The 72,089-nt window shown below is 41.5% G+C and overlaps 1 long non-coding RNA gene across 1 annotated transcript; it reads right to left on the bottom strand.

Annotated features, from left to right (window-relative positions):
• Positions 1-32,168: 32,168 nt before the first annotated feature.
• Positions 32,169-58,879, bottom strand: LOC143653590 (uncharacterized). The gene is made up of 3 exons (XR_013161383.1): positions 58,578-58,879; positions 34,951-35,229; positions 32,169-32,550 (listed from the first exon to the last, which is right to left on the bottom strand). It is a non-coding gene; the product is annotated as an uncharacterized LOC143653590 (long non-coding RNA).
• Between the last annotated feature and the right edge of the window lie 13,210 nt (positions 58,880-72,089).

Raw genomic sequence — 72,089 nt, 5'->3', positions numbered from 1 at the left:
CATGCTCTTGTTTTATTTCTGTTGCCATATAATGGTCCATTGCATAAACCTGGCCCAATGCATTCACTTTTTTTTTTTTTTTAATCTGGGCAGACACCAGGAAACGAACCCAGGTCTCTGGCTGGCAGGCGAGAACTCTGCCACTGAGTCACCGTGGCCTGCCCCATTCATTCATTTTTATATCAAGGGATATTTGGGTCACTCCCAATATAGATGTTTTGCAAGCATTGCTGATATAAACATACTCATTCAAATATTCACTGTGAAAATGTGCATTCATTTCCAAGATGTAGCCCTACAAAAGGACCTGCTGAGTCACAGGGCATGTGTGCCTTCTGTTTTAATACATAATGCCAAATGCATTTCCAAAATGTATTTCTACACTTTATCTATCTTTATTTTTCTATATCTACACTTTATTTATTTATATTCTCACCAACACTTAGTGTCGAAATACTTTACTACATACACCCTAGTTTATATGTAATGGTATCTTCTAATGGTTTTAAATTATGTTTTATATGCTTATTGACAGTTGGGATTTCTACCATCATATTTTTTCCATCTCTTCTCTGCTTCCTTTATTCTCCTGTCTTGCCTTTCTTTAGACTAACAGATTTTTCCCATTTCTTTATACCCTCTGTGGGTTTGGAAATTATACTCTCTGTACTTGGAAATTGCACTCCTTTGTTAATCATCTAGAAATTACAGCATGCACACAAATTATCAAGGTCTAAAGTTAATTAAAATCTTTATGCTGCTCCCAAATAATAAAAGAACTTTTGAACACTGACATTTTATTTCTCTTTAGCACTGCTATATATTATTGTTACTGTTTTATACACCCAAAATTTATCTATATTTATCCATATATTTTGTACTTTCTTTGCACTCAATTCCTTCTTGCTCCACCATCCTTCTACCTTGAAATCACTTTCCTTCCACTTGTAATATTATCCTGTGATGTCTGCTGCTGCTGAAAATCTCAATTACTGTTTATCTGAAAATGTCCTTATTGTGTTTCCATTTTTTAAATATATTTTTGCTGGGAGTCTTAATTTTCCAGGGCTATTACAACAGATACTGCAAACTGGTTGACCTAAACACAGGAATTTATTGGATCACAGTTTTGGAAGCAAGAAATCCAGATCAAGGTGTTATAAGGTCATGCCTTCTCTAAAGTCTTGTAGCCTTCTGGTGGGAGCTTACTAGCAATCAGTCTCTGCCTCTGTCACATTACAAACTGTTTCTTTCTGTCTTCTCCTGTGCTTTCTACTACTGGGTCAAAATTTCCTTTGAATATAAGGACTCCAGTTATTTTGGATGAAAGCCCACCCTGATTCAGTTTGGCCTCATTTAAATAGGATCTTCAGAGGTCCTGTTTACAAATTAGCTCTCACCTATAGGACTGGGGTGGGTGTTAGGACCTGCCTATATGGGGGACAGATTCCATGTACCATGCTGAGTACCGCATATTAGCTCGGCAGTTGTTTGCTTTCAGCTCATTTGACACATCTTCTGGCTTTTTTCATTGCTCTTGAAAAGTCAGCTGTCAATTTAACTACCACTCCTTTGGAGACAAACTGATCTTTTCTTCTGGCTACTTTTAAGATATTCCCCACTCTTCTTTAGTTTTCACAGTTTTACTCTGATGTGTCTGGATGTGCTTTCTTTTTATTTATCTTTTCAGTGATCTTAAAGTGGGGTGGTTTTTTTTCCATGTTTGAACTAACATCTTGCATGGTTTTCATGGAAGTGCTGGTGAGAAAAAACAGTTCACTTACTGGAAATAAGAACAATCCCTCTCTTCCTGACCTCCTAATCTTGAACTGCCCCAGGTCTCCATTTTTGGAGGTTTTTTCTCTACCTACATTCATTCCCTAGGTGAGCTCATCCAGGTTCATGGTTTTAAATGTCATCCGCATGATGATTTTATATTTGTATATATATATATACATCTCCAGAACTTTTCCTGAAATCCATCACATGCACAAGTGTTTACTCCATACCTACCTTTTTCTGGATGTCTAACAGATCTATCAAACCTAGCATAACCCCCTCCCCACATCTCTTAGCTCTCCCCACTTTGACTGCTCACTCCACCCATGCAAATAACTAGCTGGTCTCCACACTTGCCATGTTACCACTTATCTCAAGACCTTTGCATACTTCATCCCTCCTCTATTCACATTGTTCCTATTTGTTGTCTTCAAAATTCAGTGGAGTAACCACTTGTTCCAGCAATCTTTCCTTGACCATGTAAAAGTTTTTCCCCATGGCATGCTGTGCATACATTTTCCATTGTGTACATCAAACCCAAGGCAAAAACTTCCAGTTTTCTTGTCTGTGATCCCCTAATAGCTAATAAGTATCTCAGAGCTACAACCAAGTTACTTGCTATTATTTCCCAAGTTCTAGCCCAGTACTTGACACCTAACAGGAATTCAACATAGACTCATTAAAGGAAGGAGGTAATTCATTATGTGTAAATAGCATTTGAAAAGTAATTAAAAAAAAAAAGGCTACAAAATTCTGCAACACAGCAATTTCATTTGAATAAATGTACAATCTTTCCAGGAGATTCCTTCGAAGGGGGCAAAAATCAGATTTTCAGATGTCTGCAAGTATGTTGTTTTTTATGACTTCCTCATCTTCTACTACAAACTGCCTCTACAGTTTAATCTTTCGTGCAGAGAAAACTAAAAGCTAAGCCTAAAAGACAGCAGGATCGTAAATAGTTCTCCTATACCTGTGCAGTGGGAAAGGTATTATTTGTGACTTCTACTTTTCATCCTATCATTTTCCAAAGACAGTCAATTGGATTGCCAAATTGAATAATTGCTGTGCTTCCACTGGCCCTTCAGACACTGTGAAGGGTAATCACAGAGGTTCCAGGAGCTTTGCTCCCCATCATTCCTTCTATCAATTTCAGGATTGCCTCTGCTCCCCTCCAAATGGAAGCCCCGATGGACGCCATACATTACAAGACTTCTGCCAAGTACTCAAAACCAACAGTTGCTAAAAACATCAATAAATGGTTCTTCTCATAGGGAGAAATGCCTCATTGAATATTTTATGTTTATCCTAGTTAAATAAAGTGCCTCCAAATGCAACTTTGGTAACTTAGAGAGACGAGATAAGAGGGTATTGATAGAAAGAGAGTAGAAACTATGCACTTGGAGGTACATTGAATTTATGCAGAAAGTAAGCACGTCATGTTGGTGTTAAAGAGCAGCTCCTACTGCTCTCCTCTCTGTGTTACCAAGTGTCCTGCAATGTTCAGGATCCCACATCCACCTGCTTGGGCCGGTTTGAATCTTGTATACCGTAGAAAAGTCAAGTCCTTTAATCTTCATTCAATATTGCTGAATGGGAGCTTTTTTGATTATCCATGGAGATGTGACCCAACCAACTGTGGGTGGTAAGTTCTGATTAGATGGTTTCCATGGAGATGTGTCTCCACCCATTCAAGGGGAGGTTTGCTTACTGGAGCCTTTGAAGAGGACCAGAGGCCTTTGGAAATGAAGAAGAAAAAAGCCCCTGGAGGAGCTTAAGAAAACAAGAAGCCTAGAGGGAAAGCTAGCAGATGCTGCCATGTTTGCCTTGTGCCTTTCCAGTTGAGAGAGAAACCCTGAACATCATCAACCTTCTTGAACCAAGGTATCTTTACCTGGATACCTTAGATTGGACTTTTCTATAGTCTTGCTTTAACTTAGACACATTCACAACCTTATAACATGGAAACTTGCAACTTAATAAATTTCCCCTTTTTAAACTATTCCGTTTCTGGTATAGCACATTCCATCGGCTTACAAACTAGAACGCTGCTCTAGAGTCACAGCATCCTGGAAAAAGATTACCCACAAAGAGACAATAAAGTGCCAGAAGCAAACTGATTTCCTATAAAAGGAGGTTCTTAAGTCAGCCAAACTCCCAGTCCAACCTTTGTTGTATCTGCCTTTCAAGAAATTGAAAAATGTGATTCTATCAGATTACCTTGAAAATGAGTTAAAATATGTTCACCCAGGCTAGTCTGAATTTTAGTGACTTTATCAGTGAGGAAAAGCTGCAAGAGTAACTCCCAAAGTCAGTGGTCAACACAATAATAATTTATTTCTCACTCGCTCTACATGTCTAACGCAGGTTGGGGACAGATGGGCTCGGATAATTTTAGTCGCTCCAGGAAAAAGGCTGATAGAGGATTCCTTGTCACATGTGCTTCCACAACCACCAAGGCAACAGGAAGGGAACACGATGTTAAAGCTTTCCATAGTCAGGCCCTCTCTTGAGCCCTTTTAGTGGAAATCATCTTGAGTAAGTCCCCCTCAAAGCTGAAAACCATGGCTGAGCCCACCTTGGGAAGGAAACAACTAACTTTTCAGCAGCGGAAGACCATCAGATGTCTGAGAGAGGATTCAGACATTCGAGTGAACATTGAGTTAGGTCATCCAACAAGTCCTTCCCAAACCTTTCAAGCACATATTCTGGAACATATAAGGAGTCTAATTGAGGCAATTTGTTAATTCAGGCTTAAAAATGTCAGTTTCAGCTAAAAATAAAACAAGTATCAAACTGAGGATTGTTTGGTTGTTTGAATTGTCTTGATGCCTGTTAATTCATTTAACAATGAATATATTGCTTATTCTGTTCTAGTAAGAAAGACAGATGCAATGGGTGTCATTATGAGATGGAAAATAATTGGCAAATAGTTAATCATTTATGGTCCCTGATTTCTGAAGACTGCACATCCTGAAAAGGATCATTTATTTTGTTGAGCATGGGTTGAAAGTAGGAGTACAAACAGTAGAAGAGAAAAATGATACAGAGATCTGGAAAGAAGGATCAGATATAGGGAGGAGTATGAAACAGGTAAGGCCATAGAAGGGCTGGTAGAGGGAAGAAGTAAGATTTTGGCGATGAGATAGAATTGGGAGGTGGAGGCAGAGGAGGAATAACGGCAAACAGGGAAGTTTCCCAAGGATAAGAGGACATATAATTCCATACATTCTTCAATGATATTGTGTCAACTTTATGCATCTCACAAGATCAAACCACAACACAATGGGTTGGTAGAGCAGGTGACTGGTAGAGGCAAAGTTGTAGAACTCTTTGCCCACAACCAGCCAAGTCCAGAAGGTTAATTATGCTCTCCTAGTGGCTCTTATCGGTGTATACTTCATCTTATCAGCAAGTACCCTAAATGTTGTCTTTAAAGAAGGGTCAAATAAACCCATGCCAATGGACATATGGTCACCCTGGTATAATGGCAGAAAGAAAATCAAAGTTATGGATCACAGAGCAGCTTTCCCCAGAGAAGCAGAGATAGACCATTAGGAACATGGAGAGAAACTCATTCCTAGAGTCATTTCTTGCTGGGTTTCTACTTTCATTCTATGCGTATTTTTATAATTAACTTCCATTTTCATGAAATAACTTGAATAGGTCTTGTCTTAAAAACAAGAGAACCCAATTATAGTACAATATCATATGGGGTAGTTAGAATTCCTACAGATGTAAGCCCCAGAAATCTCAACCTTAAACTGGCTTAGGCTGCAAGGGTCACATAATTAAACAACTGGATTCAAACAGGACTGGATCTAGACCTCAAACGGTATCACCAAGATTGAGCTCAGGCTCCATTTCCTCAGGATGGGTTCCACACTCAGACTCATAGGACTATATCCCTGCAATACAAGCTCTCTTCTCAATGATACAGCAGTGCTGGACCTCAAATCCTCACCCCTGTGGAAACAGTCTGTATCCTAGAATCCTGTTGAAGTCTTGAGTTTACTCTGACTGGATCAGCTTAGATCACGTTCCCACCTGAGAGCTAACTATGATGTCCAAGGAGATGGGATAAGCCATCTTGTTCCTCAGTACTGGGGGGTTGATGTGGGACACCAACTAGAGTTCTTCACTGGCAAATTTAAGAGGCATCTTTGGCAGGTGATTCCCAGTGAGTCTCTTGGCTGTCCCAGCTGGACCCTTGCAGCAAGTTAAGCCACATAGTCCATGGATAGCTTCCTAATGAATTGAAAAAAAAATTTTTTTTGACATGGGCAGGCATCAGGAACCAAACCTGAGTCTCCAGCATGGCAGGTGAGAACTCTGCCTGCTGAGCCACCATGGCCTGCTCCCTAATGAGTTTTGAAAATGCCCCAGCCAGCATCCCAGAGACTTCAGCTGTACCTTTTCCCCAATGGATGGATTCTCAGTGGATTCTGTGGATGCCCCAATGGGCTTCCTGGTGGTGTTTATCAGCACCCCTCCATAGGCAGCTTCCAGAAAATTTCATCAATGCCATTGGGGGTATTTCCAGCTTACTGGACCCAACCCATGGCTCCTGGCATGCCAACTACAGACCTGCTCCATCAAGACAACCCTATGAATTTCTCTGCCATCCAATCCAGTGGGCTGTTGCCACATTCTCGCAATGATACCTGAATTCCAGCCATGGGGAGAGCCCCCTTTTCCAAGTTTGCCTTCCTTGAGTACTCTCTCAGAGCCCTAGAATATAGAGTATATTTTAGAGTTCTCCTCAATGCCCTCATATAGTTAAGATCCTATAAATAGTTAATAATTCTTCATACTGAATCTCCTTGCTCAAACTACCACGTGGTTTCTTTCTCCTACTGGGCCCCAACCAATACAGCACCCTTCTGATTCCTTGCCCATGTGATGTTGGGCCTGGCATGTCAATTCTCCTGACTTCATGATTTTTTTCTGAAGAATAGGAGTATCCATTTAACTCAAAGATGGGTAGCTAGAGCTAAAAATCCTTGGGGATCACTGAATTCAGTCTTATAAAATGGATTTCTTTCATGTAATACCTATTAAAAAGCAACTTCATGCAATTAATAAAACCACTGACAGTTTCAGAGAGAAAAAAGAGAAACTATCACCATTCAGGTTTTGCCAATAAGTTATGAGAGCTGAGAAATGTCTGGCTGAAGTAAAAGGCACTGTCCCTTTTACTATCCCTTGGGCAGCTTCCTTTCATATGTAACATTTTTTAATAACATTTCCCTCTAAGGACTCTGCATAAAAAGTTGGGGGCAGGGGGAGGTGGGGGAGACGAGCCATCGTGGCTCAGCAGGCAGAGCTCTTGCCTGCCATGCCAGAGATCCAGATTCAATTCCCTGTGCCTGCCCATGTTAAAAAAAAAAAAAAGAAAAGAAAAGTTTATGGGGAACGCCACACAATTCCAAAGCTAATCTATGGCAGGTGTCTTTAACTATTCACGTCCCCTTCCCTGCAGGACAAATCTCACTCAGGCCGTTCACTTCCCCATCTCAAAGCCTGTTGCATGGAAATCCTTTGTGGAGGCAGCATGGTATTCTCTGGGCTTCTGTGGCTGCCTCATGCTTAGACCACAGACTTGGATAACTCTGCCCTATGGGGATTTCAAACAGAACAATGTACTGGGGTAAAAACACCACAAGAGGAGTAGGTAGAAGTAGAAGACATCCTGCTGTCAAATATAAACTGCCAGCCCTAATCTTTCTTATGCAGTCTGACAAAGAAAGGAAAGGTGGAAGATGATGGGAGAGGAAGGGTTGTGTGCTACCACCACCAGATTTACCTGGTTTGGGGCATTTAAAAGAAAACAGTAAATGAAGGAATCTCTGCTATTAAGATCAAAGTAAGTTTAAAATAAGTACATTAAGAAATAAAATCGAGTCAGAAAGTGGTAGAGTAATAGACATCAGTCACAATCCAAACTGATTTTAAATATTACAAATTACAATGAGATGATCAAAATGACAGCTGTTATATCAAAGGTGTTTTTCTGTATCTTAGTTTGCTGGGGCTTCTATAACAAATACCTCAGGCTATTTAGCGTTGAAAAAAAAAAGGAATTTACTGGCTCACAGTTTTGGAGGCTAGAAGTCCAAATCAATGTGCCAACAGGCCGTGCTTTTTCCAAGTCTTGTAGTGTTCTGATGGTGACTGGCTGGAAATTCTCTATCACATGGCTATCTGTGTTCTCCTGTCTCTTCCTAGGTCCTATATTTTGCTTACAAAGTCTCCAGGCAGAGGGCAATAGGGCCCACATTGATTCAGCTTGGCCTCATCTTAATAGGATCTTGAAAGATCCCAATTACAGATGAGTTCACATCCACAGGCCAGAGGTTTGGACTTGAACATGTGTCTGTAGGGGCCATGACTCAATTTCAGCATTATATATGGTCTGCATTTCCTTATATTAATTTAGTAGGTCTTAGGACCCAGAGTATCATAGCAATAATGATTAAAACAACATCTTGGGGGTTGCACAGGTAGTTCAGTGGTAGAATTGTCGCCTGCCATGCGGGAGACCCAGGTTCAATTCCCAGCCCAAGCACTCCAAATAATAATAATAATAATAATAATTCAACAAATGGTGCTGTGATAATGGAATAATCACATGGAAAAAGAATAAAATATGACCCCTGCTGCACAGCATACAAGAAAAATTTTAAAACCCTCTTGAATTATCTAGAGATATACAGATTCTTTAACAAACACTATCATGAGGATAATTGCACTCCCATTCTGAAGTAAAAGTTACTTGATTGTTAAAAGTTTCATGATAACCGATTCAAACTCAGACAAAAATATTAATCCAGAAGTTATTCACTATAGGACACTAACATGAAAAATGAGATAGTTTTCCCAGATTACAAGAAACCAGACTTCAAATATGCTTCACAAATCATTTTCATATCCATTCAACAAACATTGATTTAGGACTACCAAGCATCAGGTACTATTCGGGGCACAGTGAATAAAATAAACAAAATGCAGCTGTCCCAAACTTCCATTCCCCAAAGCTCTTAGACCAGCCATTCGAGACCAGTAGTTCAGTGATAGAAGCTGCACCAAATGGCAAGAAAACTGAGACCAGAAAAGAAACTTCTAATGCTTCAGGATGAAAGGCTGGGGTGGGAGGGGATGACTGTAAGCCTTGAAAATACACATATCCTGGTTCCAATCTCACATCCATCTCTTACTGTGTGATCTTTAGCAAATAACTAAATTTCCCTCCACCTCAGTTTCCTATTCTGTAAAATGGAGATGGTAGCAAAGTCTATTCTTCATGGATGAGAACGAAATCAAATTATGGAAACTTGAATAAAGGTTTTACAATTTAAAAAATTAGAATGAACTAAATTGCACTGAAGTGAAGAAGTGGCAAGAATTACTATAAAACCAATAGGGCATTGATCTGGGATAGGTGCTTTGTTGATTATCTCATTGATTGCTTGGGATAGTTTAAAATATGGCTTCAAGAGATTCAGTTTGTAAACTCTCTAGATGAAACCAAATGCCTGATGATTCTAATAATAATAAAATGTTTCTATTTATGGAGGGTTTATTACATGGTTCTTGATGAGACAGGTTCTTTACCTGTAGAATTTCACTTAATTTCACAACTCAAAGTACATTCTTGTTGTTTAAGGAACTAAAAACCAGGAGGACACAGTAATTAGAATCCCATGTTTTTAACAGCAGAACTCAGTGCCTAAAAGCTTGGGCACTGATGGTGAGTAGCCCCACACACATACCTGATAAGGAAAGGATATTATTAAAGAGATATTATTCTGATGTGGTGAATCTGAGTGGAGCCTGAGATTCTCCTCCCCTACCGAAACCCCACTTCGTGCTGATGCTACTGGTTCAAGGACTAGCACTGTGTCTTATCACCTACAGGACAGAGTCCAAGCAGCTTGGTTCAACAAACCATGTACAATCATGTTTTCCTGTCATACTGCCAGCAGTAACCCATGGGAGCCCCAAGTCAATGCTTTAATCACCTAAATCGACTCCATGTCTCCAGGTAGTCTTCCTTTCTGCCTGGTTGACTAGTGTTTCTTTAGCCAGACTGTCTTTCCAGGCTGCCCTTGCCTAACTCACTGCCACACCTCATCCATCCTCAAAGACCCAGCTCAGCAGGCAGCTCTGTGAAGCCCCCTCCCAAGCAGAACAAACTACTCCCTCCTCTGCAGCCCTCAGCACTTTGTACTGGTACAGAACAAGCACCCTGCACTGCTGAATTGTTAGGTGCCTGTTTCCATCTCCAGACGAGCTCCTTGCCCACCGTAATTCATGTTTGCATCAGGTGTTTTTTTAGTGCTGCAGATCAACACATGTTTGTCAAGTTGACATGCCTAGGGGAAATTTAAATAACTTTCAGAATGCTATTACATGCACCAGAAGGATCGGTACTGAGCACCGCCTCTCAGAATAGAGTAAGCTGCTTTATTTTCTAAGATCTGGAGGTAGGAGCCTCTAGCCCAAAAACGTCAAAAGATGAAGAACCTTTTGACTCTCACCCCTCATGAGAACTCTGGGCTCCCCAAAGGGGTGGGTGGTTCTCACACAAAGAGTGTTATGTGTGGATGGTTGATGTGAAAAAAAAGAGAAAGGAGAAAGGAAAGTGTGCTGGGGGTTGCTCACGGAAACCTTTGCTCATATCTGGTTTGGGGGGTTCTTCATGACACTCAACTTGAGCAGGGGCATGGAGGCGATTCAGGGAGTTCTCAGGACACGTGACACTTTTCATTTCAGTGGTGACCTCGCCCTTCCCTGTGTTTCTGTGTTTTTCAAGCACAATTTATTGTTCCAGTCGGGGGGAGCTTTCTCAGGGATGTGGCACCAAAAGTACCCTTTTCAAGACTCTTATGTCGGAGTGATTTTTTCCTTTTCATTTACCTTTTACTTTATTCAATGTTTAAATTACAAAAGTTATGCATGGGCTGTGTAACCAGTTGCACCAAACTGATATATATTTTTTCCAGTTAATTACCTCCCACCCACCCCATAATCTCCAACGGAGGGTGTATTTCAGGTACATCCAAAGGCAGAAAAGACAGGATTTGCTGATAGATTGGATTAATAGTTGAGGGACCAGAAATGGCTCAGATTCTTAGTGGGAGCAGCTGAGTCAAAGTGGTTCCACTTCCTGAGAGGAGAAGACAATGGGAAACTTCACTTAGGGGCGGAAGAGGAAATCACAAGTTCCACTGTGGCCACGTAAAGTTTGTAAGACTGTGTGAAAATCCTGAGCAGGCAGTTAGGTACCAATCTGATCTAAAGAGAAAAGTCTGACCTGGAGATTTTATTTGTGGTTCATCAGCATATAAAGTGTACCAAAAGCGATGAGACTGCAGAGAAAAATAACCAGAGAGAGAAAGAAAGCAGGCATACACGTCTTATGAATGATTTTAAAGACAGTGGTTTTAGCATTTCACCATTCATAGCGATTATTCTTGAATTTTAACAAGTAGTCTTTATCCTATCCTAGGTTTTCATTTTGTTTTATTTTGAATTTTTTTGTTTAGGATTAGCTATTCAGCGTCATAGTAATCAGCTTCTTGGCAACTGGGAACACAATCACAATTTGTGGATGTAATACATTATTTTAATAGACTTCTTAATATTGACTCATCCTTGCACTGATAAAAGAAATCCTACTTGGTTTTGATGTTTTCTTCATTCAGCGAATTACTAGAACTAATTTATAACCCAGTACTTTTATTTGAAATTTTTACAACTATATTCATAAACAGAACAGGTTTACGGTTTTCTTTTATATGCTATGTTTTTGAGGTTTGGGGGTTGATAGAATCCGAATTGTATCCTCCAAAAAGCTATGTTGAAGATCTAATCCCCAGGATCTCCGGAAATAAGGTCATTGCAGATAGAATTAGGCAAGTTAAAATGAGGTCATTACTCATTCATGTTGGACCTTAATTCAATGATTGGTGTCTTTTAAAGAAGAGGACATTTTGGCATAGACAGAGGGGAGAGGCCATGTGACAACGGAGGCAGACGGTGTCATGGGGTGCTGAGAAGCCACCAGAAGCCAGGAGAGAGGTATGGAAAAGATTCCTCCCTCCAGACTTTAGAGGAAGTACAGCCCTTAATTTCTTACTTTCAGCCTCCAAAACTGTGAGGCAATAAATTTCTGCCATTTTAAGCCACCTTGTGTAGGGGAAATTAAAACCAGTATTAAGCTTTATAAAAATTTTTTTAAAAAAGGTAAGGAAGGGAAGGGGAGGAAAAAGAGAGAGAAATCATTTTCTCAGCACTGCAAAGACAAAATCTCTTTGTGCTAGTGAAATATTGATTTAAAAAAGATGCATAGAGATGCGTGTCTCTTTCTTCTTTCCAGCTTCTTGGGGGTTCATCTGTTTGAAAACTGCAAGGTGTCTTTGGTATGTCTAAGACTAGGAGGAACATGACAGGGGTCTGCCAGGATTGGTAAGGAACCACCTTAAAGAGCACTGAAAGGAAAATGCCAGTTGATAGCACTCTGGGTTGCCCCTCTTCAAGGATGCCCAATGCCTGGAAGCAGGGATGGCAGCCTGAGCTCCAGTACCCTTCCCCCGGCTTGCCTACAGAGTTCTTGGAGCCACACCTACTGGCCTCTCCAAGACTCTGGACCTCAGGAACCTTCCCTTCCCCCTACTCAGAGTCCAAACTCTCCAGACTCTGTCAATCCTGGGCTGGCAGGAACCACGTTGCTTATTTCAATCCCTTGAATGACTCTGGTATGTCACCACCAGCCATGGGCAGAGGAGCTGCAGGTTTAGGAGTCAGTTGCTGTTCCAAGTGGCTCGCAGACTTTAATCCCATTTGCTCTCTGCCACTTGCCCAGTGTTGATTTTGCTCCCATGAGCATACTCTCTCTCCATGCTCAAACACACGCTTGCATTCGCACACACGCTCACACTCATGCATACTCTCACATGCTCCCACACTCAAACTCTTGTATGGCACACACGAACAGACTTATACACACTCACATTTACACGCTCATTCACCCACACACAGTCTCACACTTGAAAATCACACACATAATCACCCGCATCAAGCACCCACAGACTCAGAGCTGCAGCTGCAGGCTTCCAGAGGAGACTATCCAGAATACTCTGGCCCCATGAGAGGCAAAACCATGTTCTAACACCCAGAAAATCCTTGTGTCTGTCTGGGTGTGATAAGGATGGGGGGAGAGGCAGAGGTGTCTGCACTGCTGTTTGCAAGGGAGGAAAGTACATTGAAAAACTACTTTGGAATACCTTTCCTATAAGCTGCTATAAAACTGCTTCCTCTGACTTCTTTTCATCACAGCCTTAACAACCATTACGTTAACATATTACATGAAAAATTTTTGTAAAGGTGTCACTTTTGGAAAAGTACTTCCATCGCCTGGACATATTTCTGGGCCTGTTAATAGCACCTGTCTCTGTTCTGGCGGAAGAGAACAATTATTTCTCCCTAACTTAAGCTTTGCCAACCTCCTTGCTGGTGGTCAAGACAGAGCAGGGAAAATCGTTTTATAGCGTGATTTTGGTAGATAAAAAATGACCACAAATTCTTACTTCTCCTCTTACTAAAATATAGGGTCTCTTTCCCTTCTCCTTGAATCTGATTGGACAGAGACTTTCTCTGACCCACAGAACGTGGCAGAAATGACGCCATGCCTGCTCCAGTGAAGCCCCTAAAAAGTCTGGCAGCTTTCCCCTTTTTTCCCTCAGAGCCTACACGGCTAGAGAGGCACCTGTCATCCCAGCGGAAGTGCCAGACAGGCGAGGAAAGCCACTTTGCTTCTGCCCAGCCAAGCTCCTGCTCCTCATTGTACGGCACATGTTGCAGAGGCAAGCTGTCCCCACCAAGTCCTGCTCGGATTATAGAATCCTGTGCTTTAAGGCACGAAGGTTTGAGATGGTTTGCTGCACAGCAATAGATATAATGACTATTGGAATTAATGGAGGACTGATGAGCACACTGACGCCTGTTCTACGACACACAACCATTGTGACATCTTATATCTTGAGGCACTTGTGAATGAGACTACATAGTTTAGGATAAATGTATATCCTAAAATCTCCTCTAAAAACCAGGTGTGATCATCCGTATTTTAAAAATGAAGAAACTAATGCTCAATGACCAACTTAAGGTCACAAAGCTATTAGGTTCCAAATCCTGTGTCTCTTCGGACACCTCATGTTGCTGCCCTCTTATTACGTGATTCTTTTGGAACTCTAAAGCTTGGGGACCTTAATCGTTTCTAATATATGAAGCAGGTAAGTAATACTGCACAAAATAAATTGTCAAGGTAAGCAGTTATGCTTCCCAAACCCCCCTGGAAACCCTCCCCCATCTCCTTACTTGTTTATGCAGAACACACTGTGGTGCCCCAGGTGCTGCTGCCACGTAGTTCCAACCAGAAGTGCATGACATTTACTTCTAGCTTTAAGCCTGATGTTCCACTAGCTACTGCAACGTGGGTGCATCTGGGTTGTTTGGTTTGTTTCTGACATTTTAATGGTGCACATCCTGGGTTCTAAGTACTATGAAGCTCATCAAAACTGGTTAAAATCCTTCCCCATAATTTAGCATTGAAAATAATAAAGAAATTGTAATTTTGTAACATTTTTACAAAGATAGAGATAGACAGAAGGGGAAGGGAAGGAGGGAAGGAAGGAGGGAGGGAGGGAGGGAAAGACTATCCATTTTAGAGCAGATGGGTGAGAGGGAGGGTTAGGGAGGAAGAGGGGGGGAAAGTAGGTGGGAGAGATGTGAATTGGATTGTGGGGGACAAGCCCACTCTGCTTCATCCAAAATGAAAACCAAAATGCTCTTTCCCTAGAAACTTGAAAGCCTATCCTTCTTGTTTTGACCTTTGGCAGCCCAGGAAAAGCTGCTCACAGTCAATACCCCAGCCTGTGAGTCTGGCCCATTTGACAAGATATGCACTTGACCTGCCACTGGACCAGCTGAGGATTTGCAAGGGTAATGAGCCATCATTCTTTGTTTTCAGAGCAATTTCCCTGGTACATGCACAAGGGCTTTTGGATGACCACGTGACCAGTGAGGGATTTCCACAACCAGCCTTGCAGTTATCCGCCAGCAACTTTGCTGGTGGAGCAGGGAGCCAGCACAGGAGTTGGAGAACAGGGCTTTGCCATCAGGCAGACTGACCTGGACGCGAATCCTGAATCCAACGCATACTGTGTAATCTTGGAGAAGCTACTTAAAATGTCCAAATTTGTCTCTAATCTGCAAAATAAAAGCAATAGCAATCTCTGAGGATTGTTGTGAAAGAGGGAGCCCAACCCTTTTTCATTGTTTCACTACCAAAAAAAGGGTAAAAACACACGTCAGATATCTCAGTCCAATATGGCCAATCAAGACGGCAAAGGGACTCAAGACAGAGACTACTAATTGTCCCAGAGTATCCATTTCTTCTTATCCCCAGGTAAAAGAATCTCCCATTTTTAGCTGAGCACATGGCCACCTGAAATAAAGATTAAATTTTTCAGCCACCACTGCTGACAAGTGATTCCACATGACTGAGCTCGGGACAATGGGAAGGAAGTAGAATTATCAGGTATGGTGCCTGGGAAGACTCCTTAAAGGAGGATGTCTGCCCTTGTTATTTCTTTCTGCTTTTCTGCTGCCTTGAATGTGGACATGATGGCTGGAGCCTAAGCAGCCATGTGGAACATGAAGCATCTTGCTAAGAGTGGTAGGGAAGCCTGGGCTGCTGGTGATCACGGAGATGCCAAACCTATCCTATTTCTTTAGTAAGAGAGAAACAAACTTTTATGCTTTTAAACAACTATTATTTTAAGGATTTCTATTACCCAGAGCTGAACTTAATTTTTATGAATACAGGAAGCTAACATGCTTTCTGGAAAATTTGCCGTCCATTTATACTCAAAGAATATCCTTTCCAAGAAAGTTAATTACTGATTACTTAAAAAAATTGAGGGTGGGCCACAGTGGCTCAGCAGGTGGAGTTCTCGCCTGCTGTGCTGGAGACTCGGGTTCGATTCCCGGTGCCTGCCCGTGCAAAAAAAAAATTGAATCTGTTGAACATGTTCTCTGAGGCATGCTTCATCTTCTTCAAGCAAGGACACTTGCTTGTTAGCAGAGACTGTGGCATTCCAGGACTCCCAGGGGCTTGTGGGTGGGCAAGTCACATTTAAACAGAAAGACACAGTTTTTGGGTACTTGCCACATCAAACATGACATTCACTCATTAATAATTATAATAATAAATGACTATGCTGTTTTTAACATTTCTAATGCACAAAGTGCAACCTTGACATAGATTATCTCGTTCAATCTTTCCAACAAATTTGTGATTCTGTGCTATTATCATTCCAGTATTGTGAATGAGGAAACCACAGTTGGCCACCGCACATGCTCTCTCCCCAAGATGTGGCACCACTGCATTAACCCTAGACCAGGCTCTTACAGCACAAGGACATTATCTGGCCTCTAAACTGGAAGAAGTCAAAGGAAAAACCCTTCTTTTCAGTGCCCCATGTAGACATAAACATGCTTTTTTGCAGAATTGATCCCTGAGTGCCCAGTCCTGGGTCTGAGATACACAACAGATTCTCGATGAAAGAAGTGTCTCTAGTTCTAGTGGCGTCTTTCACGGTACATCTCCTACCTCAATCATAGCCTCCCAAGAGGGTGACGGGATTTGGATAAATGTCTGCTCACACTCAATTTATGAGATTTCATTTCTAACCCTATCAATCTATCTAGCATTGATAAAGCTTCTGAAGTTTGTGCTGATTCCTGAGATTAGTTTGACTCATGTACGCATACCTTCAATCATTTTAAAAGAGCTGACTGCATGCTCGGGGATAAGTTCTATTCTCTAACTTTACCACCAATATAATTTAGAATTTGTGCTTGTCTCCACTTGAGCCACCTGGACCCTCTGGGGAGAGAGTTCGATGCCCAAAATCCAGCTCTTAACTCAGGTTCTATTCCCTGAATCCCAAATAAAATTTCTGGGGGCATAAAAATATCGGATAAGAAGATGAATATTTGGTCTTTCGCATTACAGTCTAAAATGATTTGATGTTAGACATAATTGTTAAACAGGCAGATTTTCGTTCCAAAGTAAAATTAATCTATCCCGAAATGTGGGACCGCTCTCAAAACAATTCTAGCAAAGAACACATGTGGAGCAAGAAAATGGACTGAATATGTCGAGCGTGCCCTCAGTATTTAATGAGTAAAGAGTCCTCAACATTTACAGCTGAAGAGTTAGGGACATTTTGGTGAGAGAAAATGAGCTTAAGTCCTTCGGGGAAGGCTCTCAGTGTTGGGTTCACCTTTCCTTGTCAACAGTCCTGGGAATCAACCATTTGCAGTGAAATATGCCTGGTGAGCTTGGGCCAGCTGCTACAGTTTGCAATTACCCTTGAAAAATGAGCAATCTCAAGCCTGGCGTTGGTTGTCCAGAAGTATTAAAAAACTGTGTTCTGTCTTAGGCTTTTAAAGCTGGTATGCAGACAGCCATTTCCAAAGGAAATGTGTGGGCAGCCCTGGGTACCTCTATATTTACTGGCTGAAGATTAGGAAGGTATAACTCAGGGGCCCCTGAATTAATCTATACCCCAGGCACACCGAGGCCACAATGCTCACATCCTTTCCTTGAGGCCCAGGAGAAATCCATTCATTTAGTTACTAAAAGTGCATTGAGCCTACAGTATGTCCCAGGCCCTCTCTGGCTGCAGTCTGTAAACCAGAAACAAAAAAAAAAACCCAGCATCATACACTTAGCATTCATTCTACGGCAGCAGACAGACTGTACGGAATTTAGGGAATATAGAGACTGTGTGTGGGAAGTACTTGCATAATCCCAGGCCCTTCACCATGTGCTACTGAGTGCTATGTACCACCTACCAATTAATTGAGGGTTTTCTCTGGTCCCGGAGTGCATTTTGCCCTTGCAGGCCAGGGCCACACATGCTGATGAATGAATGTCCCAGAAGGGACCTAAACTGAAAAGGGGCAGGAAAGGCTGTGTGTGCCTCTCAGTTCCATATCCCCCCTTCACTGACCTCCTGGGACGCGGGAACATCTTCTCCCCTTTCTACCCCCACCGCCAGCCGGCTGGCACCGTGTTAAGCTTTGTCACTAGAGGGCAGGACGGAGACCCTGCAGGGGCAAGAGGTTCCTCCCCCTCCCGGTGCGGGTGGATCTGCGCGCTTCCCGCGCTGGCTCTGCAGCCAGCAGTTGGAGGCACCCGGGGGCGTCACCCCACCTTCTCCCCTACTCAGTGAGTTTCAGCACCTCCGCCCCCAGGTGTGCCCACCAATTTGCAGCGAGTTCTGCAGGTAGGCACGTCTGCTAGGCACTGCGGTTCTGGTGCCCTGCAGAGCGGATTCCCGGTGAATCGCGTGACTTCTCTGATTAGCTCAGGATTTCAGCCCTGGTTAGGGGAGGCCATGGGGAGGGGAAAACGCTTCAATTTCTGCTCCTCCTTGGGTCCTTGGGTGCTCTGCCCAGCACAGATCAGAATGACTGCTCCAATTATCTGCTATCCCTTATTCTTCAAAGTTCTCTTTACTCCTTAGGATGCAATCCCCAGATATAGTCAGTAATCCTTTATGTTACTTTAGAACAAATACGTGTAATTTCTGTCTGCTGATTGGACTCTGACTGATATACAGTGTTCTGTTTTTTAAGAAAAAGAGAATGGTTATTTCCATCTTCAAATCCTAGTTCAAAATGTTAGAGACATTTAAAAATGGCTAAAATAATTTTATGTATATTTTATCACAATAGACAAATGGAAAAGGAATATTAGAAACACACCCCCAGGCATCCCAAACGTCTCTAAATTATTATCTCCACCTAAAAAAAAAAAAAAAAAAAAAAAAACTGAAAATATGTCCAAAAGCTGGAAAATGATCACATATTTTCCCTGACAATTCTTTGATTATCTAAAGAGTAAGCAGTACTTTGGGCAGAAGAAGTTCATCACAGCATTATTTATAGTATCTCAGCCTCTTTCCCTTCTTTCATAAAAATATAAAATGTATTATAATTTAACATTATTTTTTATTATTTGTCTGTTCTACTGTTTGTATTTCTAACCCTAACTGGAAGATAAGCTCAATGAGGGAAAGGATCACTTTTGTTCTTGTTTTAGTTTGCTAAAGCTGATGAAATGTGACATACCAGAAATGGGTTGGCTTTTACAATGGGGACTTATTAACTTACACATTTCAATCCCTAGGCCATGAAAATGTCCAAATTAAAATAATGAGATAATGTCTCCTTCCCAAAGAAAGGCTGCTGGCATCCAGGTCACTGCTGTCACATGAGAAGGCACGGGACAACATCTACCACCAATCTCTCCCTTCTCTCCTGGGTTTCGTTGCTTCCAGTTTCTGGCTTAAGTGGTTTCCTTTCTGAGCTTCTGTGTTTTTTTTTCTTTTAGCTTCTGTCTCTAACTTCTCTTGGACTTATCTGTAATTGTTTATCCTCTTATATAGCACTCCAGTAAAAGGGTTAAGACCCCCCTGGGGCAGGCCTTAACTGAAATAACCTAATCAAAGGGCCCCATCCACAATAGGTTTACACCCATAGGAATGGATTCAAAGAACATGCTCTTTTCCGGGGTACATGCAGTTTCAAACCATCACAGTCCTCTTCCTTATTGACCCCAAGACTGGGCAAAGTATCTGTGGAGGCCCAAGGGTCAGAACCCCCTCCCTTAGGAAATGAAGTCTTAAACACATAGCAGCCTGCATAACCAGAGCACAGCATCAAAGCACTAAAACTCCCCTCCCCTAATCACAGTTGTAACCAAAGCTCACAAGACTCTGCTGGAACCCTGTTGTGGCCAACTCTCAGGAGTTTACAAGCCACTCCCTTCCTCTTGTTTGCACAGATCGCTGGCCTCCATTTCCCAGCTGGTTGCCACTGGGAAGAATTTTCTCCTGTTAGTAAGTCCCTAATTTAAAGACTCATGGGCACTCTTCTGGCTCTCATGTTCTTTGGTCTTGGGGTTGTGCTGGGCTGGAACAGTAACCAAGGGAGCCAGGGTGGGAGGGAGAAGAGAAGGAAAGGAAATGGAGAGAGAAACTGTGGGAAATGTGAAACTGAAGCTCGGCTACATGCATTCACACAAACACACACACACACACACGTTAGGGCAGAGTGGCATTGTGTGGCTAGAGGGAGATTTGTGAAGTGACATCCCCAACAGGTGCCCCTGGTACCAATGAGGAGAGAAGCAGAATGGTGAGCTGCACAGAGGCAAAGACAAGCTCAGGCCTGCCTCGTCTTCCAGCACAGTGAATTGGCTTGGAAAGGGTGCATAAGACACTTTTTCAGAAAAGCAAGGATCCGGTATCAGAGATGTGATTGTGTGGGTGTGGGCACTCACTGAAGGGAGTCAACCACTTCTCCCACTAGCAGGTGCCACTGGGCAGGGCAGACACCCTGTGCCAGGGCCAACTATAGCAGACATCGCAGGAGAAGTAAGTGTAGATGCTGCCCACTCAGAGACCCAGGAGGCCGAGAGGAAGCCGACCCTCTTCTCTTGTGACTCGCAGTCAGTCACCGAAGGGGACACATCCAGCAGCTGTGACACAGCTGCATGCCACACTGGGGCTGAGCAAAAAATCTTGACTCTACCTGGAGAAACATGGGATGGTGCTTCCTATCTGTGAAAAAAGGCCAAGGTCAAGCTCGTCCCCATTTGCAGAAATGAAAGTTGGGAAGTAAAAGCTCATGTGCAGGTATAAACTAACTGCAGTTTCCATTGCTGTGCTCTCAAGTTTTGTTAAGTGTTACAGCCACTCAATTTATACCTATTACGTGTGACCTTGTTCCAAGTTTCCCAGAATGCAGTCACATGTATCATTGGGTATCACTGTTACAAATTTTTGCCAAATTTGACTACCATTATCTATTATTTAATATTTTTCCCTAAATCACCTTGCTTCATTCAAAGCAATAAAATATCATGGTTTGTTGTGCCAATTATACATTAAGATAAATACCAAACTATTTTTTTAAAAGATCTGATCTTATACGCCTTAAAATCATCTTACAGCCAACACAACGAGCAGTCTCACCACCCTACCCCTCTCTACGTGGGACATGAATCCCAGGGGTGTGGACCTTCCTGGCAACATGGGACAGAGATCTGGGAATGAGCGGAGACTCAGCATCAAGGGATTGAGAAAAACCCTAGAATGAGCTGAGACTCAGCATCAAGGGATTGAGAAAACCTTCTCAACCAAAAGCAGGAAGAGGGAAATGAGACAAAGTATCAATGGCTGAGAGATTCCAAACAGAGTCGAGAGGTTATCCTGGAGGTTATTCTTATGCATCAAGTAGATATCATCTACTTGTTATTCAAGATGTGGTGGAGAGGCTGGAGGGAACTGCCTGAAAATGTAGAGCCGTGTTCCAGTAGCCATGTTTCTTGAGGATGATTGAATAATGATACAGCTGTCACAATGTGACTGTGTGATTGTGAAAACCTTGTGTCTGATGCTCCTTTTATCTACCTTGTCAACAAAGGAGTAGAACATATGGAATAAAAATAAATAATAGGGGGAACAAATGTTAAAATAAATTTAGTTTGAAATGCTAGTGATCAATGAAAGCAAGGGGTAAGGGGTATGGTAGGTATAATCTTTTTTTTTTTCTTTCCTGTGTTTGTTTTATTTCTTTTTCTATTGTCTTTTTATTTCTTTTTCTGAATTAATGCAAATGTTCTAAGAAATGATGAATATGCAACTAAGTGATGATATTGTGAACTACTGATTATGTATGTTTTATTTTGTTTCTTTATTTTTTTAATTAATAAATAAATTTTTTAAAATCATCTTACATAGCATTGATAAGTGTGACACATTTTGGTACTACAAATATCAAAATTACTGTGAATATTTTGTGGAATTCTCTGGGAAATGTCAGAAAGGCTAAGAAAGATGCTATGAGCTGTTGGCATTTTTCTGATGGAGAGGAACATACTTTGCCCTATTTCATGCTTTTCTCTTCAAACAAATGCTCATCACTGGAAACATTAAGAAATATCAAGAACTTAGAAAAGAGAGCTGCTAGATACTTCCAGTTTCCCTCTAGGAGATCAAGATCCCAAGGGTTGGCAGCTTGTACAGAATGAGCCCCATAATCTTTGGCGCAATCAAAAGAAATAAAGGGAAGATAATAAATTAGCCAATCACAATCTGTAAACAACTTAGAAAATCAAAGCATATTGTGCCTTGAGTGTCTTGGAAACAATACTGAAATGAGAAATCAGGAGGACCTGGTCCCTGTGTCACCTCGTGCTCTCCCTCTTCGAAATTCTTTTTTTTTTCCATTCTGAGAGGATTGGATTAGACCAAAGTTTCTTAGGCTAACGTTAATGGATAGACATCTGTCTTAGTTTGCCATGGCTGCTACAGCAAAGTACCTCAGGCTAGTCGGCGTCAGTACAGGAATTCATTGTCTCACGGTTTGGGGGACTGGAAGTCCAAATCAAGGTTTCGGCGAGCCGTGCGTTCTCTGAAGTCTGCAGCATTCTGATGGTGACTGTCTCTGCCTCTGTCACATGGCTGTCTGTCTTCCTTTGTCTCCTCTGCACACCTACTCCTGGGTCCAAATTTCCTCTGCTTAGAAGGACTCCAGGCACACTGGATTAAAGCCTGCCCTGGTCCTGTTTGGCTTCAACTTGATAGAATCTTCAGAGATCCTTGTTACGAATAAGTTCATGCCCACAGGCTGGGGGTCAGGACTTGAAAATGTCTTTGCGTGAAACATGATCCAATCCACAATGCCATTACCTAGTAACAGTCTAACAAGAAAACCAAATAAGCATTAGATCTCACCAATTTTTCTAAATTCTCTTATTCTCCTGGGCGGGGGGTGGGGAGGGGAATGGCAACAGTAGAGCAGGTAGGTGTGTTAAGCTGCTGCAATGCGATATACAAGAACCGGAATGGCTTTTAAAAGGGGGATTTAATAAGTTACAAGTTTATAGTTCTAAGGAAGTGAAAGTGTTCAAATGAAGGCACAGAGAGAGGTTACCTTCACTCAAGAAAAGTCCATGGGTCAGGAACAGCTCTGTCAACTGGGAAATTATGTGGCTGGCATCTGCTGGTCCCTTGCTCCTGGGCTCTGTTGCTCTCAGCCTCTGCTCCTGTGGGGCTACCTCACTTTACTTCTCCAGGGCTGGCTTTCATCGCTTGGCTCCCCTTGACTCTCTCCAGGTTCTGGCTTGCTTCACATCTCATGGCAACATCTGCTGGGCTCCAAGCATCTCCACACAGCCGTGTCTCTGTTCTCCACGTGTCCATATCTTTGTCAGCTCTGCTTCACTGTGAAGTTTCGCTCGGCTCTGAGGCTTCTGTTGTTTCTCTCATTTCTGTCATTTCTGACTCTCTCCAAAATGTTTTCTCTTTTAAAGGATTCCAGTAAACTAATCAAGACCCACCTGGAATGGGTGGAGTCATACATATTATCATCAAAAGGGTCGCAACCATGATTGGGCATGTCACGTTTCCATGGAGATAATCTAATCAAAAGATTCCAACCTGCATTATTAAATCAGGATTTAAACAAATGGCTACTGGGGGGTGCAATGGTGGTTCAGTGGCAGAATTCCCACCAGCCATGCCGGAGACCCGGGTTCGATTCCCGCAACCTGCCTGTGCCAAGAAAAAAAAAAGAAACGGCTACCTCTACAAGATGGAATCAGGATTAAATCATGGCTTTCCTGGGGTTCATAATGCTTTCAAATGGGCACAGTAGGCTTTCAGGCCTTTTCAGAAGCTGATGTTCCAAGGTTTTGTGTCAACCCTCCATTTAGAACACTTCAGAGAGGGCAAGTCCTCACCTAGGAAAGCGACAGAAGCCTGGAGCAGGTGAAGGAAGGTTGCTAACCCTCCACCTTCTCCCCAGGAAAAGAGCTGGTGGGGACCTTTGTCCTGCCCTGGGAGGAGAAAGTGACCCTGGAACATATGAGCTCCAAATGCTCACCTCAGATACTTTCCCCATTCTTTTTCTAGTCTTTCCATTGAACTCTGAGCAGTCTTTGCTGGAGGTGATCAGGGGGCCACAGCTTACAGTCACCCCAGCTCAGCCTGGGGACGCTGCAGGGGTGCTCTCACTGAGTTCACCGTCCTGGCTCAAGCTTGGTCAAGCCCTGTGAGCTCCAGTACGACTGGCCATCCGTCAGGTTCCAGGGCACTGATTTCCTCAGAAGTAATCTTACTTTTACATTTTCTGCTCTGGAAACCTTGTTCAAAGCTGACAATACCTTCAAGATGTGCATAATGGCTCAAAGATTTACAGCCACCTGAGTTTTCACTTCTTATTCCTTTAACCATGTTTTTGGTCTTTTAAGCTCTGCAAGTTTATCTCCCTGTACACACATTTGTAATCCCTTGTTGCTCTTGTGTGAACCGCCTTGGAATGGCACAGAGATGGGGCTGTAGGGGTCAGGTCTGCATGGTTCTGCCTGCCATCGCATAGCGACGTGCTTACGTAGGCTCAGAAACCTTGTATCCACACCAAAAGCCCCCTTTCCAGGCTTGCCTTAACAACTGTTATGGGTTGAGTTGTGTCCCCCAAAATAATATATTGAAGACCTAATCCCAGTACCTCAAAATATGACCTTATTTGGAAATAGGGTCATTACAGGTAAAATTGTGCAAATTAAAATGAGGTGGTATTAGAGTAATCTTAATCCAAAATGACTGGTGTGTCCTTAAAGGAAGAGGAAATTTGGACACAGACAGGGGAGTATGCCACGTGACAACTGAGGCCGAGGACACCATGGGATGCTGGCAAGTCACTGCCAGAAGCCAAGACGGAGGCATAGAACAGATCCTTCTCTGCAAACTTCAAAAGAAGATAGCCCTGCCAACACCTTTATTATGAACTTCTAGTCTCCAGAACTGTGAGACATTCCATTTCGGTTTGTGTTATTTCTTTTCATCCCTAGGTACCCTGCCACAACTAGAAAGGGGCGAACTTCACCTTCATCTTCTCAAAACAGTATCAAGCTCAAGAATGAAGAAGTTCATTCAGGCCAAGCCCAGACGCTGTAGCAGGTAGCGAGGGCTTCCTCCTCAGACACCTGGCCTGGCACGCCCGGCCATCCACAGAGCAAGTGCAGCTCCCCTTCCCAACCCACGGCTCCTCTCACATGCCCTGTCTCCCCAAGGAGAGCTATAATTTAGCGGGCACCAGTCTAAGCACACTACATGTATTAACTCAATAAGCACAATAACCCTGGGAGATAGCACTGCTAGCATTATTTTATGGGTGAGGATACGCTGGGGCATAGAGAGAGGAAGTAACTTGCCTGAAATCACGGAGAAACAAAGTGGTGGAGGCGATATTCAAACCCGGACAGCACCCACCTGCCAACCCACCAGCTGCTCGCTCACTGGCTCATACAACAGTGGAAAGTTATTGGAGGGTTGAGCTCTCCACCCTGCTTCAGCTGATTTTAGCACAGACGCCCAAGCAAGAGCCCAGGGCCAAGCACCCTGATCTGGTTTTCAGGAAACGCCTTCTCTCACCTGTGAAAGGCAGGCCAGGAAGTCTCAGCCATGAGGGGATATATTCAAGACAAAGTGAAACTGGGGTCAGGCGTGCTGGTGGTGTTGTGACCACTGGTCCCAAGGAAGGGCCTCAGGAAGAAGGGATGCCTCCCCACACAGGCTGTGGGCCACCGTGGCTGCTGCTGCCCGCTAGGAAAATCTTACATGGCAATGACTGTTTCCCTGAGTAGCCTTGATCGTGAGCTTCAGATCTTTTCCTTTTTTATCTTTTGCTATACACTCTGTGAAAAGTCTTGTTTTCTATCAGAATTTCACTAAGAGAATGTGTTCACACACACACACATACACATACACACATCAGGTGAGTTGGGCAATTGTGCCTGCATCTCTCTCCATGAGCTCCCTTCACAGGCCCTAACACTTCTCTAGTTGTGGATCAGGATCCTAACTAGTGTTAAAAGCCTAAATGCCACCTACCCCAGAAAGCCTTCCTTGATTTCTCCAGGCAAAAGTAATTATAATCTTTCCTCCTCTCTAAACTCTGAGAGCTGTTTAGTTTAGTGACTTTCTGATACCTTCTTCTTATATATTTTCACCTCATCTTCCCCTGCTCCCCTTGGAGATGGAGTTCCTTGCCCTATCTACCATCTCCTTAGTGGATCTATCATAATACCCATCAGTGTCCACCAATAGATATCTGTTGAATTAATTCATTTGTTTTGATATCATTAATTCCCAATGATAGCTGATGTTGGCTATTAGATTGTGATATTCACTCATGATCCCTGGGATAATGATGTGGGGAGTAAACACATCATTATGTCCACAATGAGATGGACTAGGAAGTGCAAATGATGGTGAATATTTGATTGACATTGAGAAGCAGAAGAGTTACTTTTGTCATAAAAGGAAATACTATAAATTTCCACTAAATTAAGGATCCTACAAGATACTGCAAGAGCTTAAAGTTTGGTCCATAATACTGCTGGAAATTCTATAGTCTACCACCTTAATTCGTCTTCTGGCATAATGCAAATGCATTCATGGACCACATTTTTAGAATATTTCAGCAGGGCAAATTATTATTTTATCATTCTTTCCCCAACTCTGGTACCCCCAAGAGATATTGGCAAATGCCTTAAAATATGTAAAAATATTCAATTCCTCAATTATCCTCTGGGAATTTTAACTATTGTTTTCATGCGTGTTAATAATTTCTTGGTGTAATTTTTCCCAAGAGAATATATCAAAAGAAAGTGTGCATAGATTTACATATGTAATTGCTAATAAACCACCCAAGAAGAAAATAGCCTCCCATCTAGGTGGAAACCCATACCGTATTAAATCAAAGCTTAATGACTATCAAAGATTATTTTAACGAAGTCATAGAATAATGTTAAGCTGTAAGTCAAATGCCATTAGAAAATATAAATGGCAATTTTAGCAAGTGGCTATTCATTTGACAGTTGTGTGAACACTTTTCAATCTCTGCTATGCCTTATTGCCTTTATGTCTCACCTAAGAATGGGTACACCTTTCTTATTAGGAAGTAATTCCAAGATAGTTGGGGACGTATGATCCCATCACCCATCATGGATGCCAAAGTGGGGAGATTCAATTCCCAGGTCCCTGGTTACTGGGGTAAAATGTGACCGTGAGCTTTAAGGAAATAACAAAAGGCACGGAGGGAGACAAAGTACTCAGGACTGACTCATGACTAGAGACCAATGAAAATTTAGTTTATAGGGAAAGGTAGCATCTCAAATCAGGGGAGAGAGAAGAACTTTTTTTTTAAAGGAAAGACAGAGAGAAGGAAGGAAGGAAGGAAGAAAGGGAAACATTTTTAAACATTTTCTTGTTTTATTGTATTCTGTTTCTCCGTTTTTGTTACATGGGCTGGGGCCGGGAATCGAACCGAGGTCCTCCGGCATAGCAGGCAAGCACTTTGCCCGCTGAGCCGCCGCGGCCCGCCCGAGAAGAACTTTTTAATAAATGGTATTGGGACAACAGGATAGCCACATGGAAAAAATAAAATTGGATCCATTCTTTGCACCGTACACTAAATTCCAAAAGGATCAGAGATCTAAATGTAAAAAGTAAACCATGCAAATCCTGGGCATATATGTCTTTGTAACCTGGAAACGTGGAAAACTCTCTTAACTATGAATCATAAGAGAAAAGACTGGAAAATTGGCTACATTTTTTAAAATGCTTTAAAGAAATACTATAAGCAAAAGCAAAAATGGCAAATGGCAACTTGGGAAAAAATATTTGGAACATATCACAAAGAACTTATATGCCAGTATAGAGAGCGCTAAAAATTAACAAGCCTAGCAACCCAGTAGAAAAATGGGCAAAAGATGTGAATAGGTGGATCAAAGAAAAATATGTAAAAGATCCTTAAACATATGAAAAAATTGGAAAATACAGAAATGTAGAGAAGAACTATAAAATCATTGGTTAATCCACCACTCAAAGATATGCATTGATAAGAGTATAATTTTCTTCCCAGCTATTGCTATTCATATTACAAATCCTGTGCTTTTCAGTATTGTTCGGGAATGTCATTAACTATTCTTAAGAAAACCCAGCCTTCTCCTGTTCACCGGGTAACCCACACTTCGTGGTCACCTATGGGAGAGGCAACTTGTGTGCAGATTGGCATCTGCAATTCAGAGTGTCTGTCCCTGGCACTGTGAGTTTGGATCTTGGGACTCATATCTGAAACCGGTGTTTTTGCTCTAACTGGGGATCTTAACACTTGGGCTGGTTCTTTTGACCATCACACAGGTTTCTCCTTGTCTAGCTGCTGTCCCTGCAGCGCCCACTGGACTCACACACACACACACACACACACACACACACACACACACACACAAGGAATGGTTAGTATGCCTATAATTGAAGTCAGCCTTCCCCTCCCAAACATACTTTTCACATTTGAAGAGCCTGTCCACACTTTTCATGTTATTAGGCAGCATGAAGATTGAAACTTTCTTTAACATACATCAATTTATTTTGCAAACTTTACCAAATTGAGAGCATACCCTACTTTTTTTGCTTTCCACACACTGGGAGCATTTTCATGTGCCATTAAATATATTTATATCATGATTTTAGTGCTTGCATAATTTTCTGGAGGCTGTCTGTTATACCTTCAAATTGTTTTCTATTTTTCACATTGTAAATAATGCTGTAATGAGTATTCTTGTAAATAAACCTCCTATTACCTCTTAAAAAAAAAAAAAAAAAGATGGTCAAGCATGTTCCTAGCAAGAGAAACACACATCCAAATCATACCAAGGCACAAGTTCTCATATATCAGATTGGTATAAACCCAAGACTGGCTAAGGCCATGGAAAACTCACTCAAAAACAGAATCTCAGACATCACTGGTGGAATTCCAAAATCATGCCACACCTGTGAGGAGAAATTGGCAGTGTCTAGCAAAAGTAATAGCCAACAATTTTACTTCTATGAATGTAGCCAAAAGATAAACGGGAAAAAAAATACAAAATGACGTATGCGCACAGACATTTGCTAAAGCATCTTTATAAAAGCAAAAGACTGGAAATAGCCCAATTTCCATCCAAAGGAAAAAATTTGAATGAACTGTCGTGCAACCATCCATCGAAGTTCTATGCACCTGTAAAAATGTAGAGGAAGGAGCTATAGGTGCTGCCATGGTATGAGATGTGTTGTGAGGAAAAGCAAGCTTCAGTACCATACAGTTTGCATTTTTGTTTACAAGGTGAGGAACATGAATATTCACAATGGCTCGTTTGCATTTGCTAATACATATTTCCATATATTTTCAAACAGAAACAAAGAGAAGGTTAAATGAAAAACTAATCTTCAGAACTAGTTACCCCAGAGAGAGAGAATGGGAAAGGAAACAGGGATAAAGAATAGACTTCTCTGAATATAGTTTGTTGTACAATTTTTACATCAGTACCTTGAAAATATTATATATATACATATATTTTTTAAATAAGGCAAAAAAAATCAAAGCAATCCCTCAAAATACTGATTTAACTATATATCAAGTATGTGGCTCTGCCACACAGAGAAAGTATCTGGAAACAATGAGGAAAAATTAAATGCAAATTGAGTGATGGTGAGATTTTGTTAGGTAGGATAATAAGTTTGTGAGTAGATTTTTTTTTTTAATTCTTTATCTGATGGCAAAAAAAAATGTAAAGTATTTGCAAATGATGTAAAATAATATCTGGGATTGTTTCAAAATATTCCAGCAAAAACTAAAACTAAAACTGAAAGACATATTGGGAGAAGATTAAACAAGATTGGCAGAATTTTAATAGTTGGGGAATATGGGAATAGATACATGGAGGTTCATTATACTCTTCTATTTTGGATTAAGCTTGAGATTTTTCGTAAGAAATTAAAATTGTAGCAGGCAAAAAAAAAAAACAACCAGCAGAGCCTAAGAGTATAGCAGAGAGTGCTCCAAACTGGCAGTAGCCCAGGGCCAGTGATAAGTTCCTACCGATACCAACATCTGAACAGACTCTTCCAGTTTCCTTCTGTGGTTGTCCGTTTCTCAGACCAGCTTCTCCAATCTTCTTGGTGAGTCAGTAACCACCCAATGGCCTTCCAATATAGCTTTTTCTGCTTAACTTCCTGTAATGCAACCAACAACCTGAATGGCAAAACCTAGTAAATTTAAAAGCCTGGAAGACATTTAGGCTGCCTCACCCAGTGAATGGAAATAGTTAACATGAAATGGAGCAAAAGATGGCATATAAGCTTGAAAAGTGTTGCCATTCTCCATTCCAAAATCCACAGCAGGCTTTCATAATTACTCATGCTAATTACCTCCTGATATGCTTGTGTATAGCCTCAGAGTCCTTCTCAACACAGCTCTCCAGGCAGTCACTGTCTCCAATAGCTGCTTACAGGGAAATTGAAGGATGTTCGTCATCCTTAGCCTAGGCAAAGCATAACAAACCAGAAAATTTGCCACTCCACCCCTAAAAAGTAAAAAGTAAAAGCTGATTGTAAATGAGTTTAAAATTATTGGGTCTGCCTGCTCTCTGTTCCATCTTCTGTTTCCCAATTGCAAAGGTATAAATGAAGGTATACATTAAATGTGGTGCAAATTAGTATTGGAAACTCCTCAAAAGAAAATTACATTATAAGAGAATGTCGATGGACCTGTGGGCTTTAGAATCCCTTCTGTTCCATATTCTTTCTGTATCATCTAAATTGTATGCCACAACCATGAACCACCCCCCAAGCCCATCACGCATGTTTCACTGTGGGTTTTTTAAAACTGCTAAATATCAGCGGGACCTTACCTATCCTCTCTGAGTCTGGACAACAAGGGATATCAATGGTAATGACCAGTAGAAAGGGGAGGAGAGGGACTTTGTCACAGGAGAAACGGGTTCAGCACCAGTGCAGCAAGCACAGGAGAGGGCAGGCTGCTCCCCAGTCTTCTCGGGGCCCGGAGAACAGCATGCTCAGTCTCGGCTGCACAATCAAATCACCAAGAAGCTTTGAGAACCCCAGGCCCCACCCCAGATCGATTGCATCTGAATCTCCACAGAAGGACCTGAGAGTCAAAATTTTTTTAAGTTCTGCAGGTGTTGCCGACATGCATCTGAGGTTGAGAAGAAGAAGCTCTAGAACTGATTATGAGATTGAAATTTTGAAATGCATGGGATTAAGTCATAAAACTGAAATGAGATCACTTAATCACAAAGTGGCTGGTAATTGGAGCAGCTTTTGGCTGCTTAACTGTGAAATATGGCCATATATATACAAATATATGTATATATAGTTGTTGCTAACTTTTGAAGACATTTGTGGCTGGAGAAGTGCATTCCCTGTTTACAAATTTTTTATTTATTGCAGCCCCCCCCCAAAAAAAAGTGGCTGAAAAGTGATAAAGTTGGGATAAAGGATGGTTAAAGATATCCGGGGAGCCTTCCCATTCATTGACAGACGTTAGATTTTGGAAAAATAAAACTCTTTTGTGTTTATTATCCCCCAAAGAGCTGAGACTTCTCAATCATATTAGCCATGCATAAATTGGGGGTTAAAAATTATATCCAACGCATATGGTGTTGTGAGGCTTCAATAAATCAGTGGGAGCTTTATGAGAGCAGAGATTCTGTTTTACTCAATGTCTGAAATCCTTGCCCAGCACATAGTAGGTTCTCGAAGGTATCCATTGAATGAATTGTCACAGGTGAATGCTAACCAAATGTAAGCGTATTTAAAGACCAGCCTATGTAGCCCACCAAATTAATAAACAGCTCTTCTTAGTTTGGGTTCCCTCAAAAGCAGAAACTGAGCTAAGGACTTGAGCTCAGGTAGGTTATTTGCAAAGGGTCTTCATTTCCCAGAGCTGCAGTAACATAGTACCATAAACTGCATGGCTTACAACAACAGAAAGGTATCCTCTCCCATTTCTGGAGGCTAGAAATCTGAAGGCAAGGTGTCCACAGGGCCACTCTCTCTCCTTGCTGCTTCCCATCTCCCAGTGGCTGGTGACCCTTGGCGCCACATGGTTTGTGGCTGTATAAATCTAGTCTCTGCCTTCATCTTCACATGGCCTTTGGGCCTGTGTCTCTTCCCCTCCTCTTATAAGATCACCAGTCACGTTGGATTTAGGGCCCCCCCACCCTTCAACAGTGTGACCTCATCTTAATTAACTACACCTGCAACGACACTATTTCCAAGTAAGTTCACATTCTAAGGAACTGGCGGGTTAGGACTTCAACATATCTTTGGGGAGATGCAATTCACCCTAACAGGTATTCCCAAGAAGCCAGAGACAGAAAGAGGGAAGAGTGAGATATGGAAGAAGAGAGACCCTATAAAGGCTGCTTTATTGAGTGGTTACTGGCATGAGTGACTGGGGCTCCATCCTGCTGGAAGAGTTGTGCAGAAGCGAACCTTAGGATTGTCCGGTCTAGCCAGGAGCCAGAGTCATATCCACCAATTCCCACCCCCACTGGCTGTTGGCTGTGAGGGGGGACCCAGCCGTCACATTTCCAGGCCCAGATAGGAGGGTTGACCGAGCTCCCCACTTATTGGAGAAATATCCAGGGTAGAAGGACCTGAGCCCCATGGGTGCTTGAGGTGGGAGGTGGTCTTCGTGAGAACTCCCACCACCGCTGCAGCCAAGGGCAGAGGTGGTCTGCCATATGTAGCTTGAGACTCCATCCATATCTGTCTACCCCTCCTGAAAAATCAAGTGTTAACAAGGGTTAACTATTTATGAAGTTCAGCAAGCACCCCAAGAGAGAGACATGATATCTCATCACAGGCCGATTTTATAATTTAAAAGGTATTTGATTCTCTCCTCTGTCTAGACAGAAAATAAGCTGGGAGAATGGCTCAGACCCTGTGTGTTTAAGCAGAATGTTCCGCATACACCTTAACTTAAGATATGTCAGTCTCTAGTGTGGAAAGTCAGATTAATGCACATTACTTTGCAGGGAAATTAATTAAATTTTTCTGTCTTTGTCCTTGGCCTCTACCAATTAACTGTAATTTAAACTTTACCTGGGTCTTTCCATAGGGGAATAAAATGCACACAATCAAACTCCTGAAAAGCAAATATGATATTCTTAGGGGGAAATCGTAAAGTATGAAATAAAAGCAGAGAAGCTGGGTAGTTGGAGTTCAACTGATTTCAAACTCCATTCTTCAAGGAGGATAAAGACTAAATGGAACAAAAAAATGCACCAAATACCCACATTATCCATTTCAAGGAGGTGTTAATGAAATTCTTACTTCCCAAGAGAAAGAAAAGCAGAGAAACAGATCAAATCATGATGCGAGTGAAACTACCCTCCGTAATATTGCTTCCTAAGGTTTTCCTTGCATGAGTTTTCTGGATGTTTCTACCCGTCTAATGAAGGGCTGGATGAAGGAGTGGTCAGAATGAGAGAGGACACGGAACTATTTGTGAGAGGTAACAGGACTTTGCCTGGCCCTTCAGAACTTAGGGGAGCTAATATGGTGATATTAGCAGAAATAACTCGTTTTTCACTGGCTCATGTCCCTAAACTGTGCCCTAAGTGTATCTTGGAATCCCCAGGTATGTTTGCAGCCGTGTCTGCTCCATCTGAGTGCTGCTGTTGTCCCTTTGTCTACTACCAGATGTCCTCAGGGTGTGGTCCTCTCCCACTGAAGCTGAAATGCTGGACCCCAAAGTATCAGCACCACATGGCCATCTCTCTCCTTTGTGTTCTGCCCTGTTGGCAGAGTGCCAAAACCACGCGCCTCCTGCTCTAGGGCCTTAGAGAACCAGCCTGGCCTGCACACCTATTCTCCGAGGGACTCCCAGGGCTAAAAACTAGAGTGACGAACACCTCTAAGCCCTCCCAACCACGCTTCCCCTCCTCCCCATATCCTCCTGGCTCTTTTCCAGGAGGCAACTTCATTCCTCCAGGTATGCCTAGCATTGAAGACCCCATGACAAAAACAAAAGCTTTTTTTCCTTTACTCAAATTTTCAATGCTTCTTCTCCTTAAAGAGGACTCCCACGGTTTGTTTTCACAAATCATGTTCAAGGGACCTTGCTAAAATGCAGGTTCTGGTTTAGTAAGTCTGACATGAGACCCAAGACTCTACATGCTTAATATGCCTGCAGGTGAAGCCAAGGCTCTGGTCTTCACCCAACCCTTGAAGAGAGATATTTATATGATTTAAAGATGCCCATTGCATGGCCCCAGCCATCCAGGAGGTCATCCTTGGACTAGGAAAATAAATGTATCCATGTACAGTCAGCAACACTAAGGGGTATAGGTCAGAGACAAAATGCCTGTTCTTTAAAATGTCCAGACATTTCACGTGGTCCGTGGACAAATTCCCACGCGCATTCTCTGGAAGAGAAGTTCTGAAATTTGAGTATGCCTCACAATCAACTCCAAGGTTTGTTAAACACAGATTGCTGGGACACAGCCCTGGAGCTTTTGTTTTAGTAGGTCTGGGATGGAGCCCAAGACTGCATTTAAAACGAGTTCCTGGGAATACTGATGCTGCTTCCTGAATTTAAAAATTGAGCTTCTTCACTTTCACCCTGTCTAAATACTAGCTTAGAATACATTTTCCTCTTTGTCTGTGGAAGTAAATGACTCTCCTTTTAAATGTGTTAATGACCCTACCACCCACTTCCCTATTCTTAAGTTAAAAGTGTGACGTTCAAATATTAATCCTTACTAAAATCAAAGAAATATAGATTAAGGGAACACTGACGTATATTTTTACCTATGCTATGTTCACAAAATGAGAAACTCCTGGGAGGGGAAGGCACAGTGGGGCAAAGGGCAAATCACTGGATTTGCATCTCAGCTCCACAGCTGACCACTGTGTCACCTTACGATGTCGCTTAGCGTCTCTAAGCCTTGGTGTCCTCCCCTGGAAATGGGAGCCAAAATAGCACCTGTGATGGTTGCAGTGAAGATTGAATGAGATAATGGGAAATGCCTAAGACACATGGTGAAAAATAAGTGTTTTTCCTATTGCCACACTTAGTGACACACTTTGTGGCACGTCTGCAATAGTCCAAACAAATGAGTGACACATAGCAGAGCTTTTATCCAAAAGACACTTCAAACCTATTGGCTGGAATTACCTTGTGCTACCCTTTTGTCTCCCTCTGTGCTTCCTTCTCAATCCTTTCAGTGTCTATCAGACTTTTGATCTTATTTGACTTCCTATTTCCTTTTTGTTTCTTCTCTTCTGACTTCCACCTCCAGCTTGGACCTCACAGCAGAACTTCAGCTTCACTAAGCTTTACTGTAAATCCCTTGAAAGAAGTAGCACTGTCCTTCCTTGAAGCTTCCCGCCTGGCCTCTTGGACCCCACCCACTTGGAAAACTTTTGCTAGTGACATCATAATTGCAACAACTCTCTGAAAAAAATGATACAAAAGTATACATAACAAACTGAAATGTTCATCCCCCTGTGACTCAGTCATCCTACTCCTGAACATGTATCTGACAAAAATGAAGGGAAAATAAAACACAGCATACAGGGTGGGCCATGGTGGCTCAGTGGCAGAATTCTCACCTGCCGTGCTGGAGACCCGGGTTTGATTCCTACTACCTACCCATGTAATAAAAATAACAACAACAACAAAAAAAAAAAAACACTGCATACAGCATTTTTCAAAACCTCCTTTTTTTGTGTGGTGATGATGAATTAGAAGCAAACTTAATGTACCCCTTTAGAGGAATGCTTAATTAATTTATGGCATAGCCACTCTGTGAAATATTATGTGGTCATTAAAAAGGATAATTATAAGGACAACACAGCAACTCAGAATAATGCTTATGAGTCAAGTGAAAAAGCCAGAGATGAAACTACATATTCTGTATGTAAAAATTGTGTAAAAATGTGGATACATATGGAGAGAAATAAGCAAATACTTAAGAAGAATAGTTACCGTGTAATGGGATTAGAGGTGATTTTCTTTTCTGCTTTTTAACATTCTGTGTAATTGGTACATAGTTTTTACAATTAAAAAAAAAACTCCCTTATAAATATAAACAAAAGTTATAGGGCCAAACTCAGCTTCCAGAATATGTTCTATTTGCTGCTCAAATGATTTATATTCCAGGCTTAATTTCTCATGTGCAAATGCTGTTCTGGAAGCAAATATTGTTCCTTCCAGAGAGAGAAAAAAAAGAAGTAATTTAGTTTGCTAAGGAAAAGCTGACTTCTGTTTTGAAGTAATGTTGTAGAAAGATAAGATTCTGGCGCCTCTGTGATTGGAGCATGTGTTTTCAGTCGTTTTTTCTCCTCATGGGGATAGATTTGAGCTAAGACTTCCACACTGTTTTCACCTTGCTCTCTGCGCAGCTGCTGAGGAAGCATTTGCAGGCCTGGAAACTAGGGGCTAGAGGACCCTGGGGAGCCTGGCAGAGCAGGGCAAATTGTGCCCAAGGAGCACACGGAGACCTTGGCCAAATTCTCCATACTTAAAGCAAAAGAGCTCAATTGAGACATAATAATGAAATGCTTATAGATAATTCTGTGCCAGCCAGGTGAAGAACATTCACGGAGAATGAAATGACAAGTACCAACAGATAACGTTGTGTGTGTGTGAGGGTGTATGTACATTTTAATGTGAAATACCTGGAGAAATAAGGGAATTACCCATGCTAATTTGTGAAGAATAAATATCCTACTTACAACCACAGGTGCTGAGTAGGAACAGGAGAGATCTCGAATATAACAATAAATCCCCACGTGGCACCCCCTCTCCTCTACCATCCTAGCTCTTTCCCAAGAAGCTCTTTCAAATCAGTCGAAAAAGTTACCTAGACCTCTGCTCCTTCTGCATTTCCTGTAGGAATCTGTAAGGCCTGTTCATTTCTATGTTGAAATTGCCCTGAGGTCACTGATGAATTTCTATTTGCCATAGTCCTTTTCTTACTCGACTTTTCTGTAATATTAAAGGCTGTTAAACATTCCCTCTTCCTGACACTTTCCCTCCCTGGACTTGCATTTTCCCCTTTGTTGGTTTTCTTCCTACTATTCCAGGGCATAAATTAGTCGGGATTCTCCAGGGAAATAGAAATGGTTCACGCAAGTCCGATTTCCACAGGGCAGGTCACATTTTCCCAAGAAGATGAAGTTGAATTCTCCAGGAGAAGCCGGCTGGCTGAAAAGGATGTAGAAATTCTTCTCTCTGACATCTGAAATCTTCAGTTCTGGCTTTAATACATACAACTGACTGGATGGGGAGATTCCACCATCATCCCTTATCATTGAGGCCAGTCTTCTTTGTTGATTGTAGATGCAATCAGCTATAGATGCAATCAACTAGCTATGCAAATCCATCTACTAAATACCCTCATAATAATAATCAGGCCAGTGCCTGCTTGACCAAACAACTAGACACCTTAATCTAGCCAAGTTGACCATGAAATTAACCATCACAGTGTATAGTTTCATTCTATATGAGGTTCCTTTTCCTCTTCCTGCCTTTAAATGTTAGTGCTCCTTAGCTTGTCTTATGACTTTTCTGACTCTATCATACTTTTCCTAGGCGACTTCATGCATCTCCATGATTTCAGCTCCCTACTCCCCACTGACAATTGACAGATGCATGTTTTTATGCCAGACTTCTCTTCTAAGCTTCAGCTTTTTGAACAACCAAATTATTAGATAAGCCTCTCTAGATGTCTCAAAGGAGGACCTCAAACTCCATTTGTATATATAGCTGGATTAATCTTAACTTTTCTCCAAAACCATTTCTTCCTTCAACATTCCTTCTTGCCAAGAACTGGGTGTCATCCTTGATGCCTTTCTTTCTCACATCTAATAAATCACCATATTCTCTTGACTCTACATGCTAAATATTTATCATATTAATTACCTAAATCTCCATTTCCCCTTCCTAAATTCAGGCCCTTGTTATCTCTCCTAAGTTATTTAAACAGACACCTAACTTTTAGTCTCTCTGACTCCAGTCTTGCTTTCTTCCAATCTATCATTCATAATAGGATCAGAGCAATCATGTCATTCCTCAAAACAATTCAGTGACTCTTCCTTACAGAAAAATTCTAGTTAATAAATGTAGAGAAAGTGATGGAAATAGGAAACCCCCATTAGAGCACCTCAGTAATAATTACTGCCAGAAAGAGCCATGGATAAATGCTAAAACTAGAAGGGGGAAAGTTAAAAAGTAACAGGAAATTTGTAGTCTCAAAGACTTCAGACAAGCCCAAACTGTGGAAAATTCTATGAATACCTGACCAGCCCTCTTCAAACATGTAAAGGCCAAAAAAGAAAAGGAAAAGCCAAGAAACTGTCACAGACTAAAGGATAGTAAGGAGACATGACAACTAAATATGTAGAGAGGTGTCCTGAATTGGATCCTGGAATAGGAAAATGATGTTAGTGGGAATAAAAGGTAAAAATGTGAATAAAGTCTATAATTTAGTTATGACGATTGTGCCAATGTTGATTTCTTAGAGCTGACCATTGTTCTCTGTTTATATAAGATATTGGCATTAGAGGAAGCTGGGTAAATGTTCTAGTTTGCTAGCTGCCAGAATGCAACACACCAGAGATGGATTCACTTTTAATAAAAGGGGATTTATCCCATTAGTTCTTCAGAGGAACGGCAGCTAACTTTCATCTGAGGTTCTTCCTTGCGTGGGAAGGCACAGGGTGATCTCTGCTGGCCTTCTCTCTAGGCCTCTGGGTTCCAACATCTTTCCCTGGGGTGATTCCTTTCTGCACCTTCAAAGGCCTGGGCTGAGCTGCAAGTGCCAAGATGAGGAATGCCAAGCTGCTTAGGCTGTGCTGCGTTGTGCTCTCTCATTTAAGCACCAGCCAATTAAGTCAAATGTCACTCATTGCAGCAGACATGCCTCCTAGCCCACTGCAGATGTAATTAGCAACAGATGAGGTTCATGTACCATTGGCTCATGTCCACAGCAACAGAACTAGGTGCCTTCACCTGGCAAAGTTGACAACTGAATCTAACTTCCACAGTAAATAATATTGGGGGTCTCTCTATACTGTTTTTACAATTCTTATAAAGTCTACAATTATTTTAAACTAAAAAGTTAAAAACATTCAATGTGTCCTTAAAGCCTATAGAATAAAATCCAACTTCTTTTGCATGACGTATAAGGCCCCTTGCAATGTGATCTGAACTTACTTGTCCTTCTCTGCCTCTGTCCGCTGCTTATGGCACATCCAATATTTCAGATATGCTAGACCTCTTTCTTTATGCCTTGCTTATAAACACACTGTTAGTGATTGAAACGCATCCCCCATAAACACTTGTTTGACCCTTAATCCACATTCCTGCAGGAGTGAACCCAATTGTAAATAGGACCTTTGAAGATGTATTATTAGTTAAAGTGTGGACTCATCTGTGAATAGGGTCTGTGAAGATCCTTTTTACATGAGACCAAACTGAATGAGGGTGGGCTTTAATCCATATGGCTGAAGTCCTTATAAGCCAGAGGAAATCCGGACGCAGGCAGTCAGGGAAACCTACAAAATAAGACCAAGGAGACGCATTGCCATGTGATGGAGGCAAGAGGCCAGCCAAGGAACCCCAAGGACTGCAACAAGGCAGCACCAGAATATGGCAGACTCAGGGAGAAAGCACGGCACTGCTGAACTTCTAGCCTCCAAAACTGTGAGACAAGAAATCCTGGTTGTTGAAGCTAAACTGGTGTACGATGTTGTCACAGCAGCACTGGCAAACTAAGACACACATACAGTTTACACCATGTAAACACATGAGGCCCAGGGACAATTGTCCAATTTTGTTATTAATGGGCCTAGAAATACAATCCATGTTCATTTATCCCTAAACCACCGGTTTGTGTTGAATTAATATAATTCCAATCCATTCATTCTGATCCCCAATTTATGACAAGTAATTAATAACTCAGTCAAGGTAATCAACTCAATTTAACAACCAGCTTAATTGTACCTTTTGACCAGGAGTAACATCCCATAATAGTATATGTCACGCATGTCAGTGAAGACTCTGAACTCATTCCTCTTAAATGCAAACACTGCATTTATGAAGTGCCTAGTCTTGCTTTTACCATCCCCATCATAATCCCATCTAAACCCTAAAACGAAAATGAATGTCACAGCAAAAAAATTAACTAGTGCATATGAAACAGCCTGGTTCAACTTATTAATATATTCACAAACAGGGGTTTAATTCTTTTATTAGTAGTTAGGAAAGGTTGCATTAATATTCAGTAGTTTAAAAATGTGCCATTCTAAATTTTTCGTAGCTTCCCATGAAGGAATAAATTAAAAAAAAAAATATTCCCAGTAGGTGAGTGACTTTTAATAGCATGGTGTCTGTGAAGATGGCACATAAAATGACTCAGAAAACATTTATACTTTGGCAAATGTTCAAAGAAAACTCTTCTCCTTTTTTGCAATGTGTCTCCTTATGTGCTGGTTTGAAAGGATTATGTACCCTAGAAAAGTGTATTTTAATCCTGATTCATCACCTGGAGGCAGCCATTTCTTTAAACCCTAGTCAGCACTGCATGTTGGAAAACTTGATTAGATTATCTCCACAGAGATGTGGCTCTGCCCATTCCAGGTGGGGCTTGATTAGTTTATGGGGATCTTTTAAAAGAGGAAGCATTTTGGAAAAGGCTTGAGTTTCCGAGAGAGCAGATCCATCAGAAGGACAAGAACCATAGCCTACATAGCCAGAGACCTTTGGAGATGAAGAAGGAAAATGCCCCCAGGGAGCTTCATGAAACAGGAAGCCTGGAGAGAAAGCTAGCAGATGTTGCCATGTTTGCCATGTGCCTTTCCAGTTGAGAGAGAAACCCTGAACTTCATCGGCCTTTTTTGATGAAGGTAACCTCTTGTTGGTGCCGTAATTTGGACATTTTTTATAGGCTTGCTTTAATTAGGACATTTTCTCTGCCTTAGAACTATAAACTTGTAACTTGATACATTTCCCCTTTTTAAAAGCCATTCCATTTCTGGTGTATTGCATTCAAGCAGCTGGCAAACAAGGACACCTTACATATATGCATATCTATATCTAAACATACAAACACAGAGGCAGATATGTGATATGTATATCATAAGGAATTCTGCTCACTTTTTTGAGGGGGGGGGGAGGGTGCATGGGTTGAAATCAAACTGATCTCCCACATGGCAGGGGAGAATTTTACTGCTCACTTTTTTGAGGGGGGGGGAGGGTGCATGGGTTGAAATCAAACTGATCTCCCACATGGCAGGGGAGAATTTTACTGCTGAACTACCCTTGCACCCTAAAAATTCTTGAGAGACAAGTGTTGGCCCTGCTCATTTGAGGTTGATTGAGCTTGGTTAACTCCAATATAGAAGTATCTTGACAATTCTTTGTGTCCTATATACTTTTGGGTCCCCAAAATTTTTCCCCCAGTCTTTTTTTTATATACAGCTCAAAACTTAAGGTGTAGCAAAAGTACATGTTAGAAGGAAGGTAAGTGTGGGCCTTCTCCAAAGGAGGAGAAGACTTTCCCAGCCTTTATAAGCCAATGCCTTAGTAGAGAGAGCAGAAAGACAGAGAGAGGTTACCGAAAGATGGGCCTCCACCTAGCTGAAGCATTCGGAAATAAAAGACGAAGAGTGCTAAATGAAATTCTCTATTTCTCAGGCTCTTTCTCAGGAGTAGGTGACTTCTACAACAACAAAGAATAGCAACTCGAAGTGGCTGAGTATGCATTTGGAAATCGAGGTGAGCAAAGGCTGGCAGCAGAGCTTTCAGCAGCCTTCTGCTGGGGCTCAACAGAGAAGGCTGCCCCATGGCCCACAGGCAATGACCCTGTGCTGGAGCCATTTCCAGGGAGTTTCTTAATGTGTCTCCATTTCATTCTACCTCAAAGCCTTGAAGACAGTCACACAGGGCATGGCACCTATTAAAATTCTCTACTCTAGTGCTGCAATGTGTTTGTAAACCATTAAGCCTATAGAGTAGACTAGATATACAATACATGGAGCCCATTGCAGTGTGAAAATGCAGGACCCCTTCTTTAAAAATTATTAAGAACTTCAAGATGGTGACAACGGAGCATTGAACTAGGCATGGGTTCTTCCAAGTGCAACTGCACAGGTTACATACCCATGAAACCAGCCAGCCCACAGATAGGTTATTCACCCTCTCCTCCATCGGTGTCATGTATACTAGCTGTACTTCTCTCTGACAATCCATTCTGACTCCGCTGATTTTGTTCTAACCTCACTAAGGTAACATGATCAACTTCTTATGTACAGACAACATATGCTCATGTCCATGGTTGTACATGTGTGTATACATCGCAACAAGTACCGTAGGGAATGCGTTCTGAAAAGATAAGAGAAGGCTGATTTGTCTCATGGAGCACACTACCAGGATTGTTTGTTCGTTTTATTGTAGTAAGACATTTACAACTCAAAATTTCCCATTTTAATCACTTTCAAGTGTACAACTCAGTGCCAAGGTGTCTTTAGGCCTCGGATTCAAGGGCCAAAGCATAAAATCCTGGCTGTAAGTTATTTTTCAAACATAAAATATCACCTTAAGCATAATAATATCAATGTTAACACTCATAATGCAAAAAAGCATATTGAAAGGAGTGTTAGTATTTTTACTTAGAGGTATAATCAAAAGGCTTCAGGGAGTTCAGCATGGAATATTATAAAATATGAAATGCTAGAATAAGAGTACTTCTAATATTTCTAATTAGCATTCTGCATTTAACTAGGTATAATTAGTACATGATTTGTTTAAATTAATCCTATGGCATACAGATTTCAGAATCAGTATAAATAATGCAAGTTTTTAATTATGCATATGTTCTTTCTTTAAAAGTCTGAGTTATATAGAGATGTTTAAGATGGGCCTGTCTTAATAGACATAGTTTTAGTGGCCTGTCATAGTACAGGATCTCCAGAGCATAGTTTAGGGAAATTCCCTAAGAGTAAATAAATACAAAGAAGCAAAAAGCTCGGGAAAAAGAACAAAAAGCTAATGGCCATTCAAACATTTCTAGATATGTGATATGCAATCTAGGCAAGGTTAATTCTAGGTAAGGTTAATTTTTAGCCAATTTGTCGCTTTAACCCGTACAGCTAGCGCCACCTATAGAAACAGGAATGCAAAATCCAGCTGACAGCAAAAAGGCTGTTACTTGAACAATTCAACTGAATTAAATGCCACAAAGGAATGAGTCAGCATTTTAGTGGAAAACTGTAGTCTTTGTTCAGTAAACAAAGAGAACATGCTACAATGAGCCTCAGTGCTGAGATATTAATGATTTATTGGATATGGGTAAACTTGGTCTAAATCTTACCCTATTCTAAGAGAAAGACAAAAAAGAAACAAGCATACCGATTCTAGCAGAAACAGAAAGAGTAGTCAGCCTTTTATTTTGGCTAAAATACCACATTGCCTGTGCTTTCCTCTTTACCTCGTTAATTTGCATTAAAAGTGCACTGGGGGGCTCATTCTTTCAGCCAGGTACCTGAAAATAAAATACTCTGTCCTCTAGAAGCATCTGATCTGTAGGAGAAAAAAAAAAGTGTATGTGGGTGTATACATAAATATTAGAATACAAAGTAAGAGGTATTAAGATAAAAGTTGTGGCATATAGAAGAGGAAGAAAGTATTTCTGGCTGGCCAGATTAGAGAAAGTTATATGAAGTGGTATTTGAGCTGGACTTTGAAGAAAGAGTTGGATTTGGAAATGAAGAAACTGGGAAAGAGGGGGAAAGTGGGAAAATAAAAGTCGTGTCTGGAGAACAGCCAACAGTTGAGAAGGAAAGCAGAGTGAGGCACCTTCAGAAGATTCACTTGAAGCCTGATCTTGAAGGCTCTTGAAGAGCGAGGCAATGCAACCTAAGCATTGAGAGGGTGTTTGCAGTGAGCCAGGCAGCTGGTACATGCCTTCTGTGAATTAACCCACACGGTCCTCAGAAAAAGAGCTGCTGTGGTAGTTAGGTTCAGGTGTCAACTTGGCCAGGTGATGATGCCCCATTGTTCTGTTTCTGTGGACTTAAATCATCAGCGTGTGAAATTCAATTATGGTTGTTTACATTTGCAGGTTGGCTAAGGGAAGTACCTTCCACAATGAGTAAGGTTTAACTTAATTAGCTGTAGGGTTAAAAGAGAGAGGTCAGCAAGGAGCTCAACACTGCTTAGTCCAAGCAGTTTAGCATACCTCATCTCAGTACTCACAGCTCAGCCCAGACTTTGGAGATGCAGAAAGAAATTGCCCGGGGAAAGGCCATTGGAATCCAGAAACCAGGAGAAAAGGCCAGCAGATATCGCCCTATGCCTTCTCATGTAACAGAGAACCTCAGATGAAAGCCAGCTGCCTTTCCTCTGAAGAATTATAAAATTTTAACTAAATAAATCCCCTAACTAAAAGCCGATCCATCTCTAGTGTGCACTCTGGCTGCTTTTGCAAACCAAAACAGCTGCTAATGGGTAGGAGCTCTACTTTCATATCTCAGCTTACAGGTAAGAAGCTGTAATGTAGCAATGTTTTTGCATTTTTCAATATCCCCCACCTCTTCCAACTTTGTCAGCAATTATGCACATTCCTACACATACTCTCTCAGCTCTGTGCCTTCCTTCATTACCTTTCCCCAAGGTTAACTCCGTGAAAACTTGTGCCCAGAGAGACAAACATTAAGAAATTATTAACTTTGTTAGCAATATGTGCATGCCTTGCCTCAGCTCCGTGCCTTCTCTATGCCCACTGTAACACCCTGCTTCTCCCTTTATCAATTTAGAAACACTTTCACACTGAGCCCTGTATCAGCTGCCATCATAGCAACTTCACTCCTATATTTATTTCTTTCTTCATTCCTCGTAAGTAAGTCCCTATAATAAAAATTCATGTCTCAGTCCATGCCTGGCATTTTCTTTGGTCTCTCGGCTGGAAAAGCCCCTCTGGACCGGGACAGAAGCCAAAGCACAGCAAGGTTAAATAATCTGCCCAAGTCCACACAGCTGGTAAGGTTCACGCCAGGCTCACTGCAACTTGATAATGTAAGTTCAGACTTAACTTTCTCCAAGATGAAGAAAAGCAGAACATTTGTTCTTGTTTTTTAAAGTAAACAGATGCTTCCATGAAAAAGGAAATGAATGCTCATTATAGATAACTGAAAATACAATAAAGCAAAAAGAAGGGAGGAAATACAGTTTCACTTTACATAGACAAACATTGCTAACATTTTATTCTGTTTTATTCTAATGTGTTTTTGAATGTCTTCATGGCTAAGTGTTTAAGTAATATATACACTTGGGAACAAATCAGAGTAACAAAACGTTTACAATGGAAAGAAAAGTAGATAACCCCATCCTCCCTGCTTCCCAACCCCTGCATAGAGGCAGCCTCTTTCTCGATTTAACAATTGGAGGCAATATCTATTGACTCCTGCTTTGGAAAGTGAGGATTCACATATGCTCCCGTAATGCTTGACAACAATGATATTTTTTGTTCATTTTTTTATATATGTAAATATTTTTATTACAGCTTTAATTTTATATTAGCAAAAAATGTATAAATGCACACCTACATAATATATATGTGTGTATATGTTTGCGTGTGTGAATTTTAACATCTTTTATTGTGAAATATAACATATATTTTAAAAAGCAATAAATCTCAAAGTACATTTTAACAAGCAGTTATAGAACAGATTTCAAAGTCTGGTATGGGTTACAGTTCCACAATCTCAGGTTTTTTCCTTCTAGCTGCTCCAAAGACACTGGAGACTAAAAAAATCAATATAATGATTCAGTAGTTCTACTCATTTGTTAAATCCTAACTTCTCTGTTATAACTCTTCCTTTACCTTTGATCCTTCTTCCAATCTTTAGGGATTTTTGGGTTATGCCAATTCTAACTTTTTTCATGTTGTAAATGGGTGTCGACAATATGGGATAGGGGGATGGAACTGGTTGATGCTCTTGGAGAGACTGGTTCCTCTGGGTTTCAGGACTTATCTGGCCTAGGAAGCACTAAAGGTTTTAGCTTTCTAAAAAGTAAACTTAGTACATGCAACTTTTGTAGGATTTCAGCGAGGTGTTCTTTAGAGTTAACAGGAATGATGTTGGTTGGGGTTTGGCAAACTGTGGCAATTAGCAATATCTCACTGAAGCTTTCATAAGAATAACCTCTTTATTTAAGCTCTCCTAGCCACTGATACCTTATTTTGTTTTATTTCTTTTTCCCCTTTTGGTCAGGAAGGCATTGTCAATCCCACAATGCCAAGGCAAGGCTCATCCCTTGTAGTCATGTCCCACGTTACCAGGGAGACTCACACCCCTGGTCATCATGTCCCACGTACAGGGGAGGGTAATGATTTTCCTTGCAGAGTTGGGCTTAGAGAGAGAGAGAGAGAGAGGCCACATCTGAGTATAAAAGAGGTTCTCTGCAAGTAACTCTTAGTCATAACTATAGGCAGGCTTAGTTTCTCCATGCAGAAGTAAACTTTACATGATATTGTTTTTAATTCCACTATTGATTAACTTAATAGTTTTAAATAATACTGCCATCCTCTCCTTGTTCCATCAACTTTAGATGGTTCCTTCTTCCCTTTGTAAAATTGAAATACGAATACCACAACCCTCCCACCAGTTTTTTCTCCCTCCCACTTCTGCAACTGCACTTTTCCTTTTAGAGTATCAAGGCTAACATTTTTATTCTCTTCTGCATCCACAATCAAGTCTTCCATTTTGGGTACTTAAGTTGACTCAAACAGCTACAAGCCAACACTTACATTAATATGACTCCAAATATTTTTTTACTGCAAGTTCAGGTATAATGCTAGATCTACATTTCCTTTTTTTTACAAATCCAATGTCACAACCCCTGGGCCATGGAGAGAATAATGATCTTAGCATCGAGATGAAATGGATTCTCTTATATTCTATCAGTTGTGCTTAAAATTATTGCATATTTCATTTTGCTTCAAGCTTGGATCACGACTTTCTTGTATGGCTTTTATTTTTTTCCAGGGTTTAAACTGCCTTTTTGGAGCCCTCCCTACTTCAGTTTCAGGCTAGAATGTCTGTGCTCCAAAGCTTTCCTGGGCTTTCCTTCACTGTTATCTTGGATTGGAGCCCCTGCTCCCTCTTGCCCTCTTGGACTGGACAGATCCTCTTGAATTACTGTATATCATCAGAAAACTACCCAAGAAGGAGTATGTCCAAGAAAAGCCTTCTGATTCTATAACTGAGAAGTTAGGATTTAAGGGATGATTATGGTTGCTGAATCTTGTATAGATATTTCTTTTTTGCTTTCTGTTATATTAAAGTAGACAGAGGGAAATACCTGAAACTCTAAATTGTAATCCAGCTGCCTTGATCTCTGATGATGATTGTAGAGCTTTTGTCTTGTGCCCTTGTGATTGCAAAAACCTTGTAACTGACCCTCACTTGAGCCCAGTTTATCTGTTTGTTTGTTTGCTTGTTTGTTTTGGAGCCTTGTAATCACTAAAGACAGCCACTAATGTTTATTAATGAGGGAACTTGGGTCAGCCCTGAACTAACCCATCCCAATTCCAAAGTTACTTTGATAAACAAAGCTGGATCTAACCAAACCGGCCCTGCCTGACATGCACAGCAGCTTAGACTTTAACCTATAAGTCACCTATACCTCATTATAATACTAAAAATCACACTCATCATCATATTAAGGCCACTATTTTCTTTGAGGTTTGGGGAGACAAATTTGGGGGCTGACAGGCCATCTAATCTCCTATTTAGCACCTAGCAATAAACTCTCTCTCCTTGAGACCCCAGTGTCTCGGAAATTGGTCATTTGAGTGCATGGGGCAAAGGATCCACCGCTTTTGTCTAGTATCAATTCCATGAATGTCTGAAAATGCCTTCTTGCTGTATCTGTCAGAATCCAAACAGGAAAACTGAAATCATTACAAGTATTTAAACAGAGACAATATAATGCAGGAAATCATTACATAAATAATGAAAGGACTATAAAACCAAACAGGTAGAAAGGCAATGCAGAGATTACAAATAGCAGCCATTCACAATCTCCCTTAGGCTGAAGGAACACAGGAGGAGGTGGGGTTAACAGATCCCAGGAGTGGGGCAGTGGAAGTGGAGTAGGGTGAGAAAGGGGAATGTACTAGGGTTTCTTCATTCTCCCGCACTCCCATTACCTGAACCCCACCAGAAGCCAGCTTAACCAAGGGCCTGAGAAGTGCAGCCTATATCTGCAACACAAAGCACAGCGAAGGGCAAGGAATCCATTTAAAAGCCAATAGCCAAATACCGCCACTCCGGCCTTCACTCACACTTGATTTATATCCTTGCTTGGTTTCGAACTCCAGGTCTTCAGTTACATTCCTAGAGCTTTTAACGCATTGCTCCTCTGGCTCCTAGCTTCCAATGTTTATGGACAAGAAATCTGACGCTAATCTGATTCTTCCTCCGTTTTAGATGACTTGTCTTTTCCCCCTGAACTTTAAGCCATTAGAGAAAAGTGGAAGTCTCATGCTTCCTACTAAAGGAGCACAACTCCCATCAATATCCTTTCCCTCCCATCCTTTCTCAACCAGTCCAGCCCAGCATATCACTTTGCCTCCAGAACAAAGAGAAGAAGTTTTGCAGCAACTGAAACTCCCAGGGTTCAAGAGAGCAGTCCTCAGGAGGATGCATTCACTTAACCTTTGGCCACCAAATCACTCAGGCTTAAATCAGAGCCTCCTCATAGTAGGTCTTCAATAAATGTGTTGAATAAATAAATGCCCAGAGCTAAAGGAGTCTTGTTCATCCAGGTACCACTGAAAACCCAACCCCCCTCTAGGATATCCTTTAATATCTGGGTACTGTGCTACACCCATTCTATTCCGATACAATTTCACACCCTTCCCAAAGGAGATTGGGCTCACCAGGATACTCTGCCTTCTCAAGCCCCTGGATTTAACTCCATATGCAAAGCCCCTTTTGTCATGTGAGATAACATATTCACAGTTTCTGGGGTCTAAACTGGGGACACCTTTGGGGGTCCATTAGCATGTCTGCCACACACATATTCTGTCCTGCCTCTACTTACCATTGTCAGTGGTCCAACATCCTTTGGATGATCCATTCAACACCTGGAATGCTCAACTTTTTACCAGCTATAATCATCTTTTCTTCCATCATACCTTAGCCACCACTATCTCTGCCATACATGTGAATTGCCAATAATCATGCTCGCTCCAAAATCTGAATTATATATGACCAATTCTTTTCTTATAACCTCCTGTCATTGAAGTCAACAACTCTAGTGATTACAAACACCTTCAAAAGATCTAGTCCACCAACCATATCAGTTTCTCACTCTCTCTCCTCCCCTTCACATCCATTGTGCAGGTTTGAAAGGAAGTATGCCCCCTAGAAAAGCCATGTTTTAATCAAAATCTCATTTCATAGAGGTAGAATAATCCGTATTCAATACTGCATGTGTGAAATTGTGATTGGATCGTCTCTCTGGATGATGTGATTAAATCAAGAGTGGTTGTTAAATTGGATTAGGTGATGACATGTCTCTACCCATTTGGGTGGGTCTTGGTTGGTTTATTGTAGTCCTATAAAAGAGGAAACATTTTAGAGAAAGGAGACTCAGACAGAGCAGAGAATTCTGCAGCACCACGAAGCAGAGAGTCCACCAGCCAATGACCTTTGGAGATGAAGAAGGAAAACGCCTCCCAAGTTGCTTCATGAAACTGCAAGCCAGGAGTGAAAGCTAGCAGATAACGCCATGTTTGCCATGTGCCCTTCCAGATGAGAGAGAAGCCCTGACTGTGTTTGCCATGTGCCTTCTCACTTGAGAGAGAAACCTTGAACTTCTTCGGCATTCTTGAACCAAGGTATCTTCCCTGGATGGATGCCTTAGATTGGACATTTCCATAGACTTGTTTCAATTGGGATATTTTCTCGGCCTTAGAACTGTAAACTAGCAACTCATTAAATTCCCCCTTTTAAAAGTTTCTGGTATATTGCATTCTAGCAGCTAGCAAACTAGAACATCCACCCTGAGCCAGCCTACACCCTATAATCCATCCTAGTAATCCTTCCCTTGAAAATTCAATCCCCTCACCCTGCCCTCCCTTCTACACACTCACCTGGGAAAGTCACATCCCTGGTTAAATCCTTCTAGCTATTTAAATTCTTCTCCTGAATCCACACCATGTAGATAAGCAGCAAGGGGAAAGACAGGGTCAATCCTGCCTGACAATGGTAGACCTCAATAAGCTATAACTATTCTTAAAATATTATTTGGTCTAGTTCCTATATTATTGTTAAAACGTATGATTTTAAAAGGTAACAAACTATTTTCCCATTGTTATCAATTTTTAAGACATCCATGCAGGCCTCACACCTTTGTGTTTCTAATCATGTGGTCCATTACAGAAGCATCTGGATGACATTGCTTTGTTACAAGCATGCCCATCTTTCCAGTAGAGCTAAATAAGCCAAGTGCTAAAATACGAAATTTTTTACCAGGAAAGATTTTCATTATGTTTCTAACAAAACGGTCAGTGTGTTTGATGTTTGAAACTGACATCTAAAATGAGTACTTTTGCCCATTTGCATTTATGTACTAAAAAGACAAGCAAGGCAAGAGGTAAAACACAGAAGATAAAAATGAAAATACTGTTGGGCCTGCTGTTTGACAAGAACATTTTGAAACGTGGCAGGTGAGCTTCATCAAGGACTGATACAAAGCAATTCACTCAGAAAAAAAGAATATAGTCTATATTTATAGAATAATGAGCTCAGAACCATCAGTTATACACCAGTAAAGAAGACATTACACACTGCTAAAAAGAGGCACTGAACCAAAGTGTTACATAGAGGAGGTGGGTGTTTTAATTTGCTAAAGCTGCCAGAATGCAACATACCAGAAATGGATCAGCTATTATAAAGGGGATTTATTAAATTACAAATGTGTAGTTCTAGGTCCTTAAAAATGTCCAAACTAAAAAGTATATGGGGAAAAATACCTTGACTTTGAAGAAAGGCCAGTGTCTCTCACATAAGTCATATGGGTAGCATCTCTTTGTCTTTGTTCCTGATTCCATTGCCTTTAGCTTCTGATTCCAGTGGCTTTCTCTTTAGGTACCTATGGATCTTGACTTAGCTGCTACAGGGAAAACTCTGGGTTTCACCTCTTACCTTAGCATGTCATGGAAAGGCACGTGGTGACATCTGTTGGGCTCCGGTCCCTGTCTAACCTCTGTCAGCTCTCTCAGCTCCTGGCATATCCTGGGGCTTCTGCATTTCCAAACATCTGCATCTAAGCTTTTTCCAAGCATCTCCAAATGACTGTGTCTATGTTGATAACTTTGTTTGCTAAATGCTGTCAGAATGCAATATAACAGAAATGGAACAGTTTTTTAAAAGAGAATTTATTGAGATACATGTTTACTGTTCTAAGGTCATAAAAATGTCCAAACTAAGGCATACAGGGAGAGGTATCTTGACTCAAGAAAGGCCGATGGGTCTGGAACACCTTTGTCAGCTGGGAAGGTATGTGGCTGGCATCTGCTGGTCCTTTGACTTTTAGTTTTAAACAGCTTCCCCTGGATCGTTTTATTTCTACATCTCCAAATATTTCTTCTTTAGCTCTGAAACTTTTTCCAAAAAAATCCCCTCTTAAAGGACTTCAGTAAGCGAACCCCCTTGAATGGGTAGAGACACATCTCCATGGAAACCACCTAATGAAAAGCTCCCACCCAACAATATTGAATCAAGATTAAAGAACATGGCTCTTCTGTAGTACACAACAGTGTTAAACCAGCACAGTCAGCTCTGAGCTGTGTTTCTCTCCATGAGCTCTCTTAAAGATGCAAGTAAACTAGCTAAGACCTACCTTGAATGGGTAGAGTCACATGTCCATCTAATCAAAAGGTCACACCCACAATTAGGTGTGTCACATCTCCATAGAAATGTGATCTAATCAAGAGATCCCAGTCTCCTGTTATATATATATGTATATATATATATTTTTGCATCGCAGGCACCAGGAAATGACCCAGCCTATAATATTGAATCCGAATTAGAAGAACAAAGTTTTTCTGGGGTACATAACAGTTTCAAACCAGCACAGGGGTGTACAGTGAGACATAAAAAAAAATCAGAGATTTTATTGTACACAGTATTTGTAGTGTATAAAGGCCTCTTTGGTTCAGCTCAAGAAAGTTCACTGATGCTCAATAAGGCAGAGACTGGTACCTAGAATCACAAAATGAAACTCAGTGTTTAACTCAACACCAGTAACAAAAATAATAAAAAGGGCTCTTATGTTTTGTGCATCAACTCTGCTTGAAAATTAAATGCGTGTTGCTTCATTTAATCCTCATAGAAAGCCCCTGAGACATGTATCATAATTTTCATTTTATAGATGAGAATATTAAGATCAGTGAAGGGATTGGTTTCTGGAGCTTCTCATTCTGCTCTTTTGTGTTGATATCACCTAACGATCACCCCCTTTTTGATTCCCTTAGCCCATCTTCCAACCCACACTTTGGTAAAAAGCAACTTCATTAAACTCACTACCCTTTCTGAGTGTGATGTATGTCTGGTTACTAGGTGGCAGACCAGGATTTGAATTTAGGTCTGCCTGATTCTATACTATTGATCTCTTTACAACGTCTAAAATTGAACTTGATCTTAAAAGTCATTTAGCACAATCCCTCAGTCTTTAATACTTGAAACAAAATCTTAATTAGTTGGTACAGACTATACCTAAATACCTCAATTACAAATTATTCTGACCATTAGAAGTCCTTCCTCATACTAAATCAGTTTTTCCCTCTTTATGTTTTCCCTCAATGGAGTCTATTACTATCAATCATATACAACAGTTCTCTATCCCCCTTGAAACATTTGGAGGCAGCTATAATGTACCTCCCAAGTCATATATTTTCATGTTCAACATTTCCAGTTCTTTTACCATATGAAATAGGAGATGGCCTCAAGTCTTTTAGTGTAGAAGACACATTTTAGTGTGTCTGCTGAGTCCATGTCTCCTTTTCTGAGTACTGATGGAGAGTTGGATGTAGCCCTAATGTCCATCCAACTCTCAGCCCTGCTCCAGGTATCTGGATCATAGATGGACCCTTGAGCCAATCTGACCCAGCTGGATACTTTTTCCCAGATGGAATTGGTATTTAATGGTTCTAGTTTTAGACAACATTGGTTATTGGAGCCAAGAGATCCTTTAGGTAGTGCAGAGCTTCAGCTACATACACCTGGAATCAGAGAAGCACATCTGCAGAGAAAAAAATGTAGCAGACATCCTGAAAAGCAAACAGAAGAGATCCTTTGGTGGGAGAGAGACAGAAAGTGTGGTAGTTCTGTACTGTCAATTTAGGTACACTGGAAAAAATGTTTTCCATAAATCCCTTTCTTCTATGATTTCAAGTAAAATTGACCATGAGAGAACCTTTATGAAATTTGGAAAGCAACAGTAAAGCAGCATAGATGACATTCTTAAGGTCATCAGTGCTTAAGTGTGGTAAGGGAGAGTCTCAAGGGTACAGGTGGTTTCCAGGTCATCCCCATTTGCTCCACACCAGTTCACCTTCCTGATTGTCAGCCTTGCTGACCAAGATGGATGCTAAGCCCACAGCCAGCTGCTTCAAGCCAAATGCACAGAGGCAGAAGCACAACTTTCCATTGACTTCTACAGTGGGCTCCTTTGTGATGATCCTCCACGAGCTATATGATCTTAGCTTCCCCTCATTCTGGCACATTTGATCACATCAGGGCTAGTTAATGACTTCGCTCTGATACATTTTGGATCTTTGCTTTCTCAGATCCTCCCATAATTATGTAAGATCTAATTTCTATAATACATCCCTTAATCCATAATACTCAGTTCTACTTCCCTGATTATTTATTCAGAGATTATGCTTATATCCTGACTTTTCAATTCTTGACTAGACTCTTTGTGACAACCAGCTGTACTTCCTATCCTTGGATTCTGTGAAATTTCCAGTAATAAATCATTTCTAACCCATATCATAACCTTGGCTATAATTTTGTCTTCAATATGTTAGATGGAGATGTCCTAATGCAGTCAGAAATATATCAGAATACAGTGGATATGGTTTGGGGAGTTTTATCAAAGGATCATAAGATCACCTCAATAGCAGCTCAATGAGAGAATCAGAGGGGGAGACACCTAAACTTTTTATGCTGAACAGGCATCAGAGTAGGATGCTGGGAGTCATAGAAATCCTACACTACAGACCAGTGTTTCTTGACCTATTTTTTATTATGGGCCTATGTTAAAGAGAATCTTTGGACATTTTATCCTGGCTGCTCCTCGATTAAATTTTAATACCAAAGCTATACTGTATATCCATTTATGTACTCTATTTTTCCTTAAACTGGCATCAGCATTGCCTTCAAGCCTTCAGTTATTTCAGAGCAAACAGTTTAGTTTGTTCCATTCTGGTAAACTGAGTATAGTCTGACAATCTATTGGCCAAATTCAGGACTTTCATGTAAACCATTAGTCATGTAAGTTCAAAACCCTTTCTTCTCTCTTGGGCCCCACGAAAATTAGAAGCCTCTGCATTTAACACAAGGGAAGGGTGGGTCTGCTTTCTATCCCTCCCTCTACTTCCTGGTCAGTGTACCCGGGTCAAGTTGCTGCTTTCTGTGGGTTCAGTCATAGTTTCATTTTCCTTTGGTTGCTGGCAGGACTTAAAATTTGAGAGTGGCATAGTTTGGTCTTTCACTCCTGCTCTTTTCACTCCTGACAAGAGTCAGACACTTGTGCTGTCACATAGCACGCTAAGTGGTCTATTGGTACCTGTAGCGGTTTGAAGTTGTATATACTCCAGAAAAATATATTCAATTTAATCCATTCCTGTGGGTGTCAACCCACTGTAAGTAGGACCTTTTGAGGAGTTGCTTCAGTTAAGGTGTGCCCCACTTCAAATAGAACAGGTCTCATCCTATTATTGGAGTTCTTTATAAGTGGAGTGAAATTCAGACACAGAGAGACAAAGCCTCCAGAAGCAAGAAGCTGAACATCAACAAAACCTGGAAGAGAAGGAAGGGCCAAGAGATATCACCATGTGCCAAAGATCACCAGCAGCCAGTTCCAGAATGCCAGAGTCTTTAGGGAAAAAGCATCACCTTAATGACGTCTTGATTTGGATTCTCTCTTTGCTTCAATCATGAGCAAATAAATACCCATTGTTTAAGCTGACCCATTGCATAGGATTTGCTTGAGCAGCCAAGGAAACTAGAGTAGTGCCCACCTCGGCATCCCACCCATGCATACTTCTTGTGTCATCCTCAATACTGGGCATCCTCAATCTTGAAGAGTGCTAACAAGCTGACCTATGCTTACACCTACTTTCTTTGGGGTCACCTAGGTCTCAGGGGTTCTGGGAAGGTCTGACATGTCACCTGAGGGAAAATGAACCTTGGCCCCTTCCCTTAATAAACACTAGATGAGAAGAAAGTGCCCATTGGTCACTCTGTTCAGAGAAATTCCCAGCCTTTCAGGGAGGAGCACCTTCTCTTTGTTAGGAGACAAGGTAGTACATAAGACCCTTTGGGGAGTACATAGAATAAAGCACTCACAAACTCCATTTTCTAATACCCAAGCCACATCTTCTGATGGAAGAGTCTAGTGGGGCAGGGCAGGGCAGGGCAGGGACATGTATTATAACTAAAACAAAATAAGGTATATTCTCTTTTGCTCTTAACCCTGATTCTTCTCCACTTGAACCCAGTACTTTCCACTTAGCCAGCAGATGGAGGATTAGGGACCAGTGAGAAGCCTGAATAAAAAATCAAGATGTAAATAGTGGACTAAATAAGATAGAATTTAATTTCTCTCACACTTCTAAGAAATCCAGAGGTAGTAAGTCCTGGATTTGTAGATGTTATATGCTATCTTGAACCTACGTTCCTTCCATTCTATTCCTAATATTACCACATGGCCCAAGATGGCTGCTGGAGGCCCTTCCATTAGGGCTGCATTCCAGTCAGCAAGACAAAAGAAGGGCAAAAGGAGAGCATGGTCCCTTCCTTTTAATAATACTTTCCAGAGGTTGCACACTTTATTTCTTCTTACATCACACTGGCCAAACTTTGGCCACATTATACCTACTACAAGGGAGGCCAGGAAAGAGCATCTTAATTTTTAACATAAGGTAATTATGTATGCCCAATTAAAAAGCGAAAGTTACAATATAACAGGAAAAGGGGAGAATGGATCCTGAATGACATTTAGCAGTCTTGGCCCCAGTTTGAGTACTGATCCACTGGACTGGTCTTTGACACGGTGGGGCTGGGAAGGGAGAGGCCATTGAGGGACGTGATTGGCTACTCGCGGGCGACGAGAACCAGTGAAAGGTTTAGGAGGTGAAAGGGTGAGAAAGAAGGAAGGTAGACCGGGATGTTTAAAGCTGGCGGGTTTATTTCTGCGGTCCCGGGGAGAGCTCACCAAATCCAAGACGGAGGGAGGTGACTCAGCACCTGGGTGATGGGGTGGGCAGTTTTTTAAGCAAGAGGGTCAGGTGACATCCGGAAGGGGCGGTTCCCGGGAAGTCAGGTGCCCGGAAGGGGCGGTTCCAGAAGCCATGTTGGGAGGGGCGACACAGCCTCCGCAGCTCCAGTTGCAGTGCCCTTCCCGGTTCCCCCCACCTGACAAGCAGGAAGGGTTGTGAAAGCTGAGTTACACGGGGGAGGGGCCTGCTTGCTGTCAGGAGCTTGCTTGCTACACTACCACTAAAAACTAACACATACTTTTGCAAGGGACTAATCTATGGCATAATTCACCATGATTATAACTTGCAGCATCTATAGAAGATTTATCACATGCCTGGAACTTTTCTAAGCACTTTATATGTATTAACTCCTTTAGCACTGGAGCAATCCATGAAGTCTGTACTGCTGTTATCTCCATTTTACAGATAAGGAAACTGAAGCACAGATAGGAAGACCTGGAGAGAACACCATGGAATGAATGATCAGAGGGAGAACACAGAAGTAAATTTTAAGAACATTCTTGGGCCTCTGGCGATGCACTGGTCTGTTTTGCGATGGGGCAGATGCCATGCTGTGAGGAAGCACAGACCACACGAAGGGGCCACACGTGAATATTCATGGTATTAGCCCCAAGTGAGGTCTGATGACAGCCAGTATCGATGGCCAGACTTGAGTGAGAAAGCCTTTGAGATGACCTCATCTGGCTGCCCTCATGAGAGACCCAAGAACCACCCACCTGAGCCACATCAACCCCCAGATCCATGAATAAAATAAATAAACTGTATTGTTTCAGGAAAAAAAAATGAGATGTTTATATAGTATTGGCATTCATGATTCCTGACTTTTTCCAGTACCTGTCCTTGAAGCACTTTAGAAGCAGAGGACTAACAATTTAAAACTTCAGGCTGAGTTTTACTTATCTACTTGCTCATCTTTATGTCTTTCTGTATTCTATCTAAAATTAATGGTGTAATTATCCATCCGATTGAACTCAATGCAGAAATGAGGGATTATCCAGGGTTCTTTCCTCATCCTTATCAACTGGACTCAATCAATAATTAAATCCTGTTGTGGCAACCCAAGGAACTGGAACCCCTCCCTTAGGGGAAGAGAGGGGAAAAAAAAAAAAAAAACCAGACCTTTAAGTACATAGTAGGCCAGAAGGAAAACCACCCCTCCAAAAGGGGAAGTAATGGCCAAGCTATTTGGATGGACCCTCTGAAACTTCTTTGAATGATTCCATAGCCTGTATGTTTCAGGAAATCTTGAAATGTAACCAAAAGAAAACAGTTAACTTTGTCAGCAACAGGTGCAGGCACTCTCTTGGTTCTGTGCCTGCTTTATGTGTTTCCACTATGAAACCCTGTTCAGGGAAGATGACAGAATAAGGTAGGCCGAGTTCACCTGTGCTCCAAGGAACAACTAGAGTAGTGACAGAAAAATGACCAGCAGTTCCAGGGTATGAGTGACCTAAGATGGTCTTCTACACTATATAGGGAGGTCCTGGATGAAAAAGCTGAGGAATTGAGATGCAGAGAATGGGGTGAGTGACCAAGTCGGGACTCCACCGGGGATAAGGGGCCATGCCCAGAAAGGGCCTGCTCCCACAGTTAGCTTGGGAGATCAGCCCCCTCAGCTCCATAGCCTAGAGCTCCCTTGGGGACCCCAAAAACCAGCAAATTTGCTTTCCGTGTTCATAGAGATATCTAGTGCACAGAGCATAGCTTTCCCCTTTCCATATGGGGGACCAGAACCCTCAGAAGTGCAAGGATGGGGAAGTGGGGATAAGGACGAAAGGCATACTGCACCCAGTACCCCAGACCCCCCACACCCCACCCCGAGCCCCAATGCCCCCACCCTGCACGCTGCCCCATGGCCATGTACTGCCACACCCCATGCCTCCTGCTCCCAGTGGTCCCATGCCACATGCCCCATGCAACTTGTGCTGTGCCCCACACCCCCATATCCCTGTACCATGCTACACCCCAGGCCCCAGGCCCTGTGCCACACCCAACTGGCAGGTATTTCCAGGCTGGTTGTGGACAAGACCTGCTGACATACCTAGCCCCACAGGCCAAGGGCATTCCAAGCAGGGTCCTGGGGTCCATTCCAGCCTTATCAGACTGACAAGTGGAATCTCCACTGAGGTGCACTCTGCTCATCCCACAGTCCCAGGATTGGCAGCATTAGTGTGCCCCAGGATCTGTCTGGAATTGCACTGGTCTCCACCCAGCTCACCTGGCTGCCACAGTTGGGGAGAGGTGGGCCTAAGGAGAAGAGGAGGCCCAAGAGTGCCATCTGCTGGGAAGAACTGGAAAGTGCATCCTGGCAAACTGCCTGTCTAGATTCAAACAGATCCTCAAGTGGAGCTGTAGACGCTGAGTGAGGTCTCGGCCTTGGTTTGATGGGGAATTACCGACAAACCAAGTGTAAAGGAGATCTTCCATGCAAATCCAAGCAAATACAAAACCTTAGACAAATAAGAGAACTCGACTTTCAAAATAACCCTATCAAGGCAGCCAAACACCTCAAAGCCAACAGAAAATCACAAAGCGTATGAAGATGCAGACCATTATGACCCAACCAAGTGACCAAATGAAAACACTGGAGGAGACACAGACTTTGAATCAACTAATCAAAGATGTTCATACAACTCTCCTAAATAAATTAAACAGGTTGACTAATGACATAAGGTGTATCAAGAAGACACTAGAAGAGCATAAAGAAGAATTTGAAAGAATCAGTAGAAAAATAGCAGATAACACAGAGGTGAAAGATAACATAGATCAAATTAAAAATAAACTAGCAACACACAACAGCATATTTGAAGAGGCAGGGGAAAGAATAAGTGAACTAGAAGACAGGATAATTGAATTTGAACACACAAAAGAACAAATGGCAAAAAACATGAAAAAAAATGGAAATTGGAATTCAGGGAAATGATGGACAGCATGAAGTGTGCCCATGCTGACACACCTAGCTCCACAGACCCAAATTTGCAAGTCAGAGAAGCTCAGTGAACCCCAAATAGAATAAATCCAAACAGGCGTACTCCCAGACACACCAGTCTGAAATGTTGAAGAGAAGCAGAAAGCCCTGGAAGTGGCAAGAGAAAAGCAACTTACCACATACAAAGGAAATCACGTGAGACTGAGTTCAGCTACTCAGCAGGCACCATGAGGTGAGAAGGCAGTGGTATGGTCTATTTAAGATCCTGAAAGAGAAAGACTTCCAGCCAAAAATCATTATCCAGCCAAGTTGTCTTTCAAAAGTGAGGGAGCCAGAGTGACTTGAACAGTGAAGAAAAAAGTATTTGCAAAGTCACAGAATCAACAGGGAACACTTGCAAATATAAAATTTATAAAAGTGTCTCACGTGACTGAAGGAACACAGAGTCCAAAATCCGCAGGGCAGGCTGTGAAGCCAGCGACTCCGATGGAGGGTCTGGATGAACTCCACAGGAGAGGCTCACCAGCCGAAGCAGGAATGGGGCCTGTCTCCTCTGAGTCCTCCTTAAAAGGCTTCCTGTGATTAGATTTAACATCACTAATTGTAGAAGACACTCGCTTTTGGCTGATTACAAATGGAATCAGCCTTGGATGCAGCTGACGTGATCATGACCTAATCCTATGAAATATCCTCATTGCAACAGACAGGCCAGTACTTGCCCAATCAGATAAACAGCTACCACAACTTGGCCAAGTTGACACATGTCCCTAACCATGACATCCCCTTTGGGGAATGGTGAGAAAGGGGGAAAATTCAACTTCCCCAAGTTGAACTCTTGATATTCTCACAAGCAGTGCGGACAACCAAAGCTATAGACTGAGCCCCTAATCTTGGGGGTTGTTCATATGAAACTTAACCCCACAAAGGATAGGTCAAGCCTTCTTAAAATTAGGCCTAAGAGTCACCCCCAAGAGAACCTCTTTTGTTACTCAGATGTGGCCTCTCTCTCCAGCCAACACAACAAGCAAACTCATTGCCCTCCCCATGTCTAGTGGGACATGATTCCCAGGGCTGTGGACCTTCCTGGCAACATGGGACAGAAATCCTAGAGTGAGCTGAGACTCAGCATCAAGGGATCGAGAAAATTACAGGCCAATCTCCCTAATGAATATGATGCACAAATTCTCAACAAAATACTAGCAAATCAAATCCAACAACACATTAAAAGAATTATACATCACAACCAAGTCGGGTTTGTACCAGGAATGCAAAGGTGGTTCAACACAATAAAATCAGTTGGTGTAATACAGTATATTAAAAAAATGGAAAGGGAAAAATCACATGATCACCTCAATTGCTGCTGAAAAAGCATTTGACAAAATTCAGCATGCTTTTCTGATAAAACACACTTCAAAAGTTATGAACTAAAGGAAACTTCCTCAATATGATAAATGACATAATGAAAACCCATACCAGCATCATACTCAGTGGTGACAGACTGAAAGTCTTGCCTCTAAGATCAGGAATGAGACAAGGATGCTCACTCTCACCACAATTATTCAACAATATACTAGAAGTTCTAGCTAGGGCAATCAGGCAGGAAAAAGTTATAAAAGGCATCCAAATCAGAAAGAAAGAAGTAAAACTTTCTTTATTTGCAGATGACATGATACTATATTTGGAAAATTCTGAGAAAGCAATGGCAAAACTTTTTGTGCAAATAAAAAAATTCAGCCAAGTGGCAGGATACAAGATTAATGTGCACAAATCAGTAATGTTTCTAAACATGTCATGACTTACTTAGGTTGTAATTAAGGGAAAAATCCCATTCAATATAGCAAATAAAATAATCAAGTATCTAAGAATAAACTTAACCAGGGATGTAAAGGACTTGTACAAAGAATACTACTAAACATTGCTAAAAGAAATAAAAGAAGCTCTAAATGGGTAGAAAGTCATTCCCTGCTCATGGATAGGAACGTTAAGTGTAATTAAGATGTCAGTTCTACCCAAACTGATCTAAAGATTCAATGTAATGTCAATCAAAAGTCCAACAACCTATTTTGAAAACTTGGGAAAGGCAGTTATCAAATTCATTTAGAAGGAAAAGTGACTTTGAATAGCTAAAAATATCCTTTAAAAAATATGAATGAAGTGGGAGGACTAATGCTTCCTGATTTTAAAGCTTATTACAAAGCCACAGTGGTCAAAATAGCATAGTACTGGCACAAACACAGAAGTTTTGACAGATGGGAATCAAATCAAGCGTGCAGAGATAGACCAGCAAATCTATGGTCAATTGATTTTCAACAAGGTCCCCAAATCCGCTGAACTGAACAGAATAGTCTTTTCAACAAATGGGTATAAGAGTACTGATATCAATAGCCAAAAAAATGAAAATGGGCTCTTACCTTACGCCCTGTACAAAAATTAACTCAATGTGAGTGTAAGACCTAAATATAAGAGCCAGTACCATAAAACTCCTAAAAGAAACTAAAGGGAAACATCTTCAAAATCTAGAATAGGAAGTAGCTTCCTAAACTTTACCCCCAAAGCACAAGCAACAAAAGAAAAATAGATAAATGGGAGCTCCTCAGAATCAAATGCTTCTGTGCCTCAAAGCATTGTGTCAAAAATGTGAAGAGGCAATCAACTCAATGGGAGGAAATATTTGGAAATCAGGTATCAGATAAAGACTTGTTATCCTGTATACATAAAGGAAACATACAACAACAAAAGAACAAACACCCAATTATAAAATGGGCTAAAGATATGGATAGACATTTTCCTGAAGAGCAAATACAGATGGCTAAAAAGCACCTGAAGAGATGCTCATTTTCATTAGCTATAAGAGAAATGCAGATCAAGGTTACAATGAAATATCACCTCATACCCTTAAGAATGGCTGCTATTAAACAAGCAGGAAACTACAAATTATGGAGAGGTTGTGGAGAAATTAGGACACTTATGCACTGCTGGTAGAAATGCATAATGGTACAGCCACTCTGGAAGATAGTTTAGCAGTTCCTTAAAAAACTAAATATTGAGTTGCCCTGTGACCCAGCAATACCACTACTCGCTATCCAGAAGAGCTGAAAGTAGTGACACAAACCGACATTTGCACATCGATGTTCATGGCAGCATTACTTACAATTTCCAAAAGATGGAAACAATCCAAGTACCCATCAACAGATGAGTGGATAAAAAAATGTGATATATACATATGATGGAATATTATGCAGCAGTAAGTCAAAATTGAGGTCCTGAAGCATATGACAACATTAATGAACCTTGAGGACAAAATACTGAATGAAATAAGCCAGACACAAAAGGGTAGGTACTATTATGACCTTGGTAAAGATAAACTCAGAGGCTTATAATAAAGAATATAGGGGACCTAGAGATAACATAGAAGCTAGAGATGGCTGAATAGTTAATTAACGGAGTTTAACTTAAATATAAGGAAATGAATAGAAGTGAAGGCAATTCATTAGTGGATTTATAAGTAATATTGCCATATTGAAAGTGAGCATGATTGAAAGGGGTTGTATAGAGCCAGGCATCCCACTGATTAACATTACAAATATAAATAAGTTCTTGCATGAACTACTTCAAAGTTATGAATTTTGTACAAAGAATCAATAACAGAAGATTAGAGGTAAAACTACTATTGTGTGCTATGGTATATATTTAAGAGAAAGACATCAACAGTACCACAATACCAGGGGTAAATAATTGGGGGGAAGGACAAAAGTTAAAGCAAGGGTGTGTTTATCGGTTATTTTTCTCTTTGGAGCAATGAAAACTATCTAAATTTGGGAGAGTTTAGATTGTACAGCTAAGTGGGGATAATGTGAGAAATGGGTTACTGACTTTGGACATTATACATGATGCCAAATGGTTGGAGGTGGCTGAAGGGCACATTGACTGAGAAGTAGAATGACAAACTGTGGTGTATACACATGATGGAATACTATGCATCTACAGAAAGGAATATTGTGCATCTACAGTGAGGCATGCAACAAGGTGAATCAATCTTGGGGACAGTATGCGGTGCAAAATAGGCCAGAAACAAAAGAACAAATATTGTATGGTCTATTTTAGAAAATACTTAGGGGAATGTTAGAACCTAGATTGTGGGTTCTTACAGCAGTCACATTTAGTACAGAGCTGTAAGTGTTATTTCTAGATTTTGAGATGCTGTGCTATAGATGTCTGACCTGGTATCTCCCTAGAACTTTGGCTACCTGTGTGCTACCTGAAACTCAAAGTTTTAGTTCTGCAGCTCTGAAGGTCAGCACTGCTGCATACAGCAGCCATTGGAGAGACCAGAAAAGAGATCAAGCTTCAATTATAGATAAGAATGAAGCTAATCTGATTGGGACTGAGCTAAATCAGATTACAGAGGTAAGAGTGACATTGTCTGTATTTTAGAATTTATCTACTGTATGAAACTGAAGGAAAAGAGGCTTATTTTGTCCAAAACCTAAATTTTCTGTAGCACATAATCTAACTCAACCTATCTGGATAGTTCATTTAAACAGTTCAAACACTTGTTGCCCAGAATGGGAATGAGGGCTTCTAATTCTGTACAGCTTAATGTAATACCTGGATACATCCCAGAGTATATTGGGCAGATAAAAAGTATTGGCAAAGTCTCTTGAGGGACAGGAGAAAAAGTATTAAGCTTTACCACTGGGGAAACCCCTGATACTGTCTCATAGGTTAGGGACTTCCAAATCTATAGGCCAAGCCCTTGATCGCGAGTCTTGCTTTTGTGAAGCCTATTTCCATGATAGAGAAGCTAAGCTTACATATAGTTATGCCTACCAGTTACTTCAGGAAACCTCTTTTGTTGCTCAGAGGTGGTCTCTCTCTCTCTCTCTCTCCCTCTCTCTCTCTCTCTCTCTCTCTCTCTCTCTCTCTCTCTCTCTCTCTCTCTCTCTCTCTCTCTCTCTCTCTCTCCAAGCATAACTCTGCAAGTAAAATCATTACCCTTCCCCCTACAATGGAACATGACATCCAGGGGTGAAAGTCTCTCTGGCAACATGGGACATGACTCCTGGGGATGAGCCTTGCCCTGGTACTATGGGATCGAGAATGCCTTCCTGACCGAAAGGGGGAAAAATATAACAAAATAAGGTATCAGTGGCTAAGAGATGTCAAACAGAGTTGAAAGGCTATTCTGGAGGTTACTCTTGCACAAACTTCAACTAGATATTGTTAATTACCACAGTTTGCCAAACCCCAACCAAAACCATTCCTGCTAACACTAAAGAACACCTAGGGCTCTATTTGAGATTCTACAAAAGTTTCACAGGCTAAGATTACTTTCCAGAAACCTACAACCTCTAGCTGGGTTCCTAGGTCAGCTGAGTCCTGAAACCCAGAGAGGCCAGCATCTCCAGAACATCTAATAGTTTCATCCCCCTATCCCATACTATCGACAGCCCCTCCAACATGAAAATGTTAGAATGGGCATAGCCCAAATACTCCTAAAGATTTAGAGAAGACTCAACAGAGAAGGAAGAGTTATAACAGAGAAGATAGGATTTAAGAACTGCGTATGACTGCTGATTGATTGTATTGATATTTCTTTTAGTCTCCAGTGTTTTGAAAAGGCCAGAAAAAAAAGCCTAAAATTGTGAAACAATAACCAAACTCTGAAATCTGTTCTATAACTAATTGTTACAATGTACTTTGAGATTTATTGCTTTTTTTTTGTATAAACATTATAATTCACAAAAAAAAAAAAAATGTAAAGAAAACAACAAACTGCTTCCCCCTCTGATCAATGTGGAGTGCTGACTTCCATTTCCCAACTGGCTGCCACTGGGAAGAATCTTCTCCTGCTCATAACACAACTGGTGCCCTGCTGGCAATAGTGCCAGCTGAGCCCCGTTCCAGGTTCAAGAGTCTCAACACTAAAAGAATTTAGAGACAAGAGGGCCAATAGGAATAAGTAATAAAGTCTATTAAAGAAAGAGAGAAAGAGTACACTTTAAAGAGATTACATAGACATATTCAAGGGAGAAACACACACTGAGTGTGAGTGGGTTAGCTTGTTTTATAGGAGGGTTTTTGATAATGGCATGTTTCCATAGTAACCTTTGAACTCTAGGGGTTTACAAAGTTTGTATTTACAGGGCTAGTATTGTTTTAGAAAAAGATAGCTATTGATGCTTGTGGCCAGTCCATAACTTATCCAAAATTTGTCTTTGGGCAGATGTTTAACAATCTTTACAACCCCAGGCCTCCTGTTATTAACTGAGAGTTTGCTTTGGTCTCATGATTTTACAAGCTTTTATGGTTTGGGGAGGCTTCTATGGTTTGGGGAGGTTTTTTTGGGCTTTAGGGAAATTTTTTGTTCCATGAAGTTTGCAGCAAACGTTTCCATTTTGCATTAATTCCTTTGGAGCTAGATAAGAAACAAGGGACTTGCCGTTGTCCATTAGCTCTTTTAAGAGTTTGTGGGATCCGAGGGGCTGGGCCTTTCCTGGAGTTTTTGAGAACTCTAAGAGCACGCAGCTCCTTGCCCGACCTGGGTCAGTTCATGTCTAAGTGAAACACTTTACAAAGGACGAATGCGCAGATGACCAATGTACGCAAGAAACCAAACCCTCTCTGCGTAAGATGCTAATCGATACCCTACTCCCCCTTCCTGGACTCATGTTTACTCCTTTTCACAGGACTCCTCTTCTATCTTTGTTTCAGGCGCCCATAACTGGCCCTGTTGATTCCCACCGAGTGGAGCACTTTCACACTGAGCTCTGTACCAGCTGCCATCAGAGCTTGATTCCCTGCTTGACTGCCTTCTTTCACTTCTGTAAGTAAATTCCTGTAATAAAGTTTCATGTCTCAGTCCATGTCTAATGCTTTCTTTGGTCTCCTGGCTGGAAAGGCCCCTGTGGGCCGGGAGAATTGGTGAGCATCCAGGGGACCAAAGAAGCCCCCTGGCATGAATTTGGGACAGGGAGAGTCCCCAGGTGGGACACACTTAGACTCACAGGGTGCCCTGCGATGTCTAAGTGGGGAGGGGTGGCTACCCTCCTAGATGAATGGGGTCTGCTGAGAGAATGTGGAGATGCCTCTACCTGCCTGGCTGGACTAACAGTCCTCCTACAACAGGCCACAGGACTGTTAGGATCTGGAGGGGGGCGGGGGGAATCCCAGGGTGGATTGCAATAATTTCTCCTGTATGCAAATTTTCTAATACATGGAAGGGGGACTCTGTAGGGGTAATCCTGGGGTGGCCTGGGGCTGCTGACATGTTTACCTGTGTTACAGTGGTCCTTGTATGCGATACTGCCAGTTACAGCAGACAATCTGTGCTGGTTTGAAAGATGAATGTCCCCTAGAAAAGCCAAGTTTTAATCAAAAATCCCATTTTGTAAAGGCAGAATAATCCCTATTCAACACTGTATGTTTGAAACTATAGTCAGATCATCTCCCTGGAGATGTGATTTAATCAAGTGTGGTTGTTAAGCTGGATTAGGTGACGATATGTCTCTGCCCATTTGGGTGGGTCTTGATAAGTTTTTGGAGTCTTATAAAAGAGAAAACATTTTGGAGAAGAGATTCGGAGAGAGCAGAGAATGCTGCAGCACCACGAAGCAGAGAGTCCACAAGCCAGTGACCTTTGGAGATGAAGAACAAAAATGCCTTCCAGGGAGCTTCATGAAACCAGAAGCCAGGAGAGAAAGCTAGCAGATGATGTTGTGTTTGCCATGTGCCCTTCCAGCTGAGAGAGAAGCCCTGATCATGTCCACCATGTGCCTTCTCACTTGAGAGAGAAACCCTGAACTTCATCCATCTTCTTGAACTAAGGTATCTTTCCCTGGATGCCTTAGATTGGACATTTCTATAGACTTGCTTTAACTGGGACATTTTCTCAGCCTTAGAACTATAAACTTGCAATTTATTAAATTCCCCTTTTTTAAAGTAATTCCATTTCTGGTACATTGCATTCCAGCAGCTAGCAAACTAGAACACTGTCCCAGAAAGACAGAGAAATCCACAGGTTGAGAGAAGAGTTATAGTAAAAAGAAATATGCAGACATCCACCTGTTCAGTAACAGGCCTTTCGGAGCAATTAGATAAAAGTAAGGATGATATAGAAGTGCTAGTGTCAAACCAATACAAAATCCTTTCAATAGTCCTGATTGGCCAGTAAAGAAAACTGAAAGAATGCAGCAAAGGACAATTGACTATAGAGAGGTGAACAAAGTAACTCCTCCTTTGTTTGCAGCTGTGCCAAATATTGCTACTTTATTACAAGACATAAGTACTCACTTAGGCCAATTTCATTTTGTATTAGACCTTACTAATGCTTTCTTCAGTATATTTTTAGATCCCTCCAGCCAGCCTGCATTCACATTCACATGGGGAAGACAACAATGGAGTATGGAAACCCCCCCACCCCCCGAGTTACATCGATGATGTCATCGATGTAACTAACCAGTAATTCTCTTCCAGAACTAGAAACTGCCACTAGCATAGTGGTGACTCAGCTTGAAAGCTGGGAATGGGCAGTAAATCAACACAAATTACAGAGACCTGAATTTTCAAATTTTGGGGTATTGTCTGGTCAGGTAAGAAGACTAAAACTATTCCTTCTCTTGTTGTTCACAAAGTACAAAGTTATCCCACTCTCTATACCCCCAATTAATGGCATTCCTGGGTTTGTAGGATATTGGGGACCACTCATACCACACTTAGCACAAATCCTCAAGCCTTTGTACACATTAATTCAAAAGGGGAAGACTTAGGAATGGGCTGTCTCCCAGCTGGTTGCCTTTGAAAAGTCCAAACAGGCTATAGCACAAGCTCTAAGAGGGTGGATCCAGATGTGCCTTGTGAATTGGATATGGCCAGTAATGATCTTGGCTTTGAGCAGGGATTGCAGCAACAGCAACAGGCAAAACATGTAGCTATTGAATTCTGGCCACAATTGTGGAAAGGAGCAGAGCTGAGATATAGTCCTTTGGAAATACAATTGTATGCAGCCTATAATGTCTTGCTGCAAGTAGAAGGACTAACTCAAAAGTGCCCAGTGACTCTGCAAACCATCATTCCTACAGCAGGGTGTGTGTGTGACATCACCAATAACCCCCATTCTGGGAGTGTTCAGCTTAGCACTCTGACAAACTGGAAAGCCTATCTCTTGCAGTGTAGTGCTTTTAACAACAGCCCATTAAGTACAGGGATGCATTACATCTTGAAACCTATCTCTTATATGGAAGAATAGTACTGCCCTCTTCCAGCTGACCCTCCCGAAGTGGCTGTTCCCATGCCCGTGGTTGATGGTAATGGGATCATACCTGACTCCACCTGGTACACCAATGGGTCAGCATACGGGCAGCCTGCCATTTAAACAGCCGTGGCTGTCCACCTTAGCACTGACACCATCTGGTAGGAAACTGGGACTATGCAAAGCTGCCAGTGGACTGAACCAAGAACAGTCATCGTCCATGAACCTATGGATGCACTGACCATTTGTATTGACAATTGGGCCATATACTGAGGCCTGATTGTGCAGATGACTACATGGAAACAAGAGCAATGGACAGTGATCGATTGCCCCTATGGAAGGGAATCTGCTTATGGAATACATCTGCTTTCCATAAAGCAAGGTAGCTGTTTTTCATGTTGCCACCCATAATGCTGATTCATTACCAGGCAACATCAAGGCGGATGCTTTGGCAAAGATCTACAATCTAGCACCTGCAGCATATGAGGCTGCCAAGTGGTTATACCAGAAATAGGTCACTGATGAAATCAAACCTTTTGGCAACTGGAACAGAAATTTCAGCTGCCTGTAACACAATAGCTAAAGGAAGTCGTAGATGCCTGTCTTTCATGATCTCTATGATAACCCAATATGCTTCTACATCAACTTGGCTGCATTAGCTGTGAGCAGCTCCCAGTCACCTGATGGTAGGTAGATTGTATAGGACCTCTCCTTCTTTCTGAAGGTGGAAATTACGCTTTCCTGGCTGTAGATACAGCTACAGAACTGCTGCTGGCCTTCTTAGTAGGAAAGGCTAACCAAAGGGCTACAATAAGAGGCCTAGAAAAATAAGTGCTTTTTTTCAGGGGTCCCCATGCATGTGAACAGTGAAGGGGAACCCAATTCATCAGACAGCCTGGACAACTGGGCATGATGTTTTGTGGACTTTTCACTTACCCAATAATCCAATGTGGTAGGATTGGTGGAGAGAATGAATGGCCTCTTAAAAGAACAACTAAAGGATGACAGAAGGTCCCTGCAGCAGTAAACTTGACGATTTTACCCTTCCTTGACCAATATCAACTCTAAAAGCAGGGCGGCTGCCCCCGCACCCATAGAGATGGACAGCTGGACCCATGCAGGCCCTGAGAATACAGGTAAAGGGGCCAGTGGCATTACAGCCACAGAGAGGTAATGATGACAACTTGCTTTTGTCTGTGCCATAAGCATTGGAAAATGGGGAAAATAAGGTCATTTGGCCCTGGCCTGGCCTATGCAGCCACACTGGTTGGAGATTGTGTTAGTTTACTAGCTGCTGGAATGCAATACACCAGAACTGGAACAGCTTGAAAAAGGGAGAATTTAATGTAAGTTCATATCAGTGAGAGCATACAGTATTTGTCCTTTTGTTTCTGGCTAATTTCACTCATTAATGAATGGACTTGGATAATTTCAGTTAAGAACAGAGGTCATCAGGAGATAGAAATAGGGTAGATATTGGGTAATTGGAACTGAAGGGATACAGATTGTGCAACGGGACTGATGGTAAAAATTCAGAAATGTATAGCACAATACTACCTAACTGTAATACAATAATGTTAGAACACTGAATGAAGCCAAACATGGGAATGATAGAGGGAGGAGGCCTGGGGGCACAAATGAAATCAGAAGGAAAGATATACGATTGTTCTAGTTTGCTAGCTGCTGGAATGCAATATACCAGAAACGGAATGGCTTTTAACAAGGGGAATTTAATAAGTTGCAAGTTTACAGTTCTAAGGCCTAGAAAATGTCCCGATTAAAACAAGTCTAAAGAAATGTCCAATCAAAGGCATCTAGGGAAAGATACCTTGGTTCAAGAAGGCCGATGAAGTTCAGGGTTTCTCTCTCAAGTGAGAAGGCACGTGGCGAACACAGTCAGGGCTTCTCTGTCAGCTGGAAGGGCACATGGCGAACACGGCATCATCTGCTAGATTTCTCTCCTGGCTTCCTGTTTCATGAAGCTCCCCAGGAGGCATCTTCCTTCTTCATCTCCAAAGATCACTGGCTGAAGGACTCTCTGCTTCGTAGTGTCACTCTCTCTGAATCTCTCTGTCTCCAAAATGTTTCCTCTTTTATAGGACTTCAGAAACTAATCAAAACCCACTCAAATGGGTGGAGACATGTTATCCCATAATCCAGTTTAACGACCATTCTTAACTAAATCACATCAACCAGGGAGATGATCTCATCACAGTTTCAAATATACAGTATTGAATAGAGATTATTCTACCTTTAAGAAATGAGATTTATATTAAAACATGGCTTTTCTTAGGGGGCATATACCCTTTCAAACCAGCACAACGATAAAGACTGAGATGGTATAATCTAGGAATGCCTAGAGGGTGTAATGATAGTGACTAAATGTACAAATTTAAAAATCTTTTGCATGAGGAAGAACAAAGGAATGTCAATAATGCAGGGTGTTGAAAATAGATGATAATTAATATTTTAAAACTTTTACTTATGAGTGAGACTAAAGCAAAAAATATTTATTTGGAGCAAAATTTATATTTTGACTAGTGCATTTCTTAATATAACTTATGTGGACAGCTTAACTGAACACTATAAGTAAATGGAACCTTAAGTAGGACATGAGATTTTGTAGGTTTGTCCAGAGTGATGCCTCGATAAATCCCAGAAGGATTTGAACAGTGAATAAAAAGTATTTGCAAAGTCCCCTTGGGGAAATGGTGAGAAAGGGGGAAAATTCAACTTCCCCAAGTGGAAAATTCTTGATATTCTCACAAGCAGTGAGGACAACCAAAACAATAGGCTGAGCCCCCAATCTTGGAGTTGTTCATATGAAACTTAACCCTGCAAAGGATAGGCTAAGCCTACTTAAAATTAGGCCTAAGAGTCACCCTCAAGAAAACCTCTTTTGGGCGGGCCGCAGTGGCTCAGCGGGCAAGAGTGCTTGCCTGCTGTGCCGGAGGACCCCGGTTCGATTCCCGGCCCCAGCCCATGTAACAAACAAACAAACAAACAAAATATAATAAAACAAGAAAATGTTTAAAAATGTTTCCCTTTCTTCCTCCCTTCCTTCCTTCTCTGTCTTTCCTTCCTTTCCTCCCTCTCTCTTTAAAAAAAAAAAAAAAGAAAACCTCTTTTGTTGCTCAGATGTGGCCTCTCTCTCTCAGCCAACTGCCCTCCCCCTCTCTACGTGGGACATGACTCCCAGGGGGTGTGGCCTTTCCTGGCAACATGGGACAGAAATCCTAGAATGAGCTGGGACTCAGCACCAAGGGATTTAGAAAACTGTCTCGACTGAAAGGGGGAAGAGAGAAATGAGACAAAATAAAGTGTCAATGGCTGAGAGATTCCAGAGTTGAGAGGTCATCCTGGAGGTTATGCTTACACATTAAATAGATATCAGCTTTTCAGTTAAGGTGTAATAGAGAGGCTGGGAGGAAGTGCCTGAAAATGTAGAGCTGTGTTCTAGAAGCCATGTTTCTTAAAGATGACGGTATAATGATATAGCTTCTGCAGTGTGACTGTGTGATTGTGAAAACCCTGTGTCTGATGCTTCTTTT

This window comes from Tamandua tetradactyla, chromosome 13, assembly GCF_023851605.1.
Source record: "Tamandua tetradactyla isolate mTamTet1 chromosome 13, mTamTet1.pri, whole genome shotgun sequence".
Classification (NCBI taxonomy): domain Eukaryota; kingdom Metazoa; phylum Chordata; class Mammalia; order Pilosa; family Myrmecophagidae; genus Tamandua; species Tamandua tetradactyla.
Note: the sequence above shows the minus strand (reverse complement) of the source record. Positions and strands in the feature narration are given on the sequence as shown.